Source organism: Nansenia antarctica (genome assembly GCF_963989245.1).
Source record: "Nansenia antarctica genome assembly, chromosome: 3".
Lineage (NCBI taxonomy): Eukaryota > Metazoa > Chordata > Actinopteri > Argentiniformes > Microstomatidae > Nansenia > Nansenia antarctica.
Genome location: NC_137688.1, coordinates 59045531 through 59117619, shown reverse-complemented (window position 1 = coordinate 59117619; position 72089 = coordinate 59045531). Strand labels below are relative to the sequence as shown.

The 72089-nt window shown below is 45.0% G+C and overlaps 2 protein-coding genes across 2 annotated transcripts; both read left to right on the top strand.

Moving 5' to 3' along the window:
* The first annotated feature begins 39085 nt into the window (after window positions 1-39085).
* On the top strand, window positions 39086-55480 carry taf1b (TATA box binding protein (Tbp)-associated factor, RNA polymerase I, B). Its single transcript, XM_080527399.1, has 15 exons — window positions 39086-39182; window positions 39498-39596; window positions 44845-44932; window positions 45061-45158; window positions 46279-46374; window positions 46779-46893; window positions 48263-48437; window positions 48551-48650; window positions 49850-49997; window positions 50266-50443; window positions 51652-51695; window positions 53987-54077; window positions 54228-54298; window positions 54520-54760; window positions 55115-55480. Exons 1-15 carry the CDS (start codon window positions 39165-39167, stop codon window positions 55347-55349), a joined length of 1797 nt encoding a protein of 598 aa, XP_080383525.1. The 5' UTR covers window positions 39086-39164; the 3' UTR covers window positions 55350-55480.
* A 2039-nt stretch (window positions 55481-57519) lies between these two features.
* Window positions 57520-66261, top strand: LOC308154229 (grainyhead-like protein 1 homolog; the record flags this gene model as incomplete). The annotated part of the gene is made up of 15 exons (XM_080527398.1): window positions 57520-57563; window positions 57801-57990; window positions 58535-58608; window positions 59055-59406; window positions 59585-59667; window positions 59829-59979; window positions 60152-60263; window positions 60839-60933; window positions 61276-61513; window positions 62339-62460; window positions 64373-64401; window positions 64611-64699; window positions 65559-65644; window positions 65953-66017; window positions 66147-66261. The coding sequence occupies 15 exons, from the start codon at window positions 57520-57522 to the stop codon at window positions 66259-66261; spliced, it is 1845 nt and encodes a 614-aa protein (XP_080383524.1).
* Between the last annotated feature and the right edge of the window lie 5828 nt (window positions 66262-72089).

The window sequence follows — 72089 nt, the reverse complement described above, 5'->3', positions numbered from 1 at the left end:
GGGCTGGAGCATCCCCTGTCATGCCAACTGCCTACGCTCCGCCCTCTCTCCGTCCAGCGGTCCCAGGCCCTTAGTCTCTCCCCCGGACCTCACTGGTGTCCCCTCTACGTATCTTGACCTGGCCATGGTGTTTAGTAAGGACCGCGCCCTTTCACTTCCTCCTCACCGGCCGTATGATTGTCCCATCAACCTCCTTCCCGGGGCAGCCCTTCCCAAGGGTCGTCTCTACAACCTCTCGGTCCCGGAGAAGGAGGCAATGCGCAATTATATAGCCGAGTCCCTAGCCTCGGGTGTAATTCGACCATCGTCTTCCCCCCTCGCGGCGGGCTTCTTCTTTGTGGCGAAGAAGGATGGTGGCCTGAGGCCCTGTATAGATTTTCGTAGTTTAAACACCATCACTGTTAAGAATAAATACCCACTCCCCCTTATGAGTTCCACTTTCGAGCCCCTCACTCACGCCCGGGTGTTCACTAAACTTGACCTCCGCAACGCCTACCATCTGGTTAGGGTCAAGGAGGGGGACGAGTGGAAGACCGGGTTCAACACCCACCTCGGTCACTTCGAGTACCTGGTCATGCCCTTTGGCCTGTCCAATGCCCCCGGAGTCTTCCAGGAGCTGGTCAATGACGTGCTGAGGGACATGATAAATGTTTTCGTGGTTGTTTACTTGGATGATATCCTGATCTTTTCCCCGACCATGGAGGAACACCACCAACACGTGCGCCTGGTCCTACAACGGCTCCTGGAGAATCGTCTCTTCGTCAAGGCGGAGAAATGCGTCTTCCACTCCTCCTCTGTGACGTACCTGGGTAACGTCGTGGAAGAAGGGCAAATGCGCGCCGACCCGGCTAAGATTAAGGCGGTGGCAGAGTGGCCACGACCCACCGACCGAACACAACTCCGGCGCTTCCTCGGGTTCGCCGGGTTTACCCGGCGGTTCATCAAGGGGTTTAGCCAGGTGGCGGCCCCTCTCACTGCTTGTACCTCCACTGTTCGCCCGTTCTCTTGGACCCCTGAGGCTGAGGCGGCCTTCTCCTCCCTGAAGGGCCTCTTTACGACCGCGCCGGTGTTGGCCCACCCGGATCCAGCCAGGCAGTTCATCGTGGAGGTAGACGCTTCAGACACGGGCGTCGGGGCCGTTCTCACCCAGCGGTCGGAGGAGGACCAGAAGGTCCACCCGTGTGCCTACTACTCTCGCCGGTTTGACCCTGCCGAGAGGAACTACGATGTGGGCAACAAGGAGTTGCTGGCCATCCACGCTGCCCTCGGAGAGTGGAGGCACTGGCTGGAGGGGGCTAAGCTGCCGTTCCTTGTGTGGTCTGACCACAAGAACTTGACCTATATGAGGACGGCAAAAAGGCTTAACCCTAGACAGGCACGCTGGGCCCTGTTCTTCAGCCGATTCGACTTCACCCTCACCTACCGCCCGGGGTCAAAGAACGTCAGGGCGGACGCCCTCTCCCGGCTGTTCCCGGGGGAGTCCCCGGATATGCCGGTGACCCAAGACACCATCCTCCCCCCTACCCGGGTGGTAGGTGTCGTCACCTGGGCCATCGAGTCGGTGGTCAGACAGGCCCAGCGTGCCGAGCCGGACCCAGGTACCGGACCCCGGCACAGACTTTTTGTTCCCTCCACTGTCCGGCCGCAAGTGCTAGAGTGGGGGCACTCTAGTCACTTTGCCTGCCACCCTGGCTCCCACCGGACAGCGGAGTTTATCAGCCGACGTTTTTGGTGGCACACACTCCGGGGGGACGTTAAGGAGTTTGTGGGTGCCTGCACCATCTGCTCCCGGAGTAAGGCCTCCCATCGTCCTCCTTCGGGCCTCCTATGTCCCCTCCCTATCCCCGGTCGTCCTTGGTCCCACATCGCTTTAGACTTCGTTACGGGGCTCCCCTTATCCAAGGGTAAGGACACCATCCTAACCATTGTGGACAGGTTTTCCAAGGCTGTCCACTTTGTCGCCCTTCCCAAGCTCCCCTCCGCGGCCGAGACTGCTGACCTCCTCACGCTCCATGTGGTGAGGCTTCACGGCATTCCCCACAACATTGTGTCCGACCGGGGCCCCCAGTTCATCTCCAAGGTGTGGCAGGCCTTCTGTAAGGGAATTGGGGCCTCGGTCAGCCTCACCTCTGGATACCATCCGCAGTCCAACGGACAGGCCGAGCGGACCAACCAGGCCCTGGAGGCAGCCCTGCGTTGTGTCACCACCAGCAACCCCGCCTCCTGGGCCAAGTACCTACCATGGGTGGAGTATGCCATCAACACCATGGAGAGCTCCGCCACGGGTATGTCCCCTTTTGAATGCTCCTTGGGCTATCAACCTCCTCTCTTTCCCCAACAGGAGCTGGAGGTGGCAGTCCCGTCCACCAGGGTCCACCTCCGCCGGTGTCGGCGCATCTGGAGGACCACCCGGACCGCTCTGCTGCGGGCCACTGAGCGGTCCCGTCGCTGTGCCGACCGGCGGAGGGTGCCAGCCCCGGCCTATCGTCCCGGCCAGAAGGTCTGGCTGTTGGCCCGGGACCTGCCCCTCCAGACCGCCCAGACCTCCTCCCGTAAGCTAAATCCCCGTTATGTTGGGCCCTACACTATTGACCGGATTATTAACCCTGCAGCGGTTCGATTAAACCTTCCCCCTGCTCTCAAGGTCCACCCAGTATTTCACGTGTCCCTCCTCAAGCCTGTTTCCACTAGCCCCCTGTCCCCCCCCGTTCCAGCCCCCCCACCTCCCCGGGTCCTGAAGGATGGCGACCAGGTGTGGACGGTTGACCGCCTACTGGCTGTCCGCCGTAGGGGACGGGGGTTCCAGTATCTGGTGGACTGGGTGGGTTACGGCCCCGAAGACCGGAGCTGGGTGCCCCCGTCCTACCTCGCCGACCCCACACTCCTGGAGGATTTCTATCAGGCCCACCCGGACGCTCCAGGACGGTCGTCAGGTGCCTCCCCTAAGGGGGGGGGTACTGTTGTGAATCCCTCATCGGCTCCGCCCCCTCCTGCCTCGTTGGCGCTCGTTGAGCCTCATCAGGCTCAAGTGGAGACAGCTGGGTCCAGCTATCAACTCAGGAGGAGGCAGCCCTATAAGAAGCCCCAGAAACCTTCCTCCGACGCTTGATTATTTTGACCCATGTGGTTAGTTGTTTGGCTCTCCCTGTTGTCTATTCTCGTTCAAGTAGTTTCACTTCAGAGTTTTGGTTGTTTGTTATTTTGCTAACCTTAGTTGTTTTCTTTGTTGATCCTCGCTCCCCAAAGGAACCTGCCTCCCCCTGCCTAGACCCCCTGCCTGCCTATCGACTACGTCTCCTGCCTATGTCCCTGCCTGCCTAACGACCACCCCTCCTGCCTATGCCCCTGCCTGCCTGCCGCCTACTCCTCCTGCCTAACCCCCTGCCTGCCTGCCGCCTACTCCTCCTGCCTAACCCCCCCCGTCTGCCTGCCTGCCGACTATTCCCCCTCTCTGCTCTGGACTGGTTAGTACACGTACATATTTCAACACTTCACTCATCTACATATCTACACCACACTAGTTTTGCACGCTAGACACTCACACCCAGACACATAGAGTACAGTCCCACTCACACCTCATTTACATTATCCAGTTCTCTGGCATCCACACATTCCCCCCCACTTAGGCCCCGTTAGAGTAGGTTTATTCTTTTGTCCATCATTTTAATAAATCCTTTTATTGTTAGTTTGCCTCTTGTGTCCGTCTGTTCTGGGGTTCTGCCACACTTGACTCTTTTGCTAGTGCTACCATAACAACTGGCTGGCCTCAACCTTTCGCTTGTTTCAGACTCTCTCTCTCTCTCTCTCTGTGTTCTCTCTCCCTCTCTCTCTCTCTCTCTCTCTCTCTCTCTCTCTCCCTCTCTGTGTGTGTGTGTGTGTGTGTGGAATGGCTTTCACTGTGCACTATGAAAAATCCAGTATTTGGCAGACCAGTTGAGCAGTGACTACAGCTTCTCACACAGCCCCTCTCCTCACTTGAGATAATACATGACTTGTGCGTGGGGTCTGTCTTGTCATCACTAGACCTTCTCCCCTGCTGTTGGAGTGCATGGGGTGGCTAAGGGCCCCATAGAGAGGCACTCTCTACACATCTAGGGTTTCTCCACTCCTCTCTTTAGGTTGGTTATCTAACCTCAGTTGTAACTGGCTTATATCCACATACTGGAGTAGGCTATTGTTATCTACTCTAGGAGTTGAGCATACAGTGCAGTATAAACATGTTTGTATGGTTTAGATAAACGGGCGCTATCGTGGGTTCTGAGAAAGCGTACATCGGATGAATGTTTAGTTTTTTTCCCCAAAAGGTCATGAACAAGTAAAGCATTTTCTAAATAGTTCCTTACAATTTCACTCATGTCAATATGACTTCTCTCTAGTAATGTTTATGGCCATGTGGACAGTGTTGGACACATGGAGTGTTACTCACATACAGGAGAGTGATATGTGATAACGTAAGAGCCCCTCTTACAGACAAGCATGTGTGCTTTGAACCCAGCACCTACGGTACAGTAGCAACATGGAACTTATTTGACATCCCTTTTTCATGGAGTGAGGATATGCTGTTGGATATAGTTTGGTTGGTAATAAATAGCATCAGTAAATGATTTCAGAAGGCCCAAGCCTCAACATGCAGCAGACTATTGTACTGAATGTTTGGCAATTGACCATTAGACAAACTTCTTCAGGTGATCGGGTCTTGTAAACCATTGACAAGAGTTCGACTCATACATACCATGCAGCTTCACAAAAAGACATTAAACAGAGGGACAAACCAGGTGTAGCCCAACTCATAAAAGAAGAACAGGCCGATTGTTTTCCATCTATTTTTACTGCCTCAGAAGTCCCGGAGTATGACTTGTGATGGAATGGGTCCGGGCAGCCAGTCGCTCTTAGAACTTCACACGCCTCTGGGCCAGTAGTAAAAATGGCTCCTGATAGTCAGCTCTCTGTTTGCCTCCACTGTTTCACCATCTCTCAGGGTAACAGCAAACAGCAAAACAGCCCCCGAAGTGTTTGTTGGAGTTCATCAGTGTTACAATGACTCACGTCTCTGCTGACTTATCTAGGCGAAGAGAGGAGAGGAGGAACGGAGGACGCAGAGACAGTAGAGTGTCAAATGTAACAGCGGAATCTCAAAATAGAATACAGGAGTTACAAAACAACGGTCACAAGTTACAGAGGAAGTAACAGCAGCACAGAGCTCAACACTAGTGGTTAATAATCTATTCTGGACGGAAAAGAAAGATATGGAAAACCCCCTTACTGTCATCATCCCAGTTAAACTTCCTCCTCCCAGACTAACTGAACTGGCTGTAAAGTAACAATGATATCTATATGGCACATCTGAGCAACTGGTACAGCTTTGTTCTCTATGACACCGAAACAATGCAATGCCCTTGTAACACTTAACTGTTTACTACTGCAGAAGAATAGACTGAGTGGCCTGGGGTAGTCCAGTGGTCTAGCACCGCGGTCTACAGTGCACACATATGCCCATGTCGGCATGCCGGCCCATGCCCTGCTGACATGCCCTCTCCTCCTTACCTTCCTGTCTACCATCACTATCTCTATCCAATAAAATAAAAAAATATGAGTGGGACTGCCCCACTCTGAAAAATAAATAAATAAATAACCTTTAAAAACAAGAAAAACAGACTGAAACAACATCAAGTAGTGAGTATTTAATCCAGTACAAATGTTCAACAGTGCGTCTCCACCATACAGACACTACTGCACATGAGGACCTGGTTACAGTCCTGTTGGATAGACATGTTCTAACTGGAATTAGTTGGTAAACTGGTAATTAGTTTTAATGCTGCTTGTACATTTTCTCTGCGCTGATTAGAAGCCCATTGTAAAGGCTCATGCTTTTCTCTCACAGATCGCTCTAATTAAATGTGGACTAATTCGATTTCTGGTTTTGAGTGCATTAAGACTAATGGGATTGTACACAAACCCCCACCCCCACCCCCACCCCTACCTGGATGGCCGCTGTGTCCCAGCAGGGGGCGGCTGTGGCTCAGCTGGTAGAGCCGGCGTCTAATGATCGCAAAATTCGGCAGCTCGCGGCGGTTCGAATCCCCGGCTGGCCGCGTGTCGAAGTGTCCCTGACCAAGGCACTGAACCCCTAATTGCTCCGGGGTCACCTATAATGCCTGTGACCCCTTGCCTAGATGCCCCCTCTAGGGCATAAATGCATTTCATTGTACTCTGTGCGATGACAAACTTTGAATCCCTTTCCGTTACCCAACCTAGATGAGCCTAATGATGTCCTTCATGGTGAAAGCTTAGGAAAGAAAGTTATGTGTAACGTCAGTTTGTGTGTGTGTGTGCGTGTGTATGTGTGTGTCTATGTTTGTGTAAGTATGTGGTACATGGTGGTGCTCCAAATAAGCCTGCCACCATCGAGGAACCAGTCTGTGGGACCATGAATGAGGGTGCCTATATCTGTGTGTGTGTGAGTGAGTGAGTGTGTGCGTGCGTGTGTGTGGGTGCGTTTGTGTTTTGAAAAGAGACCACTTTAGAGGAAGGATGTTTCCCCTCCTCGTGTGTGTCACATGCCTGGCCGCCTCCGGGAACCCCCCAACCCAATAAAAATGGAAGTATAGTAATAATTACAGTAGTGTAACCCTAGACGCATGCAATTCTATTTCTATGAGCAACACCATAGGGATGACCATAGATAATCTTTACAGCACAGCAATAGTGCTCCATCTTCTGTGGCCGACCTATTATTTTCTCCTGTTCAGAGGCAGAAGTGTGACTCCCACGTCTTCTGTACTACAGCTCTTCTACTACATTAGCTGAGTGGAGTCTCCTTCCCCTACTGAGAGAGAGAGAGAGAGAGAGAGAGAGAGAGAGAGAGAGAGAGAGAGAGAGAGGGAGAGAGAGAGAGAGAGAGGGGGAGAGAGAGAGAGGGAGAGAGAGGGAGAGAGAGAGAGGGAGAGGGAGAGAGAGAGAGAGAGAGGGGGGGTGGAGAGAGAGGGAGAGAGAGAAAGGGAGAGAGAGATAGAGAGGGAGAGAGAGAGAGAGAGGGAGAGAGGGAGGGAGAGAGAGAGAGAGGGAGAGAGAGGGGGAGAGAGAGAGGGAGAGAGAGAGAGAGGGAGAGAGAGGGTGTATGAGATGATACTGTAGCAGTGCCAGGGGACTGGGGGAGGAGGGTTATGAGAGAGAGAAAGAGAGAGAGGAAGAGGAAGGTGCTTGGAACACATCTTCATGCATGTCTTCTCATGATGTGTGTGTGTGTGTGTGTGTGTGTGTGTGTGTGTGTGTACGTGTGCGTGTGTGTGTGTGTGTGCGTGTGTGTGTCTTTAATCAAAAAGGTAAGCTGCAACTAGGCCTCTCAGTCTGAATCCATTATCTGCTTTAATTACAGCCAATTAGCCACATGATTGTAACACCTACTGAGTGCTAATGCTACGCTCCTACTTCATCTGTGCTCCTCTGCCTTTGTGGCAGGCCAGAAATAATCATAATAGCAAACCTAGTGCTCTCATTTTTCTTTTTGACACTTTATTCTCTCTCTCTCTCTCTCTCTCTCTCTCTCTCTCTCTCTCTCTCTCTCTCTCTCTTATGTATGTGTGTTAAGAGTAGGCCTTCTGCCTGCACTGCACCAGAAAAGAGGGAAAAGAAGAAGAAAAATGAAGCAGTTGGCCTGAGATTCAGTCTCTGTCCATGACATTTCATCAGTTACACTAAAAATAAACCCTTTTTTTTATTTGAGTTCAGGGAGAGTGGAAAGCCTTTCACTGCCTGTGTGTGCATGTGTGTAAGAGAGAGCTGGATGTTGCTGTGTGTATGCATGAGTCCATGAGTTTGCATTCCTACTGTGTCAATGTTTTGGATGTGTGACTGTGTGTGTGTGTGTGTGTGTGTGTGTGTGAACATCAGGGGAGCCCGTCCTCTGAATTCTGTATGCACACCAGGGGAGGCTGGTGGAGGTAGAATTCGAATTCAGAGGACGGGCTCCCCTGATGTTCACATTCTACCTCCACCAGCCTCCCCTGGTGTGCATATAGAATATAAGTATCTGCTGAGCTTCTTCCCTCCCAGCTCAGAGAGCACACATGGAGTAGGGAGGGTAGTGCTGTATGCTTGTGGGGGCGGGGCTTATATGAATAAGTAATATGGATAAATGAGTGCAGAGCATCTTAGGGATTCTCCTCAGAGCAAGGCGCAGCCCCGTCCACAGACAGGGAGAGGGAGGGAGTGGGTGATACTGATGACCTTCACCAAGGTCCCCTCTCCCCCCCATCTCTACCTCATCTGTTCCTCTCCTCCCCCCTCTCTGCTCCACTTCTCTCCTCGAACTCTACCACCTCTACTCCCTCCCTTTCTGTAGCTACCTCTACTCTCTCTCTCCTCTCTCTCTCCCCTCTCTCCCTCTCTCCCTCTCTCCCTCTCTCTCTCTCTCTCTCTCTCTCTCTCTCTCTCTCTCTGTGTGTGCTTCTCTTTACATACATGCTCCACATTACTACTGCTGCTACTTCTACAGTGATTCTGCCCTCATGCACCATGGCGACCTGCCCAGATTTTTCGAGAATGGGCTGGCGACTGCTTTTCTAATATCAACATGAGAATCAAGACCCGAATGAATGAGGAACATGTATCTGGTCCCCTGAAAAGAACAGATCCTCTGTCCTGAACAAAAAGAGGATTGGAAAAGGCATTTCTGCAGTGAATTGAGATCCCTCTCTCTGGTCCCTGTGTCTCCTGTGTACTTTGACTTTTGATAATAATAATAATAATAATAATAATAATAATTATAATTATAATAATACATTAGACTTATATAGCACTTTTCTAGACACTCAAAGACGCTTTACAAACTGAAAAGATTGAGTAGTAATAATAAAAAGAAACAAAAAAGAAATAAAAGAAAGTATAGGAGCCTAATTAAGGTAGTGCTGGGGACACATGCGAAGGGGAGGGGGAGAGGGTTAACTGGTGAAGGCAAGCTTGAAGAGGTTGGTTTTGAGGGCCTGTTTAAATGTTGTGAGGGTGTTGGCCTGTCTGACGTGGTTGGAGATCACTTGATAACAGAATACTCTTCTGCTGTTTTTATTGCACATGTTGACACCACCACGGGGTTAGTCATCAGCTGTCAATCAATGGTACAGTATGTTCCTATAGCAACAAGGGAGATGATTGTGGGGATGACTCTGTGACCGCAATGCAATGCTTGCAAAGGGGCGGACATCTTACAGGAAGGGGAGGAGCCCTGGACCGCAGTATGAGATTGATTCATAAAGTCGATTGTGGAAGGGCTGGATAGGGGGTGAATGGGGCATTAGATGAATCATGTGACTGTGAAGAATGGCTGAACTGAACTGCCAGGGAGTATGGGATGTGTACGCCCAGTCTCTCTGGTTGTAGTGTCTGGGAGTTGTGGGGGTTGTAGTTCTTTCCCCTGTCACATCCCGTTGATGTAGACATGAACTCTCACACACACACACACACACACACACACACCACACACGCCTGACGTCATCGACCCCCCTTAGAGCAAACACATGCACTGTTGACCTCTGACTCTCATTAACATGACGTGTGCCTGTAGGCTTGTTCTTTTTACACACACACACACAGCTAGGGACAAACACACACACACACACACACACACACACACACACATTCTATATTGTTGTTTTGCTGCCATGCTTTATTCCACACCATTGCCAAATGCCAATTGCCACTTTAAATAACCACAGAGCTGATGATGAGAGGACCCTAGAACTCTCTACCAGAATTGTTCCCCATCACTATCAATATGCTTTCTGTGAGCTGGAAAGAGTAAGAGAGAGAGAGAGGGAGGGAGAGACAGAGAGGGGAGGGGGGGGAGTATGAGGGTGTAAGGGCAGAGTATGATGGAGTAAGGGAGCAAGGAGAAAGGAAGGGAGAGGGAGAAATGAAAGTGAGGGGGGTATCCTCACACACACACACATTATGATTAGCTTTTAAATTGTTTAACAGAGCACAGTGGGGGCAGAGCATACAGGGGAACCAAGACTGTGGCATGATGGGATGGATGTAATCAAGTTAATGAGGATCCTTGTGTGCAGGCAATCAGTATCTCCCATTGGCAGTCAGCTCAGATTGCGTCGGTTAAGGACGGTTAGCTCTACCTCACCTACATACAGATAATGTCCCCCGGAAATATAGGTTCTCTCCAGCTTTATCTACACGTTAGATTTCTCATTATGGTAAGATAAAGTTCTGCCTTGGTGCAGAAACACCCAAAACATACATTTAGGGTGTGTTCTCACTAGAACATTTGCTTCACTTGAAACAGAGTTTAGGATAACATTTGCTTTGCTCTGCGGCGTTTGGAGCTGTGAGAACGCGCATTCGAAGTAACTCCCGGAGCAAATAACCAACGGATGCTCTGCTTGAAAAGATGATTTCGCTCCGGTTAGAAACAACGCATCGAGGCTGTCCATAGGAAAACAACAGCGCACGCGTGTTGATCTGGATAAGAGCGGGACGAACGGGCAATTTTAAAATAATTTGACCAATCAACTACCACGTCTGTTGCTTCAATTGCGTATGTTACTTCGTTTACATAAAGGGCTGTGAGAACGCAAATCAGAGAAATAATTTATGCAACAATGTTGCAAACTCATCCACTTGCTCCGGGTCCTGATTCAGATTTTCATGTGAGAACATGACCTTAGAACCCTAAAGGCTGAAGGAACCAATGCGTAGAAAAATTGCGATGATTTGAAGATATATGGCAACATCATTATTATACAGTACAAGGGGAATAAACAAGGGGAATAAACAAAGTCTAATACGGCAACATTGACAGCAGCGATGTGTTGTGTTGTGAGGGGATAAACCACCCTGTATTGTAAGTGGTCCGCCCACAGTACACAGAGGCCCCGTGTGGAGGAGGAGGAAACACTACCATTACACAACAGGTTGGCGACTTCCCACACAAGCTGGGAGATTATACAGAATTACTGTAATATGGAAAGTACCAGAACCATCTCTACCACCGCCATCTCATCTCTTTTTCTTTATTTTTCTGTCGTATTACAGCCATTACACGTCAAGGTATTAACACTTTCCTTCACGGTCAGAACAGCTTCATATTGCCTCATCGTCAGTGATCCATATGAAGGAACATCAGCAGTCCCCCCTTTAAACAAAACAACGATCGATTTTTTTAAAAGGTGGTACTTTACTCGATACTCGTGAGGGAGTGAATGTATCAATCTGGCAACATGACGCTAACACGAACCTCTGAATGACTGCATGCATGTGAGGGAGATGGACAGATGGTCAGGGCAGGGCAGGGAGCACTGTTGGAGCCACCCGAGGATCTGCCTCACAGAGCACACAGATCGTTGGCAGATGTAGCCTCGGATCAGTGTGTCCTTTGAATCAACCGCCCTTCTACGCAGGACTGTCTTGTACATCCATGTGGCTTTATAGGGAAGCCATTTTGAACACAGCCAAAACCATGTGGTTAACTTTCGAATAACCATGATTATAGTTGTCAAATCGTGGTCAAAAGGGGTACTGTACTGACTTTATAGGGCATTTACACTGGAAGAAAACCCCCTCCTAGATATAATTGGATAGCACATACTAGATAGTACATACTAGATAGTACATACTAGATAGTACATACTAGATAGCACATTTACATGACATTTACTGTTATATACGGAGACAGGTTTATGACTGCCATAAAACCATAAAGTAGTCGGAGCACGGAGCTTCAATTAGTGCGTCTTTATTTCCACTCGGTACTTCAATACAAAGACAACAACCCGGTTTTCCAACATGCATTGCACTTCCAGCTACGGCAAACAGCACAGACCAAAATACATAACATCTCCTCCCCCCCTTAGAACAGAGGCCCTCCCCCAACAATTACAACTGAACTTTAAACTTCAAATCTTAAGGCACAAGAACAACAATATATAGTTAGCCTATATATCGTTTCAAACACAAACATAACTACGAGATGAGGGTGGACTACCTCATCCCGTGACCATACCCATGGGAATTATTCTGTCCCAGTTGTTGGGGTGGTCTTAAACTTAGAGTCTATAAGTGCAGGCGTTCTGGAGGACGACGATCTCTTCCCGGGTAACGCTGCTCAACAGAATGTTCAGTCTTACTGTCTCTGTGAGGGGACTCTGGAACAACCGCAGGTGTAGGAACATCCATCACCGCCCCTTGTAATGGGAATTCAGGCACGGAAGTCTCACCATCGGGTTCAGGTGCACCTGGAGGTGGTGACGGTGGGCGATGGGGTGCTCTGAACTCTGACTCGTCCGGAACATCCACCGAAGGTTGGTCTCTGGGCGATGCTGCCAGAAGTTGATCGATGTGTCTTTTCCACACTAGTCCGGCAGCAGTTTGGACAGTGTAGGAGACGGGACCAGACCGCTTGACGATCTAGTGGTAGTGGCCCTAGGCTGCAGCCTAGGTTAGCCTATAATCTGCGCATGCGCATGGCGCATTCATCTGCGCCCCGACCACGTGTAAACCAAAAGTATTTCGACTGCCAACCAAAAGCACTCATTGCATCTTTGAATCGTCGAAGTTGTTATCCAAATAAGATGGCCACCCAGAAAGGACCCTACTCCCACTCCATGAACCTGAGTGACTTGTTGCCAGACAGTGACTTTGTAGGTTTCAACCCGTACTTCAATGACCAAGGATCAGGTCCCCAAGGATGATGAAGAACAGAGGGTCCATGGGTCTCGACTTCTACTTGGAGGAGTGTTCTGAGCAATTGAAGGTCTTGGAGAAGGAGAGGAGGGAGACAGAGGTCATCCTTATCAAGAGCTATCCAGGAAAATGGATTGCAGCTGTGAGCAGCATTGCCCTTCCCAAGATCCCACCACACCCTTCAAGAGTCGACTGTCTCATAGTGGACCAGTTAAGAGAACAGGCCAGGGTGGTGTGCCTTCTGGGTAAAATGGAGCGTGTGCGTAACTACCCCCTCGATTAGGGGTGGGCAAACGATCAACATTTTTTGTTCGATAATCGTAACGAATTAACGATCAATTATCGATTAATCAATAAGGTTTTTTTTCATAAAAAAAATAATAATAAAAAAAAATAAAACTAGGGCAGAAATAACAAACGTGTTTTCCTTGGGGAAAAAACGTTATTTGTGTTGCTATTGCAGAATTGCACAATGCACACATTCATTCATTCACATTAACTAGACACTACAGTCAGATAACAATCCTCTTAAACAAGGCAGTGAGTACTGAGTAGCCTAAATTGTTTAACTTAAAAACACATTTTACATTATAAATAAAAATATAGAAAATAAGTAACTCACCATAGGAGCAGTAAAAAAACAGTTACTCACAAATAGGAGGATGACTGAAAACGTTAGTGTCCTTAAGAGCGTCCAACTTAACTTAAATGTAAACTCCAGCGAGAGACTGTAGGCGGCAGGCCTACTGGTTTTTGTTCAAAAAGATGATCATGTTAACATGTTCAGGGGTGAGACGCGAACGCAATCTGGTGACAGTTAGGCCAGCCGCAGAAAACACTCGCTCCGAAGGCACCGAGGTTGCGGGGATGCAGAGGTAGGTCCGCGCTAATTTGGCCAACCGAGGAAACCTTCTTTCGTTTAATTTCCACCAGTCAGTTGGGTCGCAGTTCAGGCCCGCAGAAGGCTCCCTCAGAAAGGTGCAAACTTCGGTTTCGATGGGGATGTCATCAGCAGCAGCGCCTGCTGCGTATTGCTCCCCGAGGAGCTGTGCCATGGCGCTGACCGGAGCAGGTGCTCCTGCTGGGGCTCCTTCGTCCTCCTCAGAGTCGGGCGGCATGGCCTCATCTCCTCCAGCCAGTGGGATAGGGCCTTCCATCTCCACTGACTGTCCAAGTTCGAGCAGTTCTTTGCGGCCTCTCTCTGTGCATCCGTAAGAAAGGGCAGGTGTTTATAACGTGGATCCAACATTGATGAGATGATGGGTGCGGATGACACCAACTCCTCAGATTCGACCTGAATAAATAATGAAAAAGAATAATCAATTGGCAAATCAGAAAAAATGGCAACGCTGTACTGATTCAGGAAAAGGCCTACAATTTTTAACCCTACCTAACACATACCTTCATTCGGTGGCTGAGGGAAGACCGCACTTTGGCCTTGAATTCAGCGCATCTGGCCCCGTCATTTTCATTACGCAGGAGATGGGTGTTGAGGAGGCTGTAACATTAGGCAAGACATGTTTATTTTTAAAGTGGTATAATACTGTTTGTTTTTAAAGCATTTCATACACAAGGTAATTCAAATAAATGCTTTATATAAAACTAGATAAAAGTTACATAGTAGTAGCCTAAGTTACAAAATTAGGAAGGGAGATAAAAATATATTTAATACCTGTAAGTGACTGGATACGTGTTGGAAATGGAGACCTCCTTCTCGCCAGACATGACCGTGGTTGCAGTCTTCAGGGCCTTCAGCACGGGCTGCGTTTCCTCCATCAGTTGCCAATACTCATCCTTCAGCTCCAGGACCCTGCCGTCCTGTAGCTTGGTCACCGTGCGATCTGACAGGACAGCTGCAACAGCCCATCGCTGCTCCTTGAGTCGGTCGAACATGTCGCATACGCTGTTCCATCGGGTTTTACACAATTGTATAAGCTTATGTGCTGGAAGGCCCATCTGCTCCTGTTTCTTCTGGAGTGCTTTGTTATGTTATGTTATGTTAATTTCATTTATAATGCGCCCCCCATCCAACTTTTACATCGGCCCGGGGCGCAGCCCGGGTAAAGGAACAGATAAAGACAAAGACAAGGAACACAGAAAGCAATCAGACACAGACGACTTAAACGTAAAACTCAGGCATACAATTCACAACAAATAGGGAGTATATTTAGGGAATGTCATTTTGGAAGAGGTGGGTTTTTAACTTGGCTCTAAAGGAGTCCAGAGTGGGGGCAAACTTGATGGCAGAAGGGAGCGCGTTCCACAGGGTCGGTGCTATCACCGCAAAGGCACGGTCACCCTTCCTCTTGAGGTTGGTACGTGGGACCCTCAGGCTGAGTTGGGCGTCAGACCTGAGCCTGGGTCTGGGCCTTGAGGAGGTAGACTGGTCCAGGAGGTCCTTGATGTAAGGAGGGGCGAGACTGTTGAGAGCTTTAAAAACAAAGGTGCAGATTTTGAATTTCACTCTCTTCTTCACTGGGAGCCAGTGAAGGGAGATGAGGACAGGGGAGATGTGGTCCCTCATTTTGGTGCCTGACACCAGCCTGGCAGCGGCATTTTGGACTAGCTGCAGGCGGTAGATGGTCTTATCAGGAAGTCCTGCATATAGTGAGTTGCAGTAGTCGAGCCTAGATGATATTAGCATGAGGACGACCCTCCTCAGGTCGCTGGGGGTGAGGAAGGACTTGATCTTGGCTATGATGCGTAGTTGGTATAGGCATGCCTTCACAACGGAGCTCACTTGTCGGTCAAGGTTAAGCTCGGAGTCAAAGATGACACCGAGGTTCTTGACATGTGGTCTGACAAGGGTGGACAGGCTTCCCATGTTGGTGCTGAGCTGAGTGATGGCGGTGGTGTTGCCGATGAGGAGGATTTCCCCCTTGCTCTCATTCAGCTGTAGGAAGCTCTGGGCCATCCACTCCTTCACATCGCGGAGGCAGTCCATCAGGCGCTTCAGATCGGCGGGGTCGTCAGTGTTGATTGACAGGTAGAGCTGGGTGTCGTCCGCATAGCAGTGGAATGAGATATTGTAGCGTTGAGGGATTAGACATAGGGGGAGCATGTAGAGGGAGAACAAGATGGGACCGAGGATGGAGCCCTGAGGGACCCCACAGGTGAGGTTGGCTTGTCTGGAGGAGCAGTCTGCTATGTGGACGGCGTAGGTTCTATTTTTGAGATAACTTGAACCACGACAAAGCGGTGTCGGTGATGCCAACCTCCTGCTGGAGGCGATCGAGGAGGATGGCGTGGTCTATGGTGTCAAAAGCTGCGCTGAGGTCCAGGAGGACCAGGGCAGCACATTTCCTGGAGTCTGCGATGAGGAGGAGGTCGTTCCAAACCTTTAAAAGTGCCGACTCAGTGCTATGGCCAGGTCTGAAGCCAGACTGAAACTTCTCCAGGATGTTGTTCTGTTGGAGGTAGGGCCACAGCTTTGGTCGCCACAGTACTGTGGTTGAAGTGGCTCACGAGTTTGGCAGCGGCAGAGATGACACGATACAAGTACAGTGCAAAACCATCATGTATTGCTAGCTGGAGGGTGTGGGCGAAGCATGCTACGGAAATCCAGTTGACTCGGCCGGGTCTGTTGGCAGCAACTATATTTGCTGCGTTGTCGTGGACGCATGCAATAACGCGGCCTTCGATGTTCCACTGGGCTACAGAGTAATTTAGCTTCTCAGCTAGGACGTCAGCTGTGTGGCGACTGGGCAGACTTTCAGTGACCAGGACGGCTGAGCCAATTTGCCAGTCTTCTCCGATGAAGTGAGCAGTGATCGTTATGTAACTCTCTGTATTGAGTGCCGTCCAGCAATCGGTAGTTATGGCAACCATGTTGCTATCTACTGCTAGCTTCTTTAGCAGGTGCTGCTTCGACTCCTGGTAGCGCATTTCGATGCGCCTGGTTATAGAACGTCGCGATGGAACAGGATATGCTGGCTCGACTATTTGCATCAGCGCACGAAATCCTATACCCTCGACAAAACTGAGCGGCAGAATATCTGTTTCAATTAATTTGCAGATGGCCATCGTTATTTTCTCTTCTCGTTGTGCATCACACTTCCCGCGTATAAGATGAGGCATGATGGAGGGCTGAGAAGTACAAGGTAGCGATAGCGAAGGAGCAGTCAGGGTCGGGTGTGCGGCTTGCAGGTGCTATTTCATCGGGGTCGTCGTCGTATTATATTTATAGGTCACTGCGCAGTGTTTGCAATGAACGAGGTCGCCTTTCAGATCAAAATGCTCCCACACCAAGCTTCGTTTCGCTCGCTTCGCCATTTTCCAAGCAGTGTGTGTTTTACCGCACAGCTGATTAATCAATTGAACATGCAAGGTGCCTTTCAGGAAGTAGTGGAGATCGTGCACCTATTACTGGAGGTCAGGTTACACTAACGTACGGGAACTTCCGTCATGCCGTACTGCGTTGTGAAATTCAATGCGAAGGCAAATGCAAAGTTCATTTCTCACACATAACGTGGACAAACTAATTTCCATTATTATTATTATTATAAAATTAAATAAAAAATTAAAAATAAAAAATAACGATTATCGAGCAAAATATTTTGTGATCGACCAAGACCTTATCGATCATCGATGCCCACCCCTACCCTCGATGCCAACATTTTCTCAGCTTTGGACAGACACCGACAGGCTATTTACTTTACCCAAGCCAGACGCGAAGAGGAATTTGTCAACACGTCCAACAGGCAGGACAGAGACAAAATCCAGCTGCTTGCCACAGCAGTGAGGGACCTCTGTACAACCACAAGGAAGTCCCGCACTGCCCTGTGGTGTGCCCTACAGATGACCCTTCCCAAATCCACCATTGAGAAGCTGGACGAGCAAGGAGACAGTTTGACAGCCAAGCTGGACGAGCAAGGAGACAGTGAGTGCACTTCTGATGATAGCAGCCCCCGGGAGAAGGCCCAATGCCCTCACCATACAGTTGACATGGGACACATTGCTGAAAGCAAGAACAGTGAGGAGAATCTTGGATGCATTGATGTGTGTAGGAGCCAATTACTTTGGATGAGGTTTATGATTTTGCATTTATAGTTTTGGATAAATTCTACACTGGAAATGTTAATAAGTATAATGTAGAAACAATGTTTTGATATATGATTTGTATCAGCATAGGAAACCCCTTTGGTTTAGCCTTCAGAGCCCATGTTAAATATTGGGGCTGCTGTCACTTTAAGAACGTCAGACCTCTTTACGTTGAAGGTAACTTTCTAGATTGTTCTAGGCAGTGTGTCGGTGATTGGATTTGAGACTGGAAGCATATCGTTTTTTGACCGTAGTCGTAGTTGCAAAACATAGTTTACGAAATTCACAATCTTGCTCATGTAAAGGAGATCTTACCTGTGGAAATTGGAATAAAACGTTTGATATCTTTTTACATCGGAGTCCTGTGGATTTTTGGTATTCTAAACGAAGGAGTGCAGCACACACGAGTAGCTAACTGTAGCAGCTAAAAGTCCATCGTCGGCCCCTCACAATGTGTGTGGATGAAGTGCATCATTACACTACCGGTCAAACGTTTTAAAACACCTCTATTTTTCCAGTTTTATTGAAATTATTTCAATATTTGTTCAATATAGTGTTCAGTATTCAGTATTCAGTATTGTAATATGAGCTTAGGTTTAGCTACTTTCGTGACCTGCTTTTATCCATAGATGCTCATGGCGATGGGTAATTCATACATGAATTTATCCTATAAAACTTTTTTGTGACAATTTAATTAGTGTCATATTCAAATGTAATTTGATATTCTGTTCTCAGTATATTTCTTAGGGCTTCGTTTGGAGGAAGGATTCACTCACGAGGGAGGAAGGATTCATTCACGAAGTATTGGACCTCTGGAAGGAAGGAAGGAAAACGGAAGGAAAACGGGACTTTGCTGTGAGTGCTGAAGCTAATCAGAGAATGAAGATTGCTAAGATTCTACCAGCACATGGACATCACGCGTGAGTACGGTAGCTAACCTACCTGTGAAGCCCAGTGTGGTCATTTGTGGAAGGAATTCAAGCCTGCAATACATTTCTAGGACTGTCTTGCAATATTCATAAAGTCAATATGCAGGTAGCAGATCCCACCTCGACGGCTGAGGGTAGAATGATTAAAGTTACAGCTAAGGCCGCTCAGGAAAGGCTGACTCGTTTGATGAACCAGAGGAAGGCTAAGCTAGGTCAGCTAACTGGTCAAATGAACCAGATAGGTCAGCTAATGCAAGAAGGAGACGATAGTAATCTGCAAGTTGTCCAGACAACGTTGATAGTTAATTTCAATAAGCTCTTTGGAGAGTTTTGTGAGCTTAACACCTCTGTTAAGGTGTCACTTAAGGAGATATCAGATGAGGAGATGGATAAGGACCAAGATGGATGGTTCACGCCCAAGGCTGACATGTTCCACCACTTCGCCGAAAGGGCTGAAGCATGGATGAAAGAGGTTCATCTGCGTATTGCTGAGGCTAAGAAGCAAAATGAAGAGGTGGAGCCTTCAGATAGTGTATCTGTTGTGGTCTCACGAAAGCAAGGGTCTAGAGCGTCATCCTCAGTGCATTCTAAAGCATCGTCATCTGCATCAACAGCTCGCCTGAGAGCTAAATTAGAGAGAGCTGTCCTGCAAGTCCAAGCATCTGCTCTGAAACAAAAACAAGTGTATGAGGAGCAGGAAGCTAAGCTAATGATACAGCCAAAGGAGCAGGTTTGACAGCCAAGCTGGATGAGCAAGGAGACAGTGAGTGCACTTCTGATGATAGCAGCCCCCGGGAGAAGGCCCAATGCCCTCACCATACAGTTGACATGGGACACATTGCTGAAAGCAAGAACAGTGAGGAGAATCTTGGATGCATTGATGTGTGTAGGAGCCAATTACTTTGGATGAGGTTTATGATTTTGCATTTATAGTTTTGGATAAATTCTACACTGGAAATGTTAATAAGTATAATGTAGAAACAATGTTTTGATATATGATTTGTATCAGCATAGGAAACCCCTTTGGTTTAGCCTTCAGAGCCCATGTTAAATATTGGGGCTGCTGTCACTTTAAGAACGTCAGACCTCTTTACGTTGAAGGTAACTTTCTAGATTGTTCTAGGCAGTGTGTCGGTGATTGGATTTGAGACTGGAAGCATATAGTTTTTTGACCGTAGTCGTAGTTGCAAAACATAGTTTACGAAATTCACAATCTTGCTCATGGAAAGGAGATCTTACCTGTGGAAATTGGAATAAAACGTTTGATATCTTTTTACATCGGAGTCCTGTGGATTTTTGGTATTCTAAACGAAGGAGTGCAGCACACACGAGTAGCTAACTGTAGCAGCTAAAAGTCCATCGTCGGCCCCTCACAATGTGTGTGGATGAAGTGCATCATTACACTACCGGTCAAACGTTTTAGAACATCTCTATTTTTCCAGTTTTATTGAAATTATTTCAATATTTGTTCAATATAGTGTTCAGTATTCAGTATTGTAATATGAGCTTAGGTTTAGCTACTTTCGTGACCTGCTTTTATCCATAGATGCTCATGGCGATGGGTAATTCATACATGAATTTATCCTATAAAACTTTTTTGTGACAATTTAATTAGTGTCATATTCAAATGTAATTTGATATTCTGTTCTCAGTATATTTCTTAGGGCTTCGTTTGGAGGAAGGATTCACTCACGAGGGAGGAAGGATTCATTCACGAAGTATTGGACCTCTGGAAGGAAGGAAAACGGAAGGAAAACGGGACTTTGCTGTGAGTGCTGAAGCTAATCAGAGAATGAAGATTGCTAAGATTCTACCAGCACATGGACATCACGCGTGAGTACGGTAGCTAACCTACCTGTGAAGCCCAGTGTGGTCATTTGTGGAAGGAATTCAAGCCTGCAATACATTTCTAGGACTGTCTTGCAATATTCATAAAGTCAATATGCAGGTAGCAGATCCCACCTCGACGGCTGAGGGTAGAATGATTAAAGTTACAGCTAAGGCCGCTCAGGAAAGGCTGACTCGTTTGATGAACCAGAGGAAGGCTAAGCTAGGTCAGCTAACTGGTCAAATGAACCAGATAGGTCAGCTAATGCAAGAAGGAGACGATAGTAATCTGCAAGTTGTCCAGACAACGTTGATAGTTAGGGTCCACCATTGAGAAGCTGGACGAGCAAGGAGACAGTTTGACAGCCAAGCTGGACGAGCAAGGAGACAGTGAGTGCACTTCTGATGATAGCAGCCCCCGGGAGAAGGCCCAATGCCCTCACCATACAGTTGACATGGGACACATTGCTGAAAGCAAGAACAGTGAGGAGAATCTTGGATGCATTGATGTGTGTAGGAGCCAATTACTTTGGATGAGGTTTATGATTTTGCATTTATAGTTTTGGATAAATTCTACACTGGAAATGTTAATAAGTATAATGTAGAAACAATGTTTTGATATATGATTTGTATCAGCATAGGAAACCCCTTTGGTTTAGCCTTCAGAGCCCATGTTAAATATTGGGGCTGCTGTCACTTTAAGAACGTCAGACCTCTTTACGTTGAAGGTAACTTTCTAGATTGTTCTAGGCAGTGTGTCGGTGATTGGATTTGAGACTGGAAGCATATAGTTTTTTGACCGTAGTCGTAGTTGCAAAACATAGTTTACGAAATTCACAATCTTGCTCATGTAAAGGAGATCTTACCTGTGGAAATTGGAATAAAACTTTTGATATCTTTTTACATCGGAGTCCTGTGGATTTTTGGTATTCTAAACGAAGGAGTGCAGCACACACGAGTAGCTAACTGTAGCAGCTAAAAGTCCATCGTCGGCCCCTCACAATGTGTGTGGATGAAGTGCATCATTACACTACCGGTCAAACGTTTTAGAACACCTCTATTTTTCCAGTTTTATTGAAATTATTTCAATATTTGTTCAATATAGTGTTCAGTATTCAGTATTGTAATATGAGCTTAGGTTTAGCTACTTTCGTGACCTGCTTTTATCCATAGATGCTCATGGCGATGGGTAATTCATACATGAATTTATCCTATAAAACTTTTTTGTGACAATTTAATTAGTGTCATATTCAAATGTAATTTGATATTCTGTTCTCAGTATATTTCTTAGGGCTTCGTTTGGAGGAAGGATTCACTCACGAAGTATTGGACCTCTGGAAGGAAGGAAGGAAAACGGAAGGAAAACGGGACTTTGCTGTGAGTGCTGAAGCTAATCAGAGAATGAAGATTGCTAAGATTCTACCAGCACATGGACATCACGCGTGAGTACGGTAGCTAACCTACCTGTGAAGCCCAGTGTGGTCATTTGTGGAAGGAATTCAAGCCTACAATAAATGTCTAGGACTGTCTTGCAATATTCATAAAGTCAATATGCAGGTAGCAGATCCCACCTCGACGGCTGAGGGTAGAATGATTAAAGTTACAGCTAAGGCCACTCAGGAAAGGCTGACTCGTTTGATGAACCAGAGGAAGGCTAAGCTAGGTCAGCTAACTGGTCAAATGAACCAGATAGGTCAGCTAATGCAAGAAGGAGACGATAGTAATCTGCAAGTTGTCCAGACAACGTTGATAGTTAGGGTCCACCATTGAGAAGCTGGACGAGCAAGGAGACAGTTTGACAGCCAAGCTGGACGAGCAAGGAGACAGTGAGTGCACTTCTGATGATAGCAGCCCCCGGGAGAAGGCCCAATGCCCTCACCATACAGTTGACATGGGACACATTGCTGAAAGCAAGAACAGTGAGGAGAATCTTGGATGCATTGATGTGTGTAGGAGCCAATTACTTTGGATGAGGTTTATGATTTTGCATTTATAGTTTTGGATAAATTCTACACTGGAAATGTTAATAAGTATAATGTAGAAACAATGTTTTGATATATGATTTGTATCAGCATAGGAAACCCCTTTGGTTTAGCCTTCAGAGCCCATGTTAAATATTGGGGCTGCTGTCACTTTAAGAACGTCAGACCTCTTTACGTTGAAGGTAACTTTCTAGATTGTTCTAGGCAGTGTGTCGGTGATTGGATTTGAGACTGGAAGCATATCGTTTTTTGACCGTAGTCGTAGTTGCAAAACATAGTTTACGAAATTCACAATCTTGCTCATGTAAAGGAGATCTTACCTGTGGAAATTGGAATAAAACGTTTGATATCTTTTTACATCGGAGTCCTGTGGATTTTTGGTATTCTAAACGAAGGAGTGCAGCACACACGAGTAGCTAACTGTAGCAGCTAAAAGTCCATCGTCGGCCCCTCACAATGTGTGTGGATGAAGTGCATCATTACACTACCGGTCAAACGTTTTAAAACACCTCTATTTTTCCAGTTTTATTGAAATTATTTCAATATTTGTTCAATATAGTGTTCAGTATTCAGTATTCAGTATTGTAATATGAGCTTAGGTTTAGCTACTTTCGTGACCTGCTTTTATCCATAGATGCTCATGGCGATGGGTAATTCATACATGAATTTATCCTATAAAACTTTTTTGTGACAATTTAATTAGTGTCATATTCAAATGTAATTTGATATTCTGTTCTCAGTATATTTCTTAGGGCTTCGTTTGGAGGAAGGATTCACTCACGAGGGAGGAAGGATTCATTCACGAAGTATTGGACCTCTGGAAGGAAGGAAGGAAAACGGAAGGAAAACGGGACTTTGCTGTGAGTGCTGAAGCTAATCAGAGAATGAAGATTGCTAAGATTCTACCAGCACATGGACATCACGCGTGAGTACGGTAGCTAACCTACCTGTGAAGCCCAGTGTGGTCATTTGTGGAAGGAATTCAAGCCTGCAATACATTTCTAGGACTGTCTTGCAATATTCATAAAGTCAATATGCAGGTAGCAGATCCCACCTCGACGGCTGAGGGTAGAATGATTAAAGTTACAGCTAAGGCCGCTCAGGAAAGGCTGACTCGTTTGATGAACCAGAGGAAGGCTAAGCTAGGTCAGCTAACTGGTCAAATGAACCAGATAGGTCAGCTAATGCAAGAAGGAGACGATAGTAATCTGCAAGTTGTCCAGACAACGTTGATAGTTAATTTCAATAAGCTCTTTGGAGAGTTTTGTGAGCTTAACACCTCTGTTAAGGTGTCACTTAAGGAGATATCAGATGAGGAGATGGATAAGGACCAAGATGGATGGTTCACGCCCAAGGCTGACATGTTCCACCACTTCGCCGAAAGGGCTGAAGCATGGATGAAAGAGGTTCATCTGCGTATTGCTGAGGCTAAGAAGCAAAATGAAGAGGTGGAGCCTTCAGATAGTGTATCTGTTGTGGTCTCACGAAAGCAAGGGTCTAGAGCGTCATCCTCAGTGCATTCTAAAGCATCGTCATCTGCATCAACAGCTCGCCTGAGAGCTAAATTAGAGAGAGCTGTCCTGCAAGTCCAAGCATCTGCTCTGAAACAAAAACAAGTGTATGAGGAGCAGGAAGCTAAGCTAATGATACAGCCAAAGGAGCAGGTTTGACAGCCAAGCTGGATGAGCAAGGAGACAGTGAGTGCACTTCTGATGATAGCAGCCCCCGGGAGAAGGCCCAATGCCCTCACCATACAGTTGACATGGGACACATTGCTGAAAGCAAGAACAGTGAGGAGAATCTTGGATGCATTGATGTGTGTAGGAGCCAATTACTTTGGATGAGGTTTATGATTTTGCATTTATAGTTTTGGATAAATTCTACACTGGAAATGTTAATAAGTATAATGTAGAAACAATGTTTTGATATATGATTTGTATCAGCATAGGAAACCCCTTTGGTTTAGCCTTCAGAGCCCATGTTAAATATTGGGGCTGCTGTCACTTTAAGAACGTCAGACCTCTTTACGTTGAAGGTAACTTTCTAGATTGTTCTAGGCAGTGTGTCGGTGATTGGATTTGAGACTGGAAGCATATAGTTTTTTGACCGTAGTCGTAGTTGCAAAACATAGTTTACGAAATTCACAATCTTGCTCATGGAAAGGAGATCTTACCTGTGGAAATTGGAATAAAACGTTTGATATCTTTTTACATCGGAGTCCTGTGGATTTTTGGTATTCTAAACGAAGGAGTGCAGCACACACGAGTAGCTAACTGTAGCAGCTAAAAGTCCATCGTCGGCCCCTCACAATGTGTGTGGATGAAGTGCATCATTACACTACCGGTCAAACGTTTTAGAACACCTCTATTTTTCCAGTTTTATTGAAATTATTTCAATATTTGTTCAATATAGTGTTCAGTATTCAGTATTGTAATATGAGCTTAGGTTTAGCTACTTTCGTGACCTGCTTTTATCCATAGATGCTCATGGCGATGGGTAATTCATACATGAATTTATCCTATAAAACTTTTTTGTGACAATTTAATTAGTGTCATATTCAAATGTAATTTGATATTCTGTTCTCAGTATATTTCTTAGGGCTTCGTTTGGAGGAAGGATTCACTCACGAGGGAGGAAGGATTCATTCACGAAGTATTGGACCTCTGGAAGGAAGGAAAACGGAAGGAAAACGGGACTTTGCTGTGAGTGCTGAAGCTAATCAGAGAATGAAGATTGCTAAGATTCTACCAGCACATGGACATCACGCGTGAGTACGGTAGCTAACCTACCTGTGAAGCCCAGTGTGGTCATTTGTGGAAGGAATTCAAGCCTGCAATACATTTCTAGGACTGTCTTGCAATATTCATAAAGTCAATATGCAGGTAGCAGATCCCACCTCGACGGCTGAGGGTAGAATGATTAAAGTTACAGCTAAGGCCGCTCAGGAAAGGCTGACTCGTTTGATGAACCAGAGGAAGGCTAAGCTAGGTCAGCTAACTGGTCAAATGAACCAGATAGGTCAGCTAATGCAAGAAGGAGACGATAGTAATCTGCAAGTTGTCCAGACAACGTTGATAGTTAGGGTCCACCATTGAGAAGCTGGACGAGCAAGGAGACAGTTTGACAGCCAAGCTGGACGAGCAAGGAGACAGTGAGTGCACTTCTGATGATAGCAGCCCCCGGGAGAAGGCCCAATGCCCTCACCATACAGTTGACATGGGACACATTGCTGAAAGCAAGAACAGTGAGGAGAATCTTGGATGCATTGATGTGTGTAGGAGCCAATTACTTTGGATGAGGTTTATGATTTTGCATTTATAGTTTTGGATAAATTCTACACTGGAAATGTTAATAAGTATAATGTAGAAACAATGTTTTGATATATGATTTGTATCAGCATAGGAAACCCCTTTGGTTTAGCCTTCAGAGCCCATGTTAAATATTGGGGCTGCTGTCACTTTAAGAACGTCAGACCTCTTTACGTTGAAGGTAACTTTCTAGATTGTTCTAGGCAGTGTGTCGGTGATTGGATTTGAGACTGGAAGCATATAGTTTTTTGACCGTAGTCGTAGTTGCAAAACATAGTTTACGAAATTCACAATCTTGCTCATGTAAAGGAGATCTTACCTGTGGAAATTGGAATAAAACGTTTGATATCTTTTTACATCGGAGTCCTGTGGATTTTTGGTATTCTAAACGAAGGAGTGCAGCACACACGAGTAGCTAACTGTAGCAGCTAAAAGTCCATCGTCGGCCCCTCACAATGTGTGTGGATGAAGTGCATCATTACACTACCGGTCAAACGTTTTAGAACACCTCTATTTTTCCAGTTTTATTGAAATTATTTCAATATTTGTTCAATATAGTGTTCAGTATTCAGTATTCAGTATTGTAATATGAGCTTAGGTTTAGCTACTTTCGTGACCTGCTTTTATCCATAGATGCTCATGGCGATGGGTAATTCATACATGAATTTATCCTATAAAACTTTTTTGTGACAATTTAATTAGTGTCATATTCAAATGTAATTTGATATTCTGTTCTCAGTATATTTCTTAGGGCTTCGTTTGGAAGAAGGATTCACTCACGAGGGAGGAAGGATTCATTCACGAAGTATTGGACCTCTGGAAGGAAAACGGAAGGAAAACGGGACTTTGCTGTGAGTGCTGAAGCTAATCAGAGAATGAAGATTGCTAAGATTCTACCAGCACATGGACATCACGCGTGAGTACGGTAGCTAACCTACCTGTGAAGCCCAGTGTGGTCATTTGTGGAAGGAATTCAAGCCTACAATAAATGTCTAGGACTGTCTTGCAATATTCATAAAGTCAATATGCAGGTAGCAGATCCCACCTCGACGGCTGAGGGTAGAATGATTAAAGTTACAGCTAAGGCCGCTCAGGAAAGGCTGACTCGTTTGATGAACCAGAGGAAGGCTAAGCTAGGTCAGCTAACTGGTCAAATGAACCAGATAGGTCAGCTAATGCAAGAAGGAGACGATAGTAATCTGCAAGTTGTCCAGACAACGTTGATAGTTAGGGTCCACCATTGAGAAGCTGGACGAGCAAGGAGACAGTTTGACAGCCAAGCTGGACGAGCAAGGAGACAGTGAGTGCACTTCTGATGATAGCAGCCCCCGGGAGAAGGCCCAATGCCCTCACCATACAGTTGACATGGGACACATTGCTGAAAGCAAGAACAGTGAGGAGAATCTTGGATGCATTGATGTGTGTAGGAGCCAATTACTTTGGATGAGGTTTATGATTTTGCATTTATAGTTTTGGATAAATTCTAAACTGGAAATGTTAATAAGTATAATGTAGAAACAATGTTTTGATATATGATTTGTATCAGCATAGGAAACCCCTTTGGTTTAGCCTTCAGAGCCCATGTTAAATATTGGCGATGGGTAATTCATACATGAATTTATCCTATAAAACTTTTTTGTGACAATTTAATTAGTGTCATATTCAAATGTAATTTGATATTCTGTTCTCAGTATATTTCTTAGGGCTTCGTTTGGAAGAAGGATTCACTCACGAGGGAGGAAGGATTCATTCACGAAGTATTGGACCTCTGGAAGGAAAACGGAAGGAAAACGGGACTTTGCTGTGAGTGCTGAAGCTAATCAGAGAATGAAGATTGCTAAGATTCTACCAGCACATGGACATCACGCGTGAGTACGGTAGCTAACCTACCTGTGAAGCCCAGTGTGGTCATTTGTGGAAGGAATTCAAGCCTACAATAAATGTCTAGGACTGTCTTGCAATATTCATAAAGTCAATATGCAGGTAGCAGATCCCACCTCGACGGCTGAGGGTAGAATGATTAAAGTTACAGCTAAGGCCGCTCAGGAAAGGCTGACTCGTTTGATGAACCAGAGGAAGGCTAAGCTAGGTCAGCTAACTGGTCAAATGAACCAGATAGGTCAGCTAATGCAAGAAGGAGACGATAGTAATCTGCAAGTTGTCCAGACAACGTTGATAGTTAGGGTCCACCATTGAGAAGCTGGACGAGCAAGGAGACAGTTTGACAGCCAAGCTGGACGAGCAAGGAGACAGTGAGTGCACTTCTGATGATAGCAGCCCCCGGGAGAAGGCCCAATGCCCTCACCATACAGTTGACATGGGACACATTGCTGAAAGCAAGAACAGTGAGGAGAATCTTGGATGCATTGATGTGTGTAGGAGCCAATTACTTTGGATGAGGTTTATGATTTTGCATTTATAGTTTTGGATAAATTCTACACTGGAAATGTTAATAAGTATAATGTAGAAACAATGTTTTGATATATGATTTGTATCAGCATAGGAAACCCCTTTGGTTTAGCCTTCAGAGCCCATGTTAAATATTGGGGCTGCTGTCACTTTAAGAACGTCAGACCTCTTTACGTTGAAGGTAACTTTCTAGATTGTTCTAGGCAGTGTGTCGGTGATTGGATTTGAGACTGGAAGCATATAGTTTTTTGACCGTAGTCGTAGTTGCAAAACATAGTTTACGAAATTCACAATCTTGCTCATGGAAAGGAGATCTTACCTGTGGAAATTGGAATAAAACTTTTGATATCTTTTTACATCGGAGTCCTGTGGATTTTTGGTATTCTAAACGTAGGAGTGCAGCACACACGAGTAGCTAACTGTAGCAGCTAAAAGTTCATCGTCGGCCCCTCACAATGTGTGTGGATGAAGTGCATCATTACACTACCGGTCAAACGTTTTAGAACACCTCTATTTTTCCAGTTTTATTGAAATTATTTCAATATTTGTTCAATATAGTGTTCAGTATTCAGTATTGTAATATGAGCTTAGGTTTAGCTACTTTCGTGACCTGCTTTTATCCATAGATGCTCATGGCGATGGGTAATTCATACATGAATTTATCCTATAAAACTTTTTTGTGACAATTTAATTAGTGTCATATTCAAATGTGATTTGATATTCTGTTCTCAGTATATTTCTTAGGGCTTCGTTTGGAGGAAGGATTCACTCACGAGGGAGGAAGGATTCATTCACGAGGGAGGAAGGATTCATTCACGAAGTATTGGACCTCTGGAAGGAAGGAAGGAAAACGGAAGGAAAACGGGACTTTGCTGTGAGTGCTGAAGCTAATCAGAGAATGAAGATTGCTAAGATTCTACCAGCACATGGACATCACGCGTGAGTACGGTAGCTAACCTACCTGTGAAGCCCAGTGTGGTCATTTGTGGAAGGAATTCAAGCCTACAATAAATGTCTAGGACTGTCTTGCAATATTCATAAAGTCAATATGCAGGTAGCAGATCCCACCTCGACGGCTGAGGGTAGAATGATTAAAGTTACAGCTAAGGCCGCTCAGGAAAGGCTGACTCGTTTGATGAACCAGAGGAAGGCTAAGCTAGGTCAGCTAACTGGTCAAATGAACCAGATAGGTCAGCTAATGCAAGAAGGAGACGATAGTAATCTGCAAGTTGTCCAGACAACGTTGATAGTTAGGGTCCACCATTGAGAAGCTGGACGAGCAAGGAGACAGTTTGACAGCCAAGCTGGACGAGCAAGGAGACAGTGAGTGCACTTCTGATGATAGCAGCCCCCGGGAGAAGGCCCAATGCCCTCACCATACAGTTGACATGGGACACATTGCTGAAAGCAAGAACAGTGAGGAGAATCTTGGATGCATTGATGTGTGTAGGAGCCAATTACTTTGGATGAGGTTTATGATTTTGCATTTATAGTTTTGGATAAATTCTACACTGGAAATGTTAATAAGTATAATGTAGAAACAATGTTTTGATATATGATTTGTATCAGCATAGGAAACCCCTTTGGTTTAGCCTTCAGAGCCCATGTTAAATATTGGGGCTGCTGTCACTTTAAGAACGTCAGACCTCTTTACGTTGAAGGTAACTTTCTAGATTGTTCTAGGCAGTGTGTCGGTGATTGGATTTGAGACTGGAAGCATATAGTTTTTTGACCGTAGTCGTAGTTGCAAAACATAGTTTACGAAATTCACAATCTTGCTCATGTAAAGGAGATCTTACCTGTGGAAATTGGAATAAAACGTTTGATATCTTTTTACATCGGAGTCCTGTGGATTTTTGGTATTCTAAACGAAGGAGTGCAGCACACACGAGTAGCTAACTGTAGCAGCTAAAAGTCCATCGTCGGCCCCTCACAATGTGTGTGGATGAAGTGCATCATTACACTACCGGTCAAACGTTTTAGAACACCTCTATTTTTCCAGTTTTATTGAAATTATTTCAATATTTGTTCAATATAGTGTTCAGTATTCAGTATTCAGTATTGTAATATGAGCTTAGGTTTAGCTACTTTCGTGACCTGCTTTTATCCATAGATGCTCATGGCGATGGGTAATTCATACATGAATTTATCCTATAAAACTTTTTTGTGACAATTTAATTAGTGTCATATTCAAATGTAATTTGATATTCTGTTCTCAGTATATTTCTTAAGAATAACTAATTGTGAATCATAAGTAATAATTGCATTTTCCTAAATTGAGTGAACATAGTAATGGAAACAATTTTAACAAATCGTCAATGTGGGGAAGAGGATACTGTTCTGCTGACAGCACCGGGTTCAGTGTCACTTTGAAATCTCCACAGATGCGAATTTCTCCAGTCTTCTTGGGTACGGGTACTATGGGCGTGGCCCATTCGCTGATAGCTACTGGTTCCAAGACCCCGTTCTTAACCAGGGCATCCAATTAATCTTCTACTTTCGATCGGATAGCGTACGGCACCGACCTGGCCTTCATGAACTTTGGTGTTGCTTCAGGCTTAACGCTTAGTCTGACGGTGATGCCTTTCATGCTGCCTAATTCGTTCCGGAAGATCTCTTCATGTTTCTTCAAGATAGCAGCTAAGTTGGTGGTAGTTTGTGATACCATTTTCACTGTGTGCCTGTTCAGCTTCATTTTCTCTAGCCACACCCGTCCTAGGATGGCCGGGTAGTCCCCTCTAACAATGTAGATGGGGAGTTTCTTTACTTGGTTGTTACTCTGGACCATGACATCTGTCATTCCTGCCATGGGTGCAGGTTCTCCCAGATAGGTTTTGAACCTAGTGTCAGAAGGTCGCAGTGGTAGGTGTCTCAAGACTTGTTTGTAAACCCCATCTGAGATGATGGATGCTTTTGAGCCAGTGTCAATTTGCATACTCACTGGATGCCCCTCCAACATGGGCTTGACCCAATAACCCTCTGAGTCTCCATCGACTTTCATTATCCTCAGTGTATGCACCTCCATCACTTGCTCTCCCTCCGAAGAATCACTGGACACTGTCTCTTTTTGTCTCACGGTGTGAACTTGTGTTTTCTTCCTGTTTTTCCAAGGTTCCTGTCTGCTGGCAGACTTCGAGGTTTTCTCCATGGTTCTTCTGCCTTGACAGGCACGCTCTGTGGCCCCTTTTTCCACAACTGCGACAGTCCATATCTTTACACCAGCAAGTCGTGGCGAGATGTCCCGTTCTGCCACAACGGAAACATGGCCCTTGTCCACTCTGCTTCTCTGTCTGGACGGCATGCACTCTGCCTGTTGAGTGTAGCTGTTGAGCCTCCTTTGAGGCCATCTCCATGGAGACACTGATGTTAATGGCTTTCTGTAATGTCAAGTCACTCTCAGTCAGCAGTTTCTTCTGTGCTGCTTCATTTCTTAGGCCACATACTAGTCTGTCTCTTAATGTGTCATTTAGCACTTGCCCAAATTCACAATGTTCAGTCAATTTTCTCAGTGCTGCAACAAACATCGTAACAGATTCACCTTCCTCTTGATCACGTCGGTGAAATCTGAACCTTTCTGCAATTAGTAATGGTTTGAGTGAATAGTGTTGTGTCAGGACATCTACTATGTCTTGATAGGTCTTGGTCCCTGGCTTGTTAGGCTGCAGTAAGTTCACGCAACAGATTAAAGGTCTTTGGACCCATTACTGACAGAAATGTGGCTACCCTTTTTTCATCAGGAATGTCATTAGCTGATAGGAAATAATCAAAACGCTCAGAGTATGCGCTCCATTGTTCCACATGTTCATCAAAAGGGTCAATATTTCCAATAACTCCAGCCATCTTCCTTGTAGGCTCCTGGTTATCAGTATTACCTTCTGACAATTCCTCTTCAGTTGACAAGTCCTCTTCAGCTGATAATTCCCCTGCAGACATCCGTGTCAATCACAACCGACGCTGGGCGCGACGCGCGGTGCCAACTAGCTGCATTAGCTTCACACTGCTAACAAGAACACAGCCACGTCCTAATTAACTCAACTCCACACACATACCGTTCGCGGGAGTTCAAACCACCTCGTCGCCAATTTGTTATATACGGAGACAGGTTTATGACTGCCATAAAACCATAAAGTAGTCGGAGCACGGAGCTTCAGTTAGTGCGTCTTTATTTCCACTCGGTACTTCAATACAAAGACAACAACCCGGTTTTCCCAACATGCATTGCACTTCCAGCTACGGCAAACAGCACAGACCAAAATACATAACATTTACATTTTGGGCATTTAGTAGACGCCTTATTCCAAAGCGACTTAGAATCAATACTTGACTAAGCAAGTGAATCATCAATCCACCAGTCGTAGCAGGAAGAGTAATCTAGCTCAGGCCCCGGGCCATTGGCAGTCATCGTGATAGAAGGAAAAAAGAGAAATTATTTGAATATATATATATTTTTAGACACATACATACTAGATAGTACATACTAGATAGTACATACTAGGTAGTACGTACCAGATAGTACACACTAGATAGTACATACTAGATAGTACATACTAGATAGTACATACTAGATAGTGGGGTCTCTGATATAGAGGCTGACATCACTCGTCCTCCCAGACAGGTGCTGCCACCATGGAGAGGTGGGTGAAGAGGTGGAGGAGAGAGGCAGGCGGAGGAGAGAGGCAGGTGGAGGAGAGAGGCACACTCACAGTCGCGATACGTGTGGCGTGGACAGTCCCCAGGCAGGGACCCCCACACTGCTGGTCGCCAGCCACCCCACTGACAGTCGTGACAGCTCTCCAGCAGCGTGACCGCAGAGGGGACAGCGTTCATTAGGCAGTCCAGAAATAGACTGTTTTTTTACTTGGTGGTGGATGTATTGATTATCGCCTCCCCTAAGGACCCATGGTGTGCCATGCTGATATTGAAAATGAGAATGTGGTCTCATGTGTCTGACTTATATACACAACATTCTTGATAGCTTACAGTAAGATTGAATTGTATTAAATCAGAATGTAACTGTGTAGATACAGTATGTTTCAATCAAAAGCAACCCCACCTCCTCCACATGAAACTGCCCCCCACCCCCACCCATGTATAGGTTGTGCAACATCCCACCTCTTTCAGAGAGGCCATGCAGACCCCCCCCCCCCACACACACACACACACACTCCTCCCCTGTCTGCAGACATGCAGTTGGCCTCTCCGCTGCAGTGGTGTTTGGTTACCATGGAGATCCAATCTGTTTGCCCACGCCTCCCTTTGTTGCGCCACCACCACCGCTGTTGGCAGGTGCAGGGGTGTCTGCAGATTAGATTAGGTGCAGGGGTGTCTGCAGATTAGATTAGGTGCAGGGGTGTCTGCAGATTAGAGGAAGATAGTTGTCCTTCATGTAGGATCAACTATTAAAATGATCACTTTTTCAACGTAAGCCTTTTACAGATTACATGGCAGGTTATAAATCATTTTGATTATAAAAAAAATGTCCCCAGTTCCTACAAGTTGTACTGCACCTTGCTTTTAGTGTATTTTTCTATTTGATCAGTTTTCTTTAATCTGTATTTTATCTCTTTTATCTTGTTTTTCTCTTTATATTTGATCTGTTAAGCACTTTGGGCGGCTCTTGTCGTTGTACATTCTGTGCTATATAAATAAACGTTACTTACTTACTTACTTACTTATTACAAGGTTAGTATGGTGTGAGAGAATGATGTTTGCTTCAGTTCAGTTTACAAAACGGGGAAAAGAGAACTTTACACCATATGCTCTTTGCTCCACAGAGGGGGGTCAGGTTAACATACAGTACAAGGAGTTGATTGTTCCACTAGTTAGTATGGCTATAAAGCAGACAGTCCATAATCCTGAGGGTGTGATGCGTTGGCGTCGGCCCCTGAGAGTCTGGAAGGGCGACGCCCCTCAACTGAGACCAGACCACACGCCCTGTCTATTCTCTGCCTGCATCAAACAAGACTCTCCTCATCTCTTCATTTGGAACAAGTTGGTTCTATCTGAGGTCCTTGGTCAGTAATTAAAACGTATGATAATAATTACTATTGATTTTAGCATGTTTAGTGTATGCTGAGAAATGATGGTTGAAGAGGCAGGATGTCAGTTGAATGAATGTACATGAATGGTACAGATGCACAGGTTACTGTACATGCAGAGACATGATTTATGATGGATCAGACCTCTCCATTGTGGGAGTGCTATCGGGTTTCTTTCACTTGGAGATTTAGCTACTTGGGCTACTGGGACTTGTCAAAGAAAACACAAGGTACTCTTCTTCAACTAGCAACATTTCTCACATGTAATGGATCAATATGCTAGTATATGCTGTAATTTTACACTTGCAGTAATAACACTTCTATCTACAGTATATGTTTTTATTCATTGTCTTATTATCTTGTTTGTTAAATGTTTATCTATTTATTTTCTATATATATATGTTTCTATTCTTGTCATTTTTATTTCCTTACTATCCTCCTTTTTCTGTATTTTTATATTTATGCTGTTTGTAAAGCACTTTGCATTGCCCCTGTTGTATGAAATGTGCCATACAAATAAACTTCCTTGCCTTGCCTAAAGGCTAAACATGATACATAAAAGGATAAAGAAGAACAGGAAGGACAACGTTTTCTCTACATCTTTAAATGTCTCAGCCTGTCTCAGAGGCCAGCCCGGCACATGGAAGGAAGGTATCTGTGCGCTCCATTGTGCTGACCACAATTTATGGTAATTGTGTTGGCAAGGTCCATCATCACTCAATTACCTATATCGCTTAGTAGCCACTCCGTATTTTTTTTTGCTGTTGAGACAAATGTTGGTGTCCTTCCTAATTCAGCCTTTGATTAACAGAGACATTAAGCAAAAAACGCTTTTAGTGTCAAGGGCTGTCTGCACTTCTCATCCTGATTTATCTTTCTCATCAGACACACAATCAAAACGGAGGTCGTTGTTGTGTTACTGATCGATACCCTGTTCTCAAGGAAGCCCTCTGGAGGAGCGTTTTAAAGACACATATTGACGATGACCATGTGTACATGTGTATGAAAGTGAGGGAGATAAACACACACACACACACACACACAGGGAGAGGGGGAGCACCTGCAGATGGACTTCAGGCTTCTCCTGAACCTAATCCTGTTCAGATTAGGATCTGCATAGCTCACAGGGAAGTATGTGTGGCTTTCATCACCGTGGCAATAGAGGCCTAGGAAAACAGCAGGGTCTGCTGACACACTGCCTGACTAATGGCCACAGTGAGGTCATTTGTGAGGGGAGGAACCATCCCTGGGTATGTGTGTGTGTGTGTGTGTGTGTGTGTGTGTATGTGTGTAGCATACACATATCAGTGTTGAGACTATTGTTCCTATGTTATCTCGTGGGAGGGGTCAGGCGGCAAACAAAAGGTGGAGGTTGAGGTGAGCAGAGGTGTGGGGGCCTCTACTCTCACAGAGATAAAAACAAGTAGGCCTACTTCAGCTCCATGTGGTTACAAACCCGGCTATGCCAGTTTGTCCAGCTGTGCCTGGTGAGGTGGAAGTGCTCCAGTGTGGGAATGTAGCTGGAGAATCTGGGGATTCTGGGGAAACTCCCAAACGCCTCCAGTTAACACTGGCAAACCGTGGCAAGTCAGGGATGAAGCATTTCAGCACTTCACATCAAGAACGTCACAACACAAATAGTCTCCTGACAATGGAGAGAGAGGGGGGAGACAGTGTGAGTGGAAGAAGTAAGAGATACGTAGACATAAAAAGAGAGAGCAGGAGCAGGGGTGGGGGGGTGGGGGTGAGAGAGAGACAGACAGACAGAGAAAGAGAGAGAGAAAGAGAAAGAGAGGGAAAGAGAGAGAGAGAGAGAGAGAGAGAGAGAGAGTCCACACAATGCAACTGCTTTGCTTTCTGTATCTAGTTACATTGACAATTGAGTACATTGACATATACAGTTACACTGTAGCTGTTTGTGTTAGTGTGTACAGTGCAGAAACCCTTCTCCTATTTCCTTATGGGTTAGGCCGGGTTAGGGTTAGCATTTAGCAAGACCTGCATTATAATTATTATTAAAATGTATACGAGGAGTTCAGAATGGAGTTGGCTCAGGTGCAACAGAAACTGCTGCCTGTTCCCACATGCCTATAGACCTGCTCCACCTGCTGCTTATTTACATATCTTGTCTTAAAATGCCACCCCATGAATGGAGCCATCTGAGGAGTCACAGGAGGTGCTGCTGATGACACTACCATTGCCAATGCTTCCGCTAAAGGGAGGGCTAAAACCCTGTCCAGACCTGACCTCCGGAATGTTCCGGAACTCTGGCTGTCTTTGAAGAGAGCCTGTCTGGCAGAGGAGGTGAGAGAGGAAAGACTGGGACATGTGGAGGGTGGAGAAGAGAGAAGAGGGGGGGGGGTAGGTGTGGGATAGCCTTGAGAGACAATTCTCTCCCTAATCTAGAATGAATGTGTTCTAGAATGTGTAGAATATTTTTTTATGGCTCTAATTTAGTTATTTTTGCTCGGTCAATACAGTATAATATAGTTGTCTCTTTCAGGTCGTATTTTGATCACTTGAAAAGAGCAGACAGAAAACAGTTCTCAGTTTTGATTATGCATGAGAGACCCCACTGAGGGTGCCACTGAGCTCCCCGTTGCCATGGAGACCAGCCCAGCACAGCGGAGTGTCGGTGGATGCAGTTACCCATCGCGGAGCATCTGTGTGGATTTGCAGTGAATGGGGAAGAAATCGACACATGAAAAACGCATCACCTTATCGCCTTATACCTCCTCCTTCTTCTGTCTTTTATGATCAGATCAGATGGTACTTGTCAATATAATACATGACATTACCCACCTGGTAAAAAGAGAAGACAAATACAATGAATTGTAGGCTACGTGCTTTTAATAAATGTGTTTTGAAGTCAGTCCAAGGTGATTTACTGTACAGGGGAGATAACAATAATACTGCTTTAGGGTTGTTGAGTCTGAGCGTCTATTTTTGTCCTCAGTCGAGCTACTCTTTCAGACAGAACAGACTCTCTGGGGATGGTCTCCTTCCTGTATTCACAGAGAGAGACATTCCCGTTCCCACATTACCTCACCCCGGAAACATGCCACACAGGCCTCAACCTCGGGCCCTGGAATGTGACTCCAATCACGCCACCACAAGTGTGTGTGTGTGTGTGCGCGGGGCATGAAAGAATGTGTTGTTAACATATGATACAGGGAATGTTTTTCGTTTTTTTTTATATAGACATTTCTGAGGACAGACACATTCTCTGAGGACACACACATTCTCACACCGCCTGAGGTGAAGAAAGAAGACAGAAGACCACAGCGTTAGCCCTGCATGTTGCAGCTGTGGAGCCATTGTCACTGTACAGAGGGAAGAGTGGTGATAGAGAAAAGGAATGAGAAAATACTGAAATATTCATGATAGTGCCATGCAATAATCTTAACAGACTCTGTGAACCTTTTCTGTTTTATTTTTTTTAAAACAGACTGTGTCACTAAGTCTATATCACCTGACAACCAACGCCCATCTCCTCCTCCTTCCCCTCCTCCTACTTCCCCTCCTCTTCCTCCACCACCTCCTCCTCCTCCTCCTCCTCCGCCATCTGTGAAACATAAAAGGAATGCATATTCTGCTGGACCACAGCAAGAGCAGTGACAGTGGGTTTCAAACTGTGCGGTGTTTCTGGTGTGTAGGCAGGCAGGCAGTCAGGCATTTAGGGTCTAACTCATTTCCATAGACAACAGGGTTTTGCTTTGCATAAAGAAAGCTGGAGTCAGCCTGGGGTGCAGTAAACCATCCAATTGGTCCTTTGGAGGTTGAGGCATCTCGTGGTCAGGGAAAAACCATACGAGAGTTGATTTCACATGAAGTACAAAACCCAGCACACCACCACTCCCCCAACATGAACATACACACTACACAAGTCTCGTTTTGGCAATGACAAATCAAGTCAAGTCTTGAGCTCTACAACATCACTCAACATCAACAATAGAATGTAATAAGTATAAAATGACATTACAAAAACAATACAAGTAATAAACAGTCCAAATAAAATAGACAGAATTAGTGTATCACCAGTAGGTAGTCAAGTGCAGAGTGCAATGTCAATGGAGTGCAATGTCGCTGACTATTGGAGGGGCTTTCCAGATGGCACAGTCTATAATGAACCTTTAAATATTTCATAGATATTAAACCTTCTTCAGGGTCAGTTGTCCCTTTTGATGGATCAAGGCGACATAGCTGGGGGGAACGTGTGTAATAAGAATGTCAGTCATCCAGGGAGGTTTCATCCAGGGAACCTTTCTGAAAATACTGTATAGACTTACACCTACAACTGGGTTTGCCAACCAATGAATCCACCCACTACCCCCTCTTTCCTTGGTTTCCATGGTGCTCTCTCATGCTGTCACACCAACAGAAATGGAACAGTGGGACTATGCTCCTACCACACACCCACGCCCACCCACTATTATTAGCACCGCCACCTACACAATCATGTAAGCAAAGTGAATTCTCTTTTGTGTCCCCTGTGTATGGCCTACAATATGGTAATTGGAAACAATGACTTTAGTAATAAAAGGATAACTCATTTACAGTACAATACTTCAAGTTCAACAGCAGACTGGTCTATTCTACAGTCAATGTCGCCCTCTGTCGGGACTAGAGACACGTCAGAGTCAGTCATGTTTTAGTAATAATAAACCGCGTTTCTAATTTGGAATTTCTGTGGGTTTCGCCATATTATGCCTGGCACACTAATATAACTTTGATTGATAAGTGTTGTATAATATCAAAAATATAAATGTCATAATGTAGTAGTCAGATCAGATGTAATGTCTCTGTTACTTTGTTTCATGTCGGATGCATTTACCTGTAGCACACAGGAAGTTCCAGTTCCAAAACATAAAACTAACGTGGTTGTGAGCAGTTCATTTTTGTAACTTGCTAGTTAAGAATCTTTCCATTTCTATCCATTCCAAAATGGATGAAGAACTCACGGTACGTTCGGTCAATTAGTATTAATGTTTGTGCCCCATGCGCAACTTTTTGTGGAACATAGTGTATACATGTGTGTGTGTGTATATGTGTGTGTGTGTGTGTGTGTGTGTGTGTGTGTGTGTGTGTGTGTGTGTGTGTGTGTGTGTGTGTGTGTGTGTGTGTGTGTGTGTGTGTGTGTGCGTGTGCGTGTGCGTGTGCGTGTGCGTGCGTGTGTGTGTGTGTGTGTGTCCATCTGTATGATTCTCTGTCTGTAGTAGTGTGTGCAACCTCTCTGTTTATGTCGGTCTGACTTTGTCTGTGTCTGTCCCTATGTAGGGTGGCTACAGGGAGCCATGTGGCCAGTGTGGAGTGGTGGACTGGGGCATATCAGAGGAGGGAAGATTTTACTGCAGAAGTTGTCACAATGTGATCGAGGTAAGCACTATTTGCATCAGCAGAGAGTGTATGAATAACTTAAGGTTATTTACATAACCCCGGTTCTCTGAGTAGTATTCGTGAGTATCTCACTATGGGAATGCTAGGGGTGGGCATCGACGATCGATAATTGATCGATAAGGATCTTGGTCGATCACAAAATAAAACATTTGGTCGATCACAAAAAAAAAAAAAATTTTTTTTTTTTTTTGTGATCGACCAAATGTTTTATTTTGTGATCGACCAAGATCCTTATCGATCAATTATCGATCAATTATCGATCGTCGATGCCCACCCCTAGAATGCCCCCTGCGTGACCTCATCATAAGCTGAATTACACTGCGCCAGCCCATTGGCTGGCCCAGGCGACGCTTGTGTCAGGAAGGACGGGACCCTCCGTCTATATAAGGCTTACACACGGCGTCTGTCGTCATTCAAAACAAGCAACCTCTTACTCGCTTCTAAAGCAAGGAGGGTGGTCCGGTGAGATACTCACGAATACTACTCTGAGAACCGGGGTTATGTAAATAACCTAAAGTTCTCTTTCATAGTATTCGTTTCGTATCTCACTATGGGAATATACTTACTCCCGTATTGCCAGACCTGCCTGCAAAACGACAACTGTCCCAGAATGGACCCTCACACTCTAGGAACTACGTCCTAAGAGGAACCCAAACTGAGGACTGAGTGTGATAGCGTTGGAGCCGTAACATCCAACCTATAAAATCTAGCGAACGTGTGGGGCGAAGCCCAGCACGCCGCCGCACACACCTCCTGAATAGACACCCCTTTAAAGAGTGCCCAGGAGGTCGCTAAACCTCTAGTAGAGTGCGCACGTAAGCCCGCGGGGGGCTGTAGACCCTTACTAGAGTAAGCCAAGGCAATAGCCGCCACTACCCAATGGGAAAGGCGCTGTTTTGACACTGGCTTTCCCGTGTGTGGATTCGCCCAGGATACAAACAACTGGTCACCTTTCCTGCAACCCTGAGTCCTGTCTATGTAAACACGCAGCGCGCGGACAGGACGTAAAGTATGCAACCGCCTGTGCTCATCCGAGGCGAAAGGCGGGGGATAGAAGCAGTGGCGGCTGGTGCTAAAATGTTTGGGTGGGGCACAGGTTATGGGGGCATGCTCCACGGGGAAGAATATCAACTTTAAAATCTGGATTTACAGTCAATTTTAGCATGAGAATAGCTCTACCCCCCTGTACAGACCTCGCCATCCCCTCTACCCCCCTGTACAGACCTCTTCATCCCCTCTACCCCCCTGTACAGACCTCTTCATCCCCTCTACCCACCTCTACAGACCTCTTCATCCCCTCTACCCACCTCTACAGACCTCTCCATCCCCTCTACCCACCTCTACAGACCTCGCCATCCCCTCTACCCCCCTGTACAGACCTCTCCATCCCCTCTACGCCCTGTACAGACCTCTCCATCCCCTCTACCCCCCTGTACAGACCTCTCCATCCCCTCTACCCCCTGTACAGACCTCTTCATCCCCTCTACCCTCCTCTACAGACCTCTTCATCCCCTCTACCCTCCTCTACAGACCTCTTCATCCCCTCTACCCCCCTGTACAGACCTCTTCATCCCCTCTACCCCCCCTGTACAGACCTCTCCATCCCCTCTACCCTCCTCTACAGACCTCTCCATCCCCTCTACCCTCCTCTACAGACCTCTCCATCCCCTCTACCCCCCTGTACAGACCTCTTCATCCCCTCTACCCCCCTGTACAGACCTCTTCATACCCTCTACCCCCCTGTACAGACCTCTTCATCCCCTCTACCCCCCTGTACAGACCTCTTCATCCCCTCTACCCCTCTGTACAGACCTCTTCATCCCCTCTACCCCCCCTGTACAGACCTCTTCATCACCTCTACCCCCCTGTACAGACCTCTTCATCACCTCTACCCCCCCTGTACAGACCTCTTCATCACCTCTACCCCCCTGTACAGACCTCTTCATCCCCTCTACCCTCCTCTACAGACCTCTTCATCACCTCTACCCCCCTGTACAGACCTCTTCATCACCTCTACCCCCCCCTGTACAGACCTCTTCATCACCTCTACCCCCCCAGTTTTCTCTACAATTTCTACAATTTTCTCTCTACAGTTTCTACACGTCAACGTGTACCGAAACACTTGTTTCCAACGTGGTCCTACGTTTCTCCTACACCAAGACACATACAAAGAGCATAGAAACATACAAAGAGCATAGAAACATACAAAGAGCATAGAAGATACAATCAGAATACAGTCTGCCATTCCTTCTCCCAGCATCGATTTGGTTTTCCTATCATGACTGAAGGACAGATGATTCACTTACTTACACAAGTTTGACTTCGGTAATAGGTCCAGTTGCAATATCAAGTTGGGAACAAAAGATGCCTCCTTCTAATCCATTTGTTCAATTTGTTTACAAAGTCCGGTAGTGGAAAGCAGAACAACGCATTTGTTACTTCACATCCCGCTAGCCATGTTTTCTTCTCATACCAACCCCTCGTAAATCCTCGGTTTTACCGTCACGAACGTGACGCCGGACATGACGTAAGCACGTACGATTCTTTGTGCATGTCCCAAAACCCCATAGACAATCGACCGAATGGCCTGAAGTTACCAAAATAGATTTTACATGCAAGTCTACGAGAACAGCCTAGTGCAACTTCGAGTAGACTGAAAGTTGCCCCGAAAGGGGCGGGACTTGAAGCTGATTGGAACATACTCCACAGAACACTAGCTGATTGGACTATGATATACTCCACAGAACACTAGCTGATTGGACTATGATATTCAGAAGCAACACTGTCTAGAAGTCATAGAAAAAAAATCTCTCTCTTCTCCCTTTGGTGGGGCATTGCACAATTGCCCCTAATGAACCAGCCTCCCCTGGATAGAAGGCAGCCAACTCTATAGGGGTGCAAGAGCCTATAACCTTCGGAATAAAGGCTGGGTTAGGCATCAGACTGACCCTAGAGTCCCCTGAGAGGAACTTTGTACACTCTCTGTGCACCGAGAGCGCATGGACTTCACCTATGCGCTTAGCTGAAGCCAAAGCAAGCAATAGGACTGTCTTTAGCGTTAACACTTTCACCTCCACCTGTTCCAGCGGTTCGAACGGTGGGCAGGAGAGAGCATCTAGCACCGTAGGGAGGTCCCATGAAGGAGCTAATGGCCTAGACGTAGGCAATTTCCTTCGGGCCCCTTTCATAAACTGGCACACCAACGGGTGCTGGCTTATTGACTTTCCACCCAGGCCAATATGACAAGCCGAAATAGCTGCCAAATAGACCTTAACAGTTGAGAAAGCCTTACCCTTCTCAATCAGGTCCTGTAGAAATGACACAATAACTGTCACAGAACACTGAAAAGGGACAGCGTGTGACTCAGCGTGCACCCAGTCTCGAACACACGCCACTTATGCCCATACAACTTTCTACACTGCGTTCCAAATTATTATGCAAATTATATTTTTCGCAGATTTTCCTAAATAGTCGATGCAAATGACAATCAGTATAATTTTCAAGTCATCAACCGTTAGAGTATAATTCAAATTGTATTGAACAAACCTCCCAATGATAACAGTATTTAAAAAAAAAAAAAAAAACCTCAAAATGCACTGTTCCAAATGATTATGCACAACAGAGTTTCAAAACATTTATAGGTTGTAAAGAACTAAAAATGGTAATTTGATGAATTTAGGGTTAGGAGGTCATATTAGGAGGTCATATTTACTGAAATCAAAAGCTATTTCAAACAAAAACATGTTACAAGTTACATGTTAACATAGGACCCCTTCTTTGATATCACCTTCACAATTCTTGCATCCATTGAACTTGTGAGTTTTTGGACAGTTTCTGCTTGAATTTCTTTGCAGGATGCCAGAATAGCCTCCCAGAGCTGCTGTTTTGATGTGAACTGCCTCCCACCCTCATATATATTTTGCTTGAGGATGCTCCAAAGGTTCTCAATAGGGTTGAGGTCAGGGGAAGATGGGGGCCACACCATGAGTTTCTCTCCTTTTATGCCTATAGCAGCCAATGACACAGAGGTATTCTTTGCAGCATAGCCTCATCCTCTCTCTTTTTCTCCTCACATCTCTTCTGCATTGAGGTGACTGCTGCACCGAAGAGATCCTGCGGTACGATAGGGGTGTCGAGAATTTCTTCTCTCTCCTTCGCCGACAGGTTGGTGAGACCGAGCCAACGCGCCCTCTCCTGCAGTACCATGAGACCCATGGATTTACCCGTGGCTTGAATGGCCATCTTGTGGAGACGGAGGATGTGATCCGTTATAACGCAGATTTCTTTCCATAGGGTATTGTCTGGCTTAACAGTCATGTCCTCCTCCAGCTCAGCCTGGTAGGCTGATAGGAGTGCGGAGGCATTGAGAGCCCTCGCTGTCAGTGCCGCTGCTTTGTAGCACTTGTCTGTAAGGCTAGCCTGAAAGCGGTCCGACTTGGAGGGTAGGGACGGGGCAGCCGAAGATACGGGGGTCTTCGGGTGCAGGTGGCGCGCCACCACCGGCTCGACCGGTGGGATGTGGCGGAGGCCGAGGGAGTCCAGCCCCTCACAATCCAGTTGAGAACCCCCGATTATGGGGTGTTTCTCGCTGAATGGCCGTTCCGCTATCTCATCGAGTAGCTCGGGGAAGAACGGCATAACATGTTTCCCCATCTTAGCCGCCGTCTGCAGTCTTTTGCCATCAAAGCGTGACTTAACAGTTTCAGTTTGGGTGACGGGCCAGGGGATATTCAGCCTTTTTGCTGCTCGCTTGCACATGTCCTGCATGTCACAGTCCATGAGAGACGGGGCGGAGGGTTGGTTGCCTCCGCCAGGCGTGAGGGGCTTTTCAGCTCCGCGCCTACCGATTGAGAATGAGGAGTCCTCATCATCACCGGTGGACAAAATGAGGTCTGAGTCGTGCGACCCTCCCTCATCGTTATCCGAGTCTCTCCTAGGGTCATAGCGAGCAGCGGTAAAGCTGTTAACTCCCTTGTCATCCAGTACCGGGAAACCGATGTCAGGGCTATGTGATATAGGCGGAGGGTCCCGTCCCTCCTGACACAAGCGTCGCCTGGGCCAGCCAATGGGCTGGCGCAGTGTAATTCAGCTTCTGATGAGGTCACACAGGGGGCGTTCCCATAGTGAGATACGAAACGAATACTATGAAAGAGAACACACATTTAGTGTTGCCTAATATTATGAAGTGGATGATTTGTCACGGTATTCTTTTTCCTCCCACACAAAGAGAACCAAAGACACAGTTGCGGACTCATCATCTCTTATGAGAGTCTCTCACAGAGTCTCTACCATCGCTAAGGGAGGAAAAAAACGAGGTTTGCCTCTTTGTGCATAATAAACAACAAGTGATTTTGGTTGCGTATTTTTGCCTCCAAGTTTAAGCTGTGTGTGTGTGTGTGCGTGTGTGCGTGTGTGTGTGTGTGTGTGTGTGTGTGTGTTTCAGAACATGGATGGCAGTGGATGGTGTGTGAGGGCTTCCAGTTCATCCTCAAGCACCAGGCTGAGGCTCTGCTGGCCTTGGGAGTCAGTGCCCAGTTCAAGGTCTGTCAGAAAGGACACTCAGGGTTGGGGGTAGACACAACGCTTGGGTCATTCCATGTGAAATCAACAGAAAAAAGAGGATTTAAATTCATGTCATGGATTGTTGATTTGACATGGAAGGACCCACTTACGGCCAAGCTCCACCATGGCCATCGAGCGTTGCGTCTAATGTGCGTTGCGTCCGAAATTGGGATCAAATGCATTGTAATCAATGAAAGGTGCTCCACCTGCTGCGTAGCGTCGCGTCAGCGTTGCGTCCGATGGCTTCGTCCAAAGTAGACTTTCAAAAAAGTTTGATTTTTGACGGTGGATGGACGCAGACGTCACAATGAGACGCCCCACGTGGGCGCCTGGGGCGTCAATCACCGCACCTGTGGTGAACTCTTGTTGCAGGAATGGATACTCTATGTATCAGATGAATAAACGTTGGTATGATCATCATCTGACATGTCTGGAGTTTAGAATGAGAAGGTTCTATCTCCGTTTAGAATGAGAAGGTTCTATCTCCGTTTAGAATGAGAAGGTTCTATCTCCGTTTAGAATGAGAAGGTTCTATCTCCGTTTAGAATGAGAAGGTTCTATCTCCGTTTAGAATGAGAAGGTTCTATCTCCGTTTAGAATGAGAAGGTTCTATCTCTGTTTGTATGTAACTAGATGTATGGTTAAGGATAGGGTTAGATTTAAGGTTAGGGCAAGGTTTAGGATTAGTGGTTAGTTAGTTGAAATGTTGTTGACAGTTAGTTGAACATCTACTGAACTAGCAACTATCTATTTGGGAATATGTAGATAAAATATTACCCTGATTGGAAAATGTTCTGTATGATGTTGTTATTGTTGTGGACATAATTGCAGTCAAGGGTGAAATTATTCCCGTATACAAAAAATGCCAGTGGAGCTAGAGTAGAACGTTGACGTTGACGCAACGTTGACGCGACGCCGCAGGTGGAGCTTGGACAACGGGAAGTTGACGCAACGTCGATGACGAGTTGACGCGACGCAGCAGGTGGAGCTTGGCCGTTACATGGAACACTGCCCGGACGAGAGAAACATAACAATGCTCTTCTATCAAATCAAACACACTTGTGTCAACTGAAGTTATTGCATTCTTGGTCTTTTGTAGGACGACGTGCTGTGTCAATTTTGGAGGAAGTACCTCCAGAAAAGCAGACAGGCCTACTCTAAGAATCCAATTAAGCGTGTTGTGAAATTTAAAGTGGTGAGTCTACTGTATACATAGGCTGTAGGGAAGAGCTTCTGTGTTCTAATTTAGTTCTACGCTTAGAAACCTGTGTGTGTGTGTGTGTGTGCGTGTGTGTGTGTGCGCGAGTGTGTGTGCACGCGAGTGTGTGTGTGTGTGTGTGTGTGTTAACACTGGTGGGAAGTCTCAAATAACACACATTTGTGTAATGACTGACACCATCACTGCACCAAAAATAGCACTTTCGGTTGTAGAGATTTACAAAACAATTTCCCGTCTGGTATTGCCCTCTAGTGGTGGGTTGTGGTAGGAAAAGCATCTGTCGAGCATCCTCCAATGATGTTTGTGTTATTCACTTCACATGACTCTCTCTCTCTCTAGCCTTACGCTCCTGATTGTGATTGTGTTCTTGCTCCCCCTAGCGTTCTCATGACTCTGATTCAGAAAGTGCTCCAGAGTCTTGTGTGAGTGACTATTCCATGATGTCTGCCAGTGAAACAGATGGGGACGTGGCCAGTACAGCAGGCTCAGTCTCAGGTACAGGAGATTCAACTAGATTCAGGCTGAACAGCTCCTCCCAGGACTCTGATCTAGCTAAGCTAATCGTGTGTGTGCATGCACCTACCCTATGTACAGGGTACCCGCACTGGTCTTAAAAAGCCTTAAAGTCTAAAATCCAGCAATCCGACGCATAAGGCCTAAAAAGGTCCCAAATAAAAATGAGGTGCTAGGTATTAAAAATGAAATTAGTTTATCCTGCAAGGAAATCAATCCGACCACATCTATTTATGTGGAAATGAATCAAGCTGGAACCAATTCGCTTCCTTTTTTGTCTGTATGGCAGTGAAATCCCTAATTTCATCACCTTGAGGATGACAAAAAGCTATCATATGGTGTCTCAAATAGGTCCAAAATTCTAAAATTGACTTGTTGAAACTTGTTGGAACCCTGTATGTATGCACCTACCCTATGTATACACTAGGGCTGGGCAAACGATCAACATTTTTTTCCCGATAATCGTAACGAATTAACGATCAATTATCGATTAATCAATAAGCTTTTTTTGTATACATTATATTATTTTTTTTACATCAAAAAAAAAATAGGGAAAAAAAATAGGGCAGAAATAACAAGCATGTTTTCCTTGGGGAAAAAACTTTATTTGTGTTGCTATTGCACACATTCATTCATTCACATCCAAACTAGACACTACAGTCAGATAACAATCCTCTTAAACAAGGCAGTGAGTAGCCTAAATTGTTTAACTTAAAAACACATTTTACGTTATAAATAAAAATATAGAAAATAAGTAACTCACCATAGGAGCAGTAAAAAAACAGTTACTCACAAATAGGAGGATGACTGAAAACGTTCAGTGTCCTTAAGAGCGTCCAGCTTAACTTAAATTTAAACTCCAGCGAGAGACTGTAGGCGGCAGGCCTACTGGTTCTTGTTCAGAAAGATGATCATGTTAACATGTTCAGGGGTGAGAGACGAACGCAATCTGGTGACACGTGGACAAACTAATAATTTCCATTATTATTCAAAAATAAATAAAAAATAAAAAAAGGATTATCGATCAAAATATTTTGTGATCGACCAAGACCTTATCGATCAATTAATCGATCATCGATCATTGATGCCCACCCCTAGTATACACCTACCCTATGTATGCACCCCTACCCTATGTATGCACCTACCCTATGTATGCACCCCTACTCTATGTATGCGCACCTACCCTATGTATGCACCTACCCTATGTATGCACCTACCCTATGTATGCACCCCTACTCTATGTATGCACCTACCCTATGTATGCACCTACCCTATGTATGCACCCCTACTCTATGTATGCACCCCTACTCTATGTATGCACCTACCCCATGTGTGCACCTGTATTCTCCAGGTCACTACAGTGACGGATTCTCCTCTCCGTATTCTGGCTCTGAGGATTGTGCCTCCTACCTCTCCCCACGCCACAAGAGGGCCACCAAGCTGATGACCATGCCCAAGACCCTGGCCCTGTGTTACCTGTCTCTGCTGTGGACCAGAGAGGCTATCACACTGGCTGACCTGCTCAGGTCAGAGGCACGGGGGTGGGGGGTGGACAACACTCAGAACATGGAACATAAAGTGATGGTCTCAGTTTGCTGAACGTTATGGCCCTCATTCAATGAGTCTCTGTGCTGTGCAGGTTTGTGAGCGAGGGACACATCCCCTATGTGAACGCCTATGAAGATTTCCCAGAGGAGATGAAGCTGTATGGAAGAGACGCACTCATCTTCAGAGTGGAGGTGAGCAAACGTATCACAGACCCTGCTCCTATTTCTCTAGGGTTCCAAACATATCAGTAATCATTGTGTTGTTTTTCAGCAAAGACCTGCATTATCATTAAAATGTTTCATGTCATGTGAAAAAGATAGGTTACCCCATGAAAACCTTTAAACATATGGACATTTGATTTGAGAGGTGGAGGTAATATAACTAAACAAATCCCCCAAAATTAAAAATTGTAAAATAGAAACACATTTTTCTTGAGGAAAAAGTTTAGTACTACTTCAAATGCTAAAATTAGAATCAAGTGCACCACATCAGGTGCGAATGATTAGAACTTTGTTAGAGAGGATTTTGGAGGAGCCTGTCTTATTTAAACACATTATAAACTAAATATAAACTAAAGACATTTAGTTTGGTTTGCTCTTGATTGTTGAAGTGAGTGGTATCAACATGGCGAGATCAAAAGAGCTCTCTGAGGCCTTCAGAAAGAAGGTTGTAGATGTGTATGAGTCTGGGAAGGGATTTAAAAAGATCTCCAAACAATTAGAAATCAGCTATTCCACTGTCCGGAAAATCATTTGGTGGAGAACATTTAAAACAACTGCCAACATGGCCAGGTCAGGCCGTCCTAACAAGTTCAGCTCAAGAGCAGACTGCGAGTCTCCAACAATCCTAAAATGTCATTACAGGACAGTTATAGGAAACGTCTAATTGAGGTTATTTCAGCTGAAGGGGGCAATACCAGATATTAGGGCATAGGGTAAATAACCCTAACCCTAAATAAATTATAACAAAGTTCAATTGTCGTTGTTTTTGGTTCAATTACATCACATTTATCTATAGACATTGTTTGAAAGAAGATCAAATATTGTTATGTCCATATTTCCATAAAAAAATACAACAACAAAAAATTAAAAACACATATTTCATGGGGTGTCCTAATTTTTTCACATGACTGTACTGTATATGAGATCAGAATGTTGGCTCAGGTGCAACAGAAACTGCTGCCTGTTCCCACATGCCTATAGACCTGCTACACCTGCTGCTCATTTACATATCTTAAAATGTCATCCCACTCCGGGAATTTCTATTCCCCCCCCCCCCCTGCAGGGAAGAGTAACATATACTGTAGCGGCACATTCACTTGTATCTCCTCTACTCATAGAATACTTGCTTGTCCGATGGCTGACCCTGTGTTTGTGTGTTTATTCCCTAGTCCATTCCCTCTCACAGGGCCCTGCACAAGGAGGCCCAGTACCTGGCTGTGTTCCTGGAGCTGCCCACCTTCCCCTCCATCTCCCGGGACTGCCTCCTGCACCCCTCTCTGCTCACCCTCCGCTACCTGACTGAAACCAACCTCCCCGGTGGGTCTGCCCTACAGCACAATCCCGTTGGAAACTTGCAGCAGTCACTTTCAAGGAAACCATTGAAAAACTTGCTTTATTGGGTTCACATTGGCCCATTAAACGCATGTATTCCATTTGATTTTTCCTTGTATGTCTCTTTAGACACACATCTCTACCAGGAGTTATTCTGCACTTCCACGTCTTAATGCATCATTCTTTCTTACAAATCCTGTCTTACAAACACAACACATGCTCACTCAGTCTTTCTCTGTTTTTATCCTCTCAGATGAACTGCATGACTGGGTGTGTAGGATAATGCATCAGTCTGGTATGGCAGATGAGAGCCATCACACGTTTGAACCTATGAACTCCAAATCCCCTCTCCAACATTACGACATTCAGGCTGCAGCTTTGATCATTGTCGCATTGAAGCTACTCTTCAAACTGGATGACCACACTGAATGGTATGCTGCCTGTCCTTCACAATGTTAACCTGTATCAGCTAAGCAACCTATGCTCTTTGAGATATCATGGGATGTTTGGAAAGCATGTCTATTTTTGACTGTTAAATGTATGTCACTGTATGGCATTTATTTGTATTGAACATATTCATACTTATTGTAGACTCATAGTGCTTTACATAAAACATGAGATAACAATTAATATGTGAACATGTCAAATTAAAAACCGAACAAATGAAGTAAGATACAGTAACAATTAAACATTTTCAGGTTTAAAAACAATAAATAAAACCAATCAATCAGTTAAAAAAATCTAACTCTTTAACATACACTCAATTAAAAGCCAAACATTACAAATTAAAAATGTATACAGATGGATCTGACCTAATGTCTTGACAGCAAGTTCCAGTGTTTTGAGGCATAGTGAGCAAATGCTGCCTCACCACTTTTGGTGCTCACTCACTATTAAAAGGCCAGCCTCAGATGAACTTAGGGATCTATAAGGCACTAGCATGTTTGAGATGCATTTTGGCCCTACCATACCTCAAAATCAACCATGAATACCTCCAGGAAAGACGGATGAAGGTTTTGGAAAGGCCATCACAGTCCCCAGACTTGAATATTATTGAAAATCTGTGGAGAGATCTCAAACATGCTGTGCATGCAAGAAGGCCGAAGAATATTTCTGAGCTGGAGGTGTTCTGCCAGGAAGAATGGGGAAGAATTCCCAAAACAAGAATTGAAAGACTCTTAGCTGGCTACAGGAAGCGTTTGCAAGCTATTATACGGTAGTTGCCCGAGGAGGAGTTACAAAGTACTAGCTGACAGGGTTCCCAAACTTTTGCACAAGGCTTTTTTCCTTGTTGTATTATTTTTAAACTGTAAAACGTTGTGTAAAAATGTGATGAAATGTGTCATGTTTAACTTTGTACCATTTATAGGTTAGGTTTGCTTTTCACTTATATTAATTGTAGAAGGCATTTTGACTAGGGGTGCCCAATTTTTTTGCACCCCACTGTAAGTCTGAGTCTAAAAGAGACACCGAAACTTCTAACCTGATCTTTACATTGTATATGGAGCGGGATTCTAGGTGTGCTGCAACCACAAGCCTCTTCTTTTTAGCTCCAAAGATAATAGTCTTGTATGCTGACTACTGTATTGACTTCTGTACTTTGATGCTGCTTAATCTTAAAACCTTCCTCTTTTTCCAGGGATTTATCTAATGATGCACGTGACAAGGAGAAGGAGAATCCAGGTAGCTGTTTTGTCTTTTTGTTATCTACCTAGTCTTGGAATGTGTTGACTGGAGGCCACCTATTAAGCTTGAGAACCAATCCAGACAACATCTACATGTATGACGAATCTTGATTTCATGTGTTATTCTTTCCATTGCTGTTGCTCTCTGAAGTTATCCTACAATAATCCAGCCCTGCCAAGATAAACACTCGAGGATTACACAATGAGATTATTTGCATGAATGTCTTGAAGATCTTTAGATAAAGGAATGCCTTTTAGGGAACATGCTTTTAATATCTATGTGAGACACTGCCCACAGAGCAAAACTTGGTTGGGTAAACATTGTTTATTCAACAAGAATCATGTTGTACTCTCTCTTTTCTTGTTGTTATGGTTGAAATTGAATTGGATTAGAGTTTTCACTTTCCTTCAAATTCTAACGGACATCCCAATGAATAGACTGATGTACCTTTTGTACTTTACCACAGAAGAATGTTGCATGTACTGTTTTACTGCATTCCTTTGCTCTATGACTGGCATCCTTCCCATGGTTAGAACTGTCCTAAAGTCCCTTCATTGGTTGCCTGTCAGTTCTAGAATAGATTTTACATTTACATGTTTGGCATTTAGCAGATGCCTTTATCCAAAGCGACTTACAACAAATACATTTGACTAAATAAGTTAATCATCTGTCCACCAAAAAGTAATCTATGCTCGGGCCAGGGGCCATTGGCAGTCATAGTGCTAGAAGAACTTAATTTATTTGCTAGAAGAACTTATCTATTTATTTTAAACAGTAGAGAAACTGTACAGGGGGGAAGAGGGTAGATGTCTCAGGAGAGACAGTTAAGGTGTAGCCTTGAAGAGATGGGTCTTCAGTCTCCGGGGGATGATGGGGAGTGATTCTGCAGTCTTGACAGTAGTGGGAAGCTCGTTCCACCAGCGGGGAGCCTGGATAGTAAAGAGTCGTGACGGGGTAGTCACTGCTGCATCCGTGTAGAGGTGGTGGTTTTAAGATCTAGCACCTGAATACTTAGCAGACATGCTTTTAATGAATGCTCCCTCTAGATCATCATACTTGCAGGCAATGGTCACCCCCCAAACAGCCCGTGCACTCTGCTCCTCCACCTCTGCTGGCCGACTGGTCCCACCACCTCTACGCCAACACGGCAGTCGCGCTGTCCGGTCACGTCTCTTCACAACACTGGCTCCCTGCTGGTGGAATGAGCTGCCCACGGCTGTCAGAACTGCAGAGTCACTACCCATCTTCCGTCGAGACTGAAGACCCATCTCTTCAGCTTACACCTTAACTGCTCCTCCTGAGACATTACCACCCCCAGCACTACGTCTCCTGAGACACCTGCTTTTCCCCTATACAATGCCTCCTAAGACTCTACTGCCCCCCTTGTACTGTCTCTCCAGCAAAAAAGAAAAAAAACTTTTTCACGACGACTGCCAGTGGCCCCCGACCTGAGCTAGATTACGCATCCTGCTAGAACTGGTGAATTGATGATTCACTTCCTTCCTTCAAATGTATTGATTGTAAGTCGCTTTGGAATAAGGCGTCTGCTAAATGCCAAAAATGTAAATGTAAAATGTAAATGTAGATCACTCACGTCCTCTGGCACCAGCCTTTTAGTTGTTCCCTGGGTGAGGACAAAGAATTACAGGGAGACACCATTTAGTGTCTATGGTCCTCGCCTCTGGTACAACCTGCTAGAGGACCGCGGGCGTCACAATCTGTAAACACCTAAAAATCTTATCTTATTATCTACCCACTTCTATGATGCTACATTGGTGTCTCTGTTCTATTATATCTCTTGTTTCCTATACTGACTATTTCCTTATATTACAGTTATGTTATTTATGGTTAGGAAATTGCAATTTGTTTTGAGGAGTCCCTGCTACAGCATTATCATTGTAAAGGTTAAGGGTCCTCTTTCCTCTCATCTGCCAACTAATGTAAAAGGAACATTTGAGCTCAAAATCATTGTCCAGATAACCTAAACCGGCTTCCAAATATGTACCCATAAAATGGGTATCATTACCATCTCAGAATTAGCTACTGCCGGGTTTGTTTACATCCACAAGCACTGCACTAGCGTCTGCACTATCCCTTGTGTTTACTCACGTGTGTCTTATCTTAGACGTGCCTCTGTTGCTGGCTGGAAAGCACAAAGCGCTTTGGACGTTGTAGGAAGTTTGCTCCAATTGTTTTATATTTCCTGGCGTTCCTTTAGACAACAAATACCACTAATAACTTTTCTTGGTGACAGAATTGTCCTATTTTCTCTCCATACGTCTTGGCAGATGAGAACAGCTTCAGCATGACAACGTGGTACGAGACGCTGCAGTCTGCCCTGAGCCGAGCCAGACAGAGGCAGGAGGAGAACATGGCCAGGTGAGTCAGGGTACACACACACACACACACACACACACACACCGGCACCACTGTCAGTACAACTGGCTCTGTCACTGTTAGCCATCTATTCGAAACTGCTCTCTCAAAATGTATGATTTTATTTAGCTTTGTCCTGTTTTTCCCCCACAGAAAGCATTGGAAGTCAAAGAAACCTCTTTGTCCCTCAAAGAAAGACAAGTCGGTGGTCCTCAAGAGAAGACGTAGGTGTCCCTCAAATATTCATCTCTGTTTCATCTCCCTCAAAAACACCCTCAATGAACTATCCTTTGTCCATTATTGACATGGTAAATGGGCTGTAAAAAAGAGCTTGTACTGCATGGAGGTTTCCCACCACTGGTGACCTAAGGCCTCTGTCTCCTCGGCGTTCTCCTTATTTGTTTACACTCTTCTTTTTTACTCACTTTCACCTCTCTGTCCCCAGGTATCGCAGAGCAGGTTCAGAGGAGCTTCCAGAAGCTTTCTGGCTCCTCCATTGCAACTCCATTGTCCCGTCCCACCAGCTTCTGTTTCCGGTGGGGGGACAAGGAGGAGGAGGAAGAGGCCGTGGATGGGCCCAGCCTGCACCAGCAAAGGCTGGACGGTGTTGTAAGGCTACTGAGGGGTACACTACAGCCCTCCAACCCAGAGTACTGGCATGTAGACCTGAGGGCCTGCCTGTCCAGGTAAGACCACCCTCTGCGATAGTACCTACCAGGGTTATTCAAGGGCAGTCTAAATTTAAAAATCACTTTGCAGGTCTGTGTGTTCGCTCCTCAGATGAGGGCTGTTTGCACTGTCAGCACCGATTGAATCTACCCAGCTTTTCTCTGTCTCTGTCTCTCCCTTTCTGTCTTGAGCCTCTCCTTACTCATTTTCCATCAGTTAGCTTAGGCTATAGCTTGTGTTGGTACTGGTGGTGAACATGTAATTGTTGTTGAGTATTCCCTATAGGATATGGGAGCTCAAAGATTAGCACTCAGCACCCAGACCGTTGATAGAGTGTAGGCACTATTTATTGATTTATTTTTGCTCATCAGGACTTGCGACAGCCACTATAAAGACATGGAACCCACCCTCCCCAGGATTTACCTGTGGGTGCTGGAGCTCTTCTCCTTCCTCATGGGGGTGAAACCAGACTGTGTGTATGAAGAAGTGCTGAAGGTGGAGAGACGCCTCTTGAAGAGCAGGCCCCCGCCCAGGGCTAGAGAAACGCCCAGAAAACCGACAGGCAAACAACCCAGCAAACAAACCAGAAAAACATGTTCTAGGTGACTAAAGGGAGTCACTTAATTTTGACCAATCATCGCTGGAATCATAATTTGAGTTTCCTACTGTTTATTGACATGAAGTTGTATCACTTCTCTATGCAGCTCTTTATGCCTTTTTATACAAACTGCATCAGATTGAATGATGAATGATGTATAGTATACACTGTAATTGTAGTTTCTATATGTCCACTGTCTACAGTTGTGTTTTTATTTGTAATCATTAAACTATATTTATACTTTTTCAGCTGATGAATTTTGTTCCCTCTATGAATCTGTGGTTGCATGGAATGTACGTCCGTCAATGGATGTTTAGAGCTTAGTTCAGAAAAGATCCTGTCATTCAGTGTGTAGGGGAAGCCTTTTGAATATGTTAGCCAGAGAGAACAGACTTACTCTGGTATTATACGTTTTTGGACTGTATTGTTCTCAACCTCATGCGCCTAATGAAACTGGTGTGTATCGATGCTCGCTCATCAGGAGTAAAGTAGTGACCTATGTAAATCCACCTAGAAACCCCGCCCATTGCGTCATAGCGATCCAGCAGCGTGCCATAGCCCAGGTAGAAGTCAACAGGTACCAGTCAAAAGTTACCGCTCATCGAGCGAAAAAAGCTGACAAAACTCGTTCTAAAGGACGCGGTTGGCAGCTGTCTACATTTACAGTGCATCGTGAGTTTTTTCCACCGGACGGATTGGATTTACCATTCCAACTAGAAAGTCCAGTCCGACGGAGAGAAATGTCACAGGAATCTGGCAAGTAAGTACACTGCGACATCATGGTCCATTTGTGTCTTAGTATGACGACAGGTGCGGAGGTGCGTTTATCATGACGCTCCTGGTGATCCAAAACGTACTTTTATTTATTTACGTACTTTTTATTTTAAGACTACTACAACTGCATGGGTCATTTCGTAGTAATTCCACCTGTTGTATCGTTGTCGTACGGGCATTTAGTCAGTTAAGGTTTCTGTTTTGTTGTGTTTAGTAACTTATAGCCTAATAGTGTGCTAATACATAAATCACACAAAATTGAAAGAGGTCATTTTCATTGAATAGGAATCTTTGGTTTAGATTACAAAAAACAAAGACCGGAGAAAGTATCTATTCAATGCAACTATCATCAATTCACCTCTTGTGCAACACACAGTTCTCCCGTTTTAACATCAGATTTTTTTGTTTTTTTGTTTCTAGGGGATTTGGGGGTAAGAGAGAAAAAAACTGTCTTAAGTATAAAATAAAAAAAAGGGGGATGTCCATGTCTATAAACAGTACCATACATCAGCTGTACCCTGCTACTCTACGCTGTCTCACTGTCCTGTGTTGATTTGTATCCATACTCAAAGCAGGATCAGTAATGATAATGAGTCTTCGTGATCTTAAGCAAAACAATGAAAGTCTTATGCATAGAGGTGAGTCACATACTCATAAGTCAACAGTCAGGAAACCAAGAGACAGCTTATTAGCTCAGGCAGTAGAAGACCTGTCCTGCTGGTAGAGCAGGATTACATCTCTCAGAGCTGGTGAAGTTATTATAACATTGTGTTCACTTGTTGAAGGGTTACTCTGCTTAGCTCTGCTGCCCACCTTAAGCGTTGCAAAAGGTCGTAGCTGTATTTTTAAAAATGTGTCAGAAATTGAAATCTACATCCAACTACTGAAGGCCACACACTGCTTACATTTAAATTGTATGTCCCTTGTCTTGTCTTGTTTTGTATGAATAGAGTGGAAGTCAATGTCAAGGTGATAGCTGGCAGTTATGTTTTTATTTGTAATAATTTTCTTGCCAATTCACATTCTTACCAAGCAGTGGCGGACTCAGGCTGTTTGAAGGGCAGGGGCGAAAAGAAAAAAAGGGCACCTACTGCACAACATGGGACCCCATCAGTGCACATGGTCAAGTTTAGACCATTGGAAGGGCAGCCAATAGGGCACATCCTCTAATTTTGCCACTCAAAAGGGCACTTTAGTGCAAGGTTTTTCAACTGTGGGGGCACATGGTCTAGTTTAGACCATTGGAGGGGCACCAATAGGGCACATCCTCTAATTTTCGCCACTCAAAAGGGCATTTTTGCCACTCAAAGGGGCACTTAAGAGAGATGTTTTTCAACCGTGGGGGCACCAGGAGGGGCGGTCACCCCCCCTGCCCCCCCTCTGAGTCCGCCAGTGTTACCAAGTATGCAGTGCATCATCGTGGTGGTGGGGCGGCTGTGGCGCAGGAGGTAGAGCCGCCGTCTAATGATCGCCGGTTGGCAGTTCGAGCCCCCTGCCCTGGCCACATGTCGAACCCCAAATTGCTCCCGATGAGCGGGCTGGCGCCTTGCATGGTAGCTTGGCCGCCATGTGTGTGTGAATGAGAGGCCGTTGTAAAGCGCTTTGGAATAAGACGCTATATAAGTCAGTCCATTTTATCTCAGTTTTCCTGACTGCATCGTTGGGTTTCTCTCTTCCATGTGCAGAAAGAGGGGGGTGCTGGTGCTGCAGAATGACCAAGCGTATGATGGTCAGCAGCAGGCCTACACAGAGGATGATGAAGCCTGGAGGGTGTTCCTGGAGAACCCGCTGACAGCCGCCTCCAAAGCCATGATGAGCATCAACGGGGACGAGGACAGTGCCAATGCTCTGGGCCTCCTCTATGACTACTATAAGGTACGTCCACCATTGGGTGCTTAGGTGGCGTAGCGGGTTAAGTGTTGACCATGTAACCGCAGGGTCTCCGGCCGGGGACATATCCTGCATGTCATCCCTCCTCTCTCTCACCCATCCTTCCTGTCTACATCTCTACTGTATCTGTCAGTGAAATGAAAAGTATGAGTGGGACTGCCCCACTCAGAAAAAAATAACTTTTTTTCTTTTAATAACTTAAAAGAAAAAAAGGTACGTCCACCATCTCACAGAGCCATTTCACCCTCTCACTGGCTCTCTGTCTCTTGCTCTTTAAATAGGTGCATTACATGTATGATAATAATTTTATAATTTTGCCATTTAGCAGACGCTTTTATCCAAAGCGACTTACAATTACGAATTACAGGGACATTCCCCCTGGAGTAACTGAGGGCTAAGTGCCTTACTCAAGGACACACTAGTAGTGGTGTGGTTTCAGGCGGGATTCGAACTCACAACCTTCAGATCACAAGTCCAACTCACTATCCACTACCACTACCCCACATAATAATGTGTTTTCTTCACCTAGGTGCCAAAGGACAAGAGATCTACAGGACAGGCCAAAACAGAGGTTCACCTGGGTGACGCTGATCCAAACAGAATGTAATGACCCTCCTTCATGCCTTATATAGACATTAGTGTCTGCTAACATCCTTCAAAGGGAGTGGAGATACAGTTTTACCAGTTTATTGGACATATATTTATACAGATTAAGAGATACAGATTCATTGGACACATATTTATACAGATTAAGACATACACATTTGTTGAAACAAAAGGATATCATCATTATCATTTGGACAGAAGATACGTAGAGATACGCCTCTCTACTGGGGTATGGAAGTGCGGTGGGGTTTCCGATGGGGTTTTCCGATGCATTTTCAAGTGTGGTACAGCGAATGTCGAAAGTGGCCAGCGGTAAGCTATTTGTAGATGGGTCAATGGGAAAACTCGACTTCCGTACCTCAGTACTGTTTTTCAGATTTTTGGAATTTTAAAAGTTTCTATGACACAATAGTTTAGAGATAATATTTCCTCCTCCTTTTCAGAAACGGTGGTTATATGGTTCCTCTCCAAGACTCGTCCATGGCCATGACCACTCTTACGACCGTCCCTCTCAACTTGGTGGTGCAGGGGAACTCATCCAACCGGGACAAGACTTCTCTATACCCCACCACAGACTCTATGGTGCCCATCTCTACCACCAACACACCCACTTACTCAGTACTTCCAGAGCGCACCCTGCACTCTTACCCTGTGGGCATGTCTGGCACCAACAGCTCCCATTCTGGTGGCATGAGCTTCAGTAGCCAGCTCCACCACAGCCCATACAGCCCCAGAGCCGAGTCCCTGACCCCAGACTCAACCTACCCAGAGTCTTATAAAGACAGCTCAAATGAGGTAGGCTCTTTCTGTCCTCAACCCTTTCTTTCCTCACAAAGATTCTGTTCCATATACCTTTTTTTCTGTTTATTTTCATTCTTCGATGGTGTTGTTTTGAAATGATCCAGTAGGAAACAGAGTATTGCTATTTGTAGGATGGTTCTGAGGTTAACCTGGACTGCTTTGTAACCCCCAGGTATTCCCTCTCTCTGAGGAGCTCCAGCTACGCATGGCCTCCATTAAACCAGAAGTTTACCCTCACTTCAGTTCAGCAGCAAGGTAATATAACACACTCAGCCAAACATAAGAAAAATCTATATATATCTTTTTTTTACACTCTCATCAAAGACAAGACTGACATCAGGATACCCTTGTAGCCTGTTAAGTATTCTCCCTCCTCTTCCCTATTCTCTCTCTCTCTCTTTTATTTTTTTTAGCAGTCAAAACTATGAGTACCTGCTGGAGGCCCCTCAGTCTCTCAGAGTCAAGAATGGCAATAGCAGTGGTCAAATGAGCTATCTGAACAAGGGCCAGTTCTATCCCATCACCCTCAGGGCCAAGGACCTGCCCAACCACAGTGGCCAAGCCCGGGTATGAGCCAATGTCTATACGAGTTCCATTTCTATAGAAAGCTACTCTATAACATTTGCCACTTTACTGCTATAGACCTAAACATGGGAATGCATACATTAGGTCTTTCTCACTTGTTGTTTTTGGATCAGTAGTAGTGGTGTTCCAATGTGTTTATCATGTGGGCTTTCAGAGTGTGGTGATGCTGGTCTTTGCGGATGAGAAGTTCTCAGAGGAACAGCTTAAACACTGGAAGTACTGGCACAGCAGACAGCACACAGCCAAGCAGCGCTGCATCGATATCGGTAAGAAGTTAGACACGGGCGCCAACATACATCAGGGTTCCCGCGCTGGTCTTAAAAAGCCTTAAAGTCTCAAATCCAGCAATCCAACTTATAAGGCCTAAAAAGGTCTCTAATGTCAGTTATTTGGTCTAAAAATGAGGTGCTAGGTCTTAAGAATGACATTGTGCAAGGAAATCAGTCCGACCACATCTATTTACGTGGAAATTAATCAAGCTGGAACCAAAAAAATGCCAATCCGCGGGGTTTGCTTTTTTGTCTGTATGACAGTGAAATCCCTAGTTTCATCACCTCGAGGATGACAAAAAGCTAGCATATGGTGTCGCGGATAGGTCAAAAATGATATTCAAAGAGGTCTAAAAAAGGTCTAAAAAGGTCTTAAATTTGACTTGTTGAAACTTGTAGGAACCCTGATACATGCACAGATGCTCTCTTTCTCCATCGCATACGCACACACACACACACACACACACACACACACACACACACACACACACACACACACACACTATAACAACAGTCATGTTTGCTTTTGTTCTCAGGATGAGTGTGTAAACTATCCTGTTTGTTCTCCCCAGCTGACTACAAAGAGAGTTTCAATACAATTGCTAACATTGAAGAGATTGCTTACAATGCCATCTCCTTCACATGGGACAGTAAGGGTGAAGCACGGGTAAGAGAGAATCATTTCATATACTTCATATAATCCTTTAGTGAACAATATGGAACAATAGCACAACATCTATTCCAATGTAATTCGACACAAGTGTAGTAACAAAGATGTCCAGGTGGGGGAGACATACACTATGAAATGGAAACATTATTCAGCAACAGACAGTTTGTGATGGCAACTGATTTTACACCTGCTATGCAAGAAATGTCACCATTATCATCAGTGGAAACAAATAATATATATTCATGTGTTTCAGAATGGTCTGTTCAGATATTAATTGTTTTCATTCATACATTTGAACCTTCTATCAATTTGTCTTTTCCTTCGTTTCTGCCCCGTCAGATCTTTGTGTCTGTGAATTGTCTGAGTACAGACTTCTCCCCTCAGAAAGGAGTGAGGGGTCTTCTTCTCAACCTCCAGATTGACACATACAGCCTTGAGGACCGTAGTGACAAGCTAGTGCACCGAGCCTTCTGCCAGATCAAGGTGTTCTGTGACAAAGGTGCAGAGCGCAAGATCCGTGATGAGGACAGGAAGCAGTCTCGTAGGAAGGGGAGGGCCCAGGAATTAGCAGCATCCTGTAAGTGCTCCTGATATGATCAATCAATCAATTAATTGTGGTGGAAATTAATTCTCAGGAGACCAGGGTGTCAGATGAACACAGGTTTTTATTTTATCAGAACAAAAACCCGGAGTTGGTTCTGCAGAAAAGCAACTAAATTGATACATTGATACATCAGAATTATATACAGATTCACAGGAGGCGTGAACCTGAACCTCCCATCGTTATCTATTGGTTGTCACAGGGCCTTGGATGACAGATTGGTTGTTGTCAAGGTATGAGTACATTTCCATGTACCTCCACTATTTATTGATCCAATCTGATTTCAACAACGTGGGACAATTTAGTGATGAGATCATCTTTTTCCCCTAAGCTTCTGCTGCTGACTGAACAATAACAACAACATAAATGATGCACATTTAATCATTTACATAATTAAGTCTTCATTACATTTGCTGATTCATACAATGGGATTTTTCCACCACACAATCAATCAATCACATTTTATTTCACTTTATTTCACAAAGTGCTTTTTACAAATGCATTTGTCCCAATGTTTTTTGGCCTAAATTCCCAAAAGCAAACCAGATCAAATTTGTCACTCAATAACCTGAAATAGAGACAGGCCTGGCAAGGCATAGACTGTAGATGGGGAGCACACACGCAAACACAACAACACGCTCCTACTTCAGAATAGAAGTCTCCGGTCTCAGAGAACTGTATAACTGTATAACATTTTTTTTTTTTTTAACTGCAGAAAAAACACACACCTTCATACAAACATCCTCTGCCCAGGTGTCACTTGACATGTTTTTAAAAGTCTATCTTCCCCCACTGTCACAGGTGTGAAAGATCCTCTGCAAGTAAAGCATGTGGACATAACAACATTCAAACTCATGAGTGACATGGATTCCCGGCCTGTCCTCTTCATTCCGGAGGTCCAGTTCCCCAGCACCCAGCGCCACGTAAGTGTTTCCCACTTTGGACTGCAGAACCCCCTCAGACTGGTCATAGTCTGGAATGATTAATGGCTGGCTTTGTTAAGGCTAAAACACACCGGACGCCTGTGCACACGCAGCGCGTGTGCGTGGCGGAACTGCAGCGGCTCTCACTGTTTCGGCTTCCATACTGGCAGCGTGTCTTCTGTGGCTCTAACTGCGGAGCTGCTACTGCCAGCCTTGTCTATTTACATTGAGTTTTGCCTGCAACGCGTGCGGTACGCGGAAAAAATAGGTGAGAGTCAGTCCTAATCTCTAGATGGCATGTCTCGGCAGACTGCGTGAGACGCGCACTGTATGGCTGCTCTAACCCGTTAACATGGGCTGTATGGCTGCTCTAACCCGTTAACATGGGCTGTATGGCTGCTCTAACCCGTTAACATGGGCTGTATGGCTGCTCTAACCCGTTAACATGGGCTGTATGGCTGCTCTAACCCGTTAACATGGGCTGTATGGCTGCTCTAACCCGTTAACATGGGCTGTATGGCTGCTCTAACCCGTTAACATGGGCTGTATGGCTGCTCTAACCTGTTGAATCTAGTAGAAGCCCCACATTCTAGTTCCAGATGCAAAAGTGTAGATTTTAAAAAGAAGAAAAGACAATCAAAACAATCGGTGTTACATATAAGCTATACACTGGCTCAAAATTCTGTGTACATGAATAGAGCCATCAGTGAGGGCTGGATATAAATAACATGTAACTTTAAGCAGAGCGCTGAGTCCTAAAAGAAAGGAAATAAAAGAAAAGGGTCATACAATAATTAGAGACATGGGGGGGGGAAACCTGGGTGGGAAATACAACCTGACCAACTCTAACATAACAGAATATACGCAGTACAGCTGGATCATGATCGGGCCTGAAAAGGAGCGTCATAAGCTGGTGTAACAAGTAACCTTAATGACGTTCAAGTCTCTATCGATCAATAAAGTTAGAGGAAACATTTCAATTCAAACTCAACGTTCAAACCACGAGGAGACAAAGTATTCAGATAATGGATATAAAAATTCTCCCTCCTAGATAGCAGCTTGTCAAGGTCTCCACCACGCCTGGGGAGGGAGACCTTTTCAATACCTATATATCTCAGAGAGGCTATAGGGTGGTTTTGTTCTGAACAATGCGCTGCTACAGGATAATTGAGATTCTTACACCTAATGGTACTACGATGTTCCGCTATGCAGGTTTTTAATTGTCTGCTAGTTTTCCCTACATAGGACTTCCCGCAGGGACAGGTGATCAAGTAGATAACTGATTTGGTGTTACAGGTAATCACCCCTTTGATAGGGTTGGTCTTCTCAGTATGCGGGTGCTTAAAGGAGCTGCAACGGTGGGTGTGGTGGTACATCAGAGAGTTTCAACTCTACCTGTGGTGTAAAGCCAATTTGCTTTTAATAGCAGCTGATTAAATACCACAGGTGAACATTCCTTAGACATGACCTCACATGTTGTCCTGGTGGATCTCAAGTGTTCCCCCAGGGATGTAGAAGAGCTCAAACATCCGCAGACAAAGACACAATACACTTTAGTGTCACAGTAGTCATTCAAATGGACTGACTTATATAGCGCCTTATTCCAAAGCGCTTTACAATGGCCCTTCTCATTCACCCATTCACCCACACATTCACACACCACTGGCGGCAAGCTACCATGCAAGGCGCCGGCCCGCTCACTGGGAGCAATTTGGGGTTCAGTGTCTTTCCCAAGGACGCCTCGACATGTGGCCAGCCGGGGTTCGAACCACCGATCTGCCGATCTTGCGATCATTAGACGCCGCCAGCTCTACCTCCTGCGCCACAGCCGGCCCCTCGTTTGCATGTTGTCCTTATTTTCATTGGTGTATCCCTCAACTAACAGGACATCCTCCTCTTTATTCTTAAACAGGCGTGCCTAGTAGACGGCGGCGACGACGGGTGAGTAACAGTTTGTCTTTTGATACGACAACACAGAACGTATTGTACTATAGTAACATTTCAGTTCTATCAATGGCGACTCTATTGAATTCCATCTGCCGCCTGACGTAAACACCAGAATAAGTCATTCACTGTGGGTTCTCCATTCACTTTTGGCTGATGATAGTCACGCGTTCTGTTCTGTTCTGTCTGCGCTTGTCTCGCTGCAGCTTGGAACAGAAGAGAGCGCTCTCCCACAACGAGGAGGAGTTCGACTCCGCTTTGAACAAGAGGGCCAGGAGAGACAGGCCAGAGAAAGGTAATTTTAGAGACACGCAGAGAGAGAAAGCTTTAATGGTACCTGCAGTTTTGTCTATGTACTGAAGGGCTCAAATCTACAGAGAAAACAAAGGACATTTGGGAGAGAGAGACAGACGGCAAACTGCAGTTTTCTGGCAGAGAGTACTGTGGTTGTGGTGCTGCTCTGGCTCACACACACGCAGCTCAGCTGACTGAAAACATGTAAACAGAGGCCACGTGCTTCCTGGTAGCAAAGCCCTGCCCCCCCCTTTGATGCACAAAACACACACACACACACACAAACTCACTCACCCACTCACACCCATACATATACACACTGTCAGTCCGTTTTTTTCCAAAGGAACGTTGATAATTTGTCCACGTTCAGGATTGGGTTATCAAATTCAACGGCAGGTTGGAATGCTGTTTGCCGTAGTCTTTTCCCGGGCTAGTGTATTTTTTTACTAGGCTCTCAGCCAACTCCCAAGATTCTGAAGGAGTAGAGCAAAATACTCTGGCCTGCTTCCTCCACAGTGTACGGGTTAGCTGAGTTTCACTCCCTCTGCGGGGGAGGGGTGTGTGTAATCAGCCTGAAAACCTCTCATGGCCATGATAGGTTACCTCACCTCAGAGAACAACAGTCTTCTTTGTTTTAAGTCAGGGACAATCCCATCCCACTTGCTGCATCAATGTGTGAATCTCAAGCCAATGTGTAAAAATCACCTTTGTGTAGATTCATTTTATTTGTTCCCTTTTGAATGTATTTCTACACCACTCCAATCTCAGGCTATAATGGCACCTCTCCCAACACCGTGGGTGTTGTTGATCTGGTATCTCACAACTCACTTCCTCCTTTCTCTCTCTGTTCCTCCATCCAGTCCTGCTTTACGTCAGGAAGGAGACAGAGGAGGTGTTCGATGCCCTCATGCTGAGGACGCCCACTCTAAGTGGACTGCTGGAGGCGGTGAGTTTTTGTTTTGAGTGTGTTTCATACTGTATGAGCGTCTTTGTCTTTTTAGTTTTTTTAAAGTATATTGCCATTGGTTGAATATCATATGACGGCTGTTTTTGTAGATTGTAAATTGTAAATTGTGCCACCCCTCTGTCTCAGGGATAGGGGGTTGCTTCCTGTTTGTCTTCCTGTGTCTGACAGGAAGTGGTCATTTGTAAGAGACTGTCCAGGCATCAGCAGTGGAATGTATTGTGTTGTCTAACTCTTGTGTGCACCTAGTTTTCATGGGGTTGTTTGATGTTTTTTTGGAATCTCTCTAGGTTAGTGAAAAATATGAGCTGCCAGTTGGGAAAATCAGGAAAGTCTACAAGAGGTGCAAAAAAGGGTAAGACGGGTGTCTCTGTTCATCATGATCTATATTCTGTATTTTATCTGTATTACTGGGGACATTTACTTTGCTTTTGTATTGTAGAAAAGACTCAGAGGCTAAATGATTCTACTTTACCATCTGCAGGATCCTAGTTCATATGGATGACAACATAATCAAGCACTACTCCAATGAGGATGCCTTCCAGATCCACATAGATGATGTGGGGGGGCAGGTCCTGCTGACTCTGACTGAGATCTGACTGGTCAAGGAGAGTATCTGGACCAGCACGTGGGCGCCATGGAGGTGGACACACATCTTGACTCCAAGGAGGGGCCATAAACAGTAGGATTAGACAACCTGTTTACACAACTGTACTGGACTTCTACAAAGAAACCGATCCTGAGTTCTCCCCCAGTGCATACAAGGAATTTGCTTGTATAGTTGAATAACATGGCTACCTCTCGGACCAAAAAAAGACATTTCAGTATTTCACAGAAATAGGAGTGCATGATTCACAAGTAATTGAGTCATACCCCACAAGTGTTGCATTTTAGCAGTTTTGTAGCTATATTAGACTTCATAACTAACTGACTTCATAATTTCCCAACATGATTGTGTAATAATAGTCTTAGACTATTACTTAGACTCATTTCTTTTAGATTTTTCCTCAGTTTCTTGGTATTTTTCTCTGTTTCGGGTCTATAAATGATATTCTAAAATGCTATCAATGACAGAATAAATATAGCACAATGGAGCGCCTTGTTCTATTTATTTTTTTGAGAAACTGTGTTTCTGGTGGATTATTCAATGTTTTGGTATACTATGTATCTGTGAAATAATTTATTGTAGAGAAGTGTTCTCACAAAAGTATTCCTAAATAAATAGTTGGCTGTTCTGCATAGACAGGCAACGACATGTATACAGATGTATTATGGAGTATCTGACAGTGCTGATATTCATGTCAGATGACAAAATATGTTGAAAGACAGTGGTCAGTTTACAGAAATGGACATTACAATTTGGTGACTGGTTAGGGCTTTTTTTGGTCTGAGTTACTTACTTTTATATTTCAGAATACTTGATGTGGTATGGGTTTTTACAAGTTAACATATCATGGAAAATATAATATATTGATATATATATATTTATGTATGTTTTTATAATTATAAAATGACTTTCTGAAAATGTTGTGCCTTGTATGAGTATGAAAGTAGATGTGGAGAAGGAAACGTCATGCTTTGTAATGACAGTATGTGAATACTTTGTTTGAGGAAATGGGGTTGAGGGACAAGAATAATACAGGGAGTGTTTGTTAATGTTTCAGTGCCGTGTCTGTCATGCAAGAACCGATTTGGAATCAGGTCTGTCAGCAGATGCTTGACTATACCGGATTACCGGTATAGCTGTTAATAAATTCTTTACAATAATTCTTCAGACTAAGGTTGTTGTTTTTTTACATCATGTACATATCTCTGGGGCACTTCAGCTTAAGTGAGCCATGAAGTAGAGTAGGTGCAGATTTTGTGATTACAGAGGCGGTGCAGTGTTTTATAGACAAATTATGAGAAGAGAAGAACACTACAGTTTTTTTTTCTTTCTGCTGCCAAGGTTTGGGATGGAGAAAAACCAACAGTGGGTTCCATCTCTCTGCTAGCACTCGACCCTGCCTTCAGTATTATATAATAACAGTATAATATAATATAATGTTGTTATATAAGTCGGTTATGTTGTCTGGTCCTCCTTCATTTCAACACTTGTTGGTGTGGTCATCCGTGCATGTATGACCAGCCCTGTGAACTAGAATGTGGTACGTGCCACCAGACCTGAAGTTGCAAAAGAAAATCAGGGGGATGGTGGATTTTATCATATGGGGACAATTTTAGCATCCCCACAGCGTCAGTGACTTCAGTGTCAGTGACTTGGTAAAAATGTCATTGCATGTGTGCGTGCCCCCCCCCCCCTCGCCCACAGTATTTTACTCAATATGCACAAAAACTAAATGTTGAAATAGCAACAATACCACGCTCATTGATAAAATGACAAAAGGGATGGAATGGGGGGATGGCAGTTTTAGAAGGGGGATGATTTTTACAGTTTTTTATTCCAGGGGGGGATGCCATCCCCCCTCAACTCGAGTGCTGCGTGCCACTAGTGGTGAGCAACAGGTCAGACCTGGTGCAGTCTCAGCAGTTTGGCCCACCGTCTGCACTTGCTCTAACCCAGGGCTTTGGGCCACATTCAGTCCTGTGTGAGTTAGCAGAGGCTTGTGAGGTTCCTGCTCAGTCCCCATCTCTCCTGACTGTAGGGATTGTTACCAGTGTGGTCTAACTGGCAGAGAGCTGAAAAAGTCAGACGGGGATAAAGGGTATGTGAAGGTGCTAGAGACTTCTAGTGCTTCGCAAATTGATGGATGGAGTTTAAACAGAACCAAGCCGATTTCTTGCATCAGACGCATTAACCGTAAATGATTCAAGACCCCTCTCTTATTCTCTACACTTCCAACGTACAGTATGAAGTTCTCTAATTGACATGAAACAGTGAGAGCATGGACAGTAATGCAATACAGAAAGCATGTTACATCTTAGTGCTTGAGTGGAACCCTCCCTTTTTTGGGGGGTGACCTAAATACCAGAACCCCACCCACCTCAACACACGCCCCTCTGTTTGGCGCGCCGAAGCGCTGCTCTTTTCCCTGTTTGTGTGAGTTCCTCCTCGGCCACTGCTGTTTGTTCAGCGTCCAAGGGGGGCGTCACATCTGTTGCCCAGAGCTCCCAGCAGCCTGTCTGTTCTTACACCCGCCCTGGCCCTAGTGGCCTATACACTCTTCAATATTCTTTCTGGGATCACTTAGCAATTAAGTTATCAGTAGAATCTGCACATATGAAAAAGTGTATGTGTGTGTGTGTGTTTGTTGTATTACCAAAGTGTAAGGGTATTAGATGTCAGTGTTCCTAGTCTTCAGGACCTAGTCTTCAGTCTTCAGGGCACAAGCATAGGTTAGAAGGGGGGTTTTTCTTAGAAGATCTCAATGAAGAATGACCTCTGACCCCTGGGTAATATGCACCGCTGCTACGACAACAGGACGTGACCTTAGGCACCCCTCAAGTGGCCCATGAACTAAAGCCTTTATTTGCATGCAACCCACCATCTCAACACCAATGCCAATGAGCAACACAGAATTGATGCATACTCCATTGCTCCAACATTTGGCGAATAAGAAAATTAAAAACCTTCCAAATGTGGCACATCATATCAAAATGGTTGCCACTCTATTGGGCAGCAGCTCACTGTGTCTGGCCTTCTGTTTTACCTCCCTATCATAACCAGTCTATTACACCCCAAACACCAATCGAGTCTCTCCATTGAGTCCAGGCGGAGCCGGAGAACTGGCAAGTCTTGGTTTGCTCTATGTTCCATGGTTTCCAAGACAACAGCCACCCAATTAGCATCTCATGTAGTCATGTGTCAATGTAATGGTAGGATTTTGGTTTATATTTTTTCCAATATTCTGTTATTCTCTTTTGTTTCACAGACAAAGAACTCTTCCACTTAGCATGACACATCAGCATATAGTATATTAAAAGCATGACTATAAAAGGTAAAACATTTTAAATGTAGGTCATTCGCACTGGGAAATTGGGGTTGACGTTTGGCTGTTTTGGACAGTCACTTCCTTGTTTGTAAGAAATGACCAGATTTTTGCTCCCAGTGAATGTCTTGGAAAATGCTTGATTTCACGTGTGACCATAATTTATTGAGGTCAGTTTAAACTTAGTCATTGTGACATTTTTTTACCATATCATTCAACTAGTCTGTTGAATGTTGTACAACCGGGCTGTATCGGTTTTCAAAAAGAAAAAAGATCTGAACACGGTTCTAAAAGCAGTGCAATACTATCTGCAGTTGGAAAGTACCAATACTGTACAGAGGCTGTAGGGTCAGCAGGGCTGTTTTCCAGCCAGATCTGTTTTCCCTCAGTGTGTATTAGCAGGGAGCGGCTGGCAGCTGAGGAGAGGTTATAAATGTGCACAACCTCCCCTCCACTAGAAACTCTGGGAGAGCGGCTAGCTGTCCGTGTGTGTGTGTGTGTGTTCCAGAATCGAAGTTCATTCAGTTTGCCTCACTTAGCCTCACTGGGGTCCTCCCCCCTCTATGTGTTTTGGCTCTCTGCTGCATAGCGGTTCAGGGCTACCCTTCACTTTAGGCATGGCGTCACCGTACAACTCCCAGCCAACAAAATAGCCTCCCTTCTCTGTCATACATCAGAGCATTACTAAACCCTCTTCCACACACAGCCTCAACAGGTGCCATGGTTGTGTTGCCCCATAACAACACCATCTTTTCAGAATGACAGAACTATAACCATGTGAGACTGGGGATCTATGTGGCCTCATCTGCTACACAGTGAGCAAAGAGGTGAAGTTAGGACAGTGTGTATAATATTACTCTTCTTTAGCTCCAGCAGAGGTCTGCGTCTGGGATTGTTTAGTGTCTGGACACGATTTCTGGAGGGGCTGTGTCTGTTTCATTCTTCTTTTTTTTTCCCTGAACTTGTTTTTCAGAAAATCTGTATGAACTCACCTCACCCAAAACTAGTCTGTATCCTTTCAGATGTTATGCTCTCGTTATTCCCAAGGCAATATTTGTCTTGGAATTTTGTCCCATGAATATTTTGCTGTGTGGGTGAAGTCTACCTTGAGAATGCCAAAAATGTATGTGAAACCATGAAATACATCATTTTCAATAACAAAGTGAAGCCTTTCACTGTCACACATCAGTAACACACATATTTCACAGAATGTGTTCTGCTATGATAGGCTAATCTGCTAATTTAAGAAAAATTAAAGACGCCTTAAATGCCCTGAGTGAATCTCAAATAAACAACAATCTATCAATTGCCATGCAGATTGAAATGAGAACTCCCTCCAGGGGTTTGAAGAAAACTCTTTGTCTGCCTCTATCTCAGACATACTGACGTATTCTCATCCTTCAAGATCCTACGACATGGTTTTTCCGAAGACTACTGCATTTACTTATTATTGACACAAGTGGTGCTCATTACTGTGGTCCACTGTCAGATGGAACAAAACACTTTGGACCTCGATGTGGCATGTGTGTGCTGGGCAGCTCCAAATGAGGGAAATACAAAGGTCATTTTAAGGGTTAATGTACAGCCACAACAAAGGGGTGAAGCTCTCTTGCAGGACCCGCCCTGAAATTCTTTATAGAAAGGCTGTTTACAACCTCAGTGCATAGGAGTCCTTGGGTTCATCGCCAGCTGGGGGAGGGAAAAGGGGGTGGGCGAGTGGGGGTGTGGAGTCTGTCACAAGAGACTGTAGAGAGGCAACAGTACAGAAAGCAGACAATAAAAGAGAACATTGATAAAAACAGAATTATACACCTCATAATTTCAGAACACCTTTTTTGGCACATAATATTAAGTGCCTACTAACCCTGATTTATAAGGAACAGCATATTTTGTTAATCTGGTACTCACTGTGAGTTTGTGTATGTTTACAACAGGTCCCTTTGATGCTTTCTCTAAATTCTTTACATATGAGCATTTGAACCCCATTAATGAATATCAGAGAATGGAAAATATCACCCAATAAAACAACACATCAACGGACAAACACAACATACACAACAAAGAATGTTTAAGCACCATGACATGTGTCCTACATGAATTTTGTGTGAAATGCATACGGAAATATTACCCAATGTAAATAATCTAATCCTTTAAAAAAAAAAAAAAAAAAAAAAAAAAAAAACGTTGGGCACAAGATTAAAATAATACAAAATTGATTTCAAATACAATGCTGTATAGGCAATACAGCTTCCCTAGTCCTTTGTGCGTTCCCATTTTTGCGCATGCCCGCGCGCTCCGGCAAAGCCAGCCAGACGCGTGCAAGTATCTCACGACTCTGCCTGTGCGCCGTTCCAACCTTTCCCCTAGTTTTCGAGCACCGAGTTCATCGGGTTTACTCTGACACCGCTGACTCCACCGTCACGCCCTCCAACAGCCACGCACCCTGTCTCCTCCAATCGGCCCGCAGTCACGTACTGATCACGCGCTAGCCTCGCTCC

Excerpts from the sequence above, each read along its gene's own strand:
- taf1b (XM_080527399.1), top strand. Across the intron at positions 39,597-44,844 it reads GTTGTCACAATGTGATCGAG|AGAACCAAAGACACAGTTGC; the intron begins GTAAGCACTATT and ends TCCCACACAAAG. Across the intron at positions 51,696-53,986 it reads CAAGGAGAAGGAGAATCCAG|ATGAGAACAGCTTCAGCATG; the intron begins GTAGCTGTTTTG and ends ACGTCTTGGCAG.